The 60,948-nt window shown below is 36.5% G+C and overlaps 3 protein-coding genes across 3 annotated transcripts; 2 read left to right on the top strand and 1 right to left on the bottom strand.

Moving 5' to 3' along the window:
• Positions 1-13,127: 13,127 nt before the first annotated feature.
• Positions 13,128-17,399, top strand: LOC133825702 (uncharacterized). The gene is made up of 9 exons (XM_062258610.1): positions 13,128-13,320; positions 13,464-13,605; positions 13,696-13,722; positions 13,802-14,018; positions 14,107-14,462; positions 14,550-15,053; positions 15,314-16,466; positions 16,573-16,920; positions 17,124-17,399. The coding sequence occupies exons 1-9, from the start codon at positions 13,128-13,130 to the stop codon at positions 17,376-17,378; spliced, it is 3,195 nt and encodes a 1,064-aa protein (XP_062114594.1). The 3' UTR covers positions 17,379-17,399.
• Positions 17,400-24,666: 7,267 nt separating this feature from the next.
• Positions 24,667-26,852, top strand: LOC133821653 (uncharacterized). Its single transcript, XM_062253817.1, has 2 exons — positions 24,667-25,362; positions 25,518-26,852. The coding sequence occupies exons 1-2, from the start codon at positions 25,295-25,297 to the stop codon at positions 26,545-26,547; spliced, it is 1,098 nt and encodes a 365-aa protein (XP_062109801.1). The 5' UTR covers positions 24,667-25,294; the 3' UTR covers positions 26,548-26,852.
• A 5,442-nt stretch (positions 26,853-32,294) lies between these two features.
• On the bottom strand, positions 32,295-33,589 carry LOC133825700 (uncharacterized). Its single transcript, XM_062258609.1, has 2 exons — positions 32,918-33,589; positions 32,295-32,417 (listed from the first exon to the last, which is right to left on the bottom strand). The coding sequence occupies exons 1-2, from the start codon at positions 33,587-33,589 to the stop codon at positions 32,295-32,297; spliced, it is 795 nt and encodes a 264-aa protein (XP_062114593.1).
• Between the last annotated feature and the right edge of the window lie 27,359 nt (positions 33,590-60,948).

Genomic DNA, 60,948 nt, shown 5'->3' with positions numbered 1-60,948 from the left:
AGATTATTTAATTAATAATCACAAATTTATTGGAATTTGGAATTATAGGTCCATAGGTCCCTACAACCGCTCTATCAACACTATTCAAGGCAAGAGTTGATATAAAGGGTAAAATGGTAAAAAATACATATTTAAAAAGAAATTTGTTCTTCAGGTCAAATATGCAATTATGTGATAATAGTGATTAATTAATTAATTATAAATTAGTTGTAATTATCAAAATTAATTATTATATAATTTTCAAAATTATATAAATAATTAATTTATTATAATTTTTGAAATTATAATAAAATAAATATTTAATTTTTGAAATTAGTATTTAATTAAAATTGGTTTTAATTAATTGGTAGAATTAATTAAATATATTTATTGGAATGGGAGATAATAACCTGAGAAGTTTAAATTGGATTTGAATTCAAAAGATTGATATTTATTCAAATAATTAATTATATGGGATTACCTCGACCAGCCTGGGATGGAGGTTGCATCTCAGGATCCCTTGGTGGGACATCATCCTGAGGTATTGGTGGCTGCTCGGGCCTTTGAGGGCTCGTTGGCTGGATCGAATGGCTAGGATTGGGACCCCTTTGAGGTGGCCCATTCGAGGGTTGATCAGGCTGTGAGGCAGGTGCAGCCTGATTTCTAGCCAACTGCAAGGCTGCTTTGAGGGCTGCCATGGCCTCCCTCTGACGACGGTCCATCTCCGCCTGTCTTTCACTCAGCTCTTGGCGTTGACGCTCTATCTCTTGTTGCTGTCGCGCCACAATCTCCGCAACACTTTCTTGACTGGCTCTCAGATTGGCCAATTCATCTTGCAATACCCCCAGGGTATTTCTCAGCGTTTCGGAGTCCAGTTCCTCCTCATCAAATTCCAAGTGTGGCTCATTTTCAGCCATGTTTGGAGGAGGAGGAGGTTGAGATGGTGCAGTGCCAGCCGCCTGCCCAGTCTTCTTCGTTGTTTTTGTCATTAATGCTTCAACAATCTCGTCTCAAGCTCTCAATGAAAGCACTAGAATGTTGACCCTCGATTTGGTCAACTGACACGGAGTCAAATGCTTGATATGAATAAATGTGTTGAAATGGTCTAATGGAAAAAACAGTAAAGAACACGACAAATTATAGTAGTTCGGCCCCACGAAATTGTAATGGCCTACGTCCACTTAAGCTATTATTGATATTAGTTCTCAAATGAGTGATCAACGAACTAGGGTTCTCTGAGTTTCACAGACCTGAGAGAGATGAATAATACAATTGTAAGATAATCGCTCTAATTCTCTTGTAAGGTATAAACTTAAATCTGCCCAATCGTCCCTTCCTTGAGCTATTTCTCTCTATTTATAGGCTCAAGGAGAGTTACACGAATTAGTTACCGATATTATTTCCTAAATAATTGGATCATCATGGATCATGAGAGATAATCTCGGATATGATTACAATTGTACAAAATTATCTATAAATATATGGAGTATACGACCAGCCTGGTCGTATATAAGCTTCAAATGTCACGTTAGGGGAATCTCACTAGTCGACGGTCGAACAGAACTTCTGCCAGGTGTTCAAAAAGTCTGCCACGTCACCCATGCCTGCTTTTTGGATAACATGGATATTATGTGATGAAGATGTTGAAAGATTACATTGAACATTCATGACTTGGACGTTACTTGAAGAAATAGATATGTATATAAATTTATAAAAAGTTAACAATTTATTTATTATTAAAGTATATGTAATCAAATAATAATAATTAACTAATATATTATACTTTGTATTTTTGTAGCTAAACATTACGCCATATACACCAACACAGATTAATGAAATGGGACAACATTGGTCGAATCATATGCTACCAATAGTTCAAAGTCATCGTCCCAAATATTAGGTTTTTGTTGTTTACTTTTTATTTCTTACTATATGTCTAGCTAGTTAGTGTAATATTTGTTAGTTTTGTATGTTTAACAACAAATATTACATTTTTGTATATTTAGCTAGCAAAAACATATTATATATATATATTTCAGTTTTATTAATGAAAATTCACAATTTAAATTTGCATATAATTTAGATTTTTTAATTAATCTATTTAATTACATTAAAAAAAATTAATTTTATTATTTAATATACTAAAAAAAATACAAAAATCAATGCCGACTCACGATATGAGACATTGAATATATACAAAGTCTTTCCAAGGGAGGCGTTGTAGGTACTCCACAATGACTTCCAGGGGGAGACGTTGAATATCTACAAAGTCTCCCCATGTCATCGTAGGGCCACTTATGATGGCTCCTCCAACAACGTCTCCCCTTGGGGGAGACATTAAATGTCTACAATGTCTCTCCCATATAGCCATTAAACTCCTATTTTGTTGTGGTGAAATGAAATCCTTCTTCATCAACTTAATTTTTAACTCCCAATCCGCTTCCTTCAATTTCCATAATTGACCAAGAACTGTCTTCAGAAAGCCTCGGCTGAAATATTTGTCAATACACAATTGACCCATCAAACACAGTCTTCCCACTTCTTCCTTCAATCCAGTTTCAATTTCCCAATCTTCATTATCAGTTATGGTGAGATCCATCGTTCTTAGCAACAAATCTTCCATCTTGGAACGCAAGAATCTGCAAGCAATTCCAGAGGCTCTTCTCGTGAGAGAGAGAGAGAGAGAGCATAAACCCTAGTAGAGCTTCTGATTGCTTATTATTATTTATAACATCTATCTTTATATACATCCATTGAGAATTTTTTTTAACAATAAAGTTTTTGAGTTTAAAAAACAAAAGCAATTAAGTCCTTCTAATTATATTTTTGACAAAATTCTAATTTTTTTTTATAGATTTCCTTTTTTTTTATTTTAAAAAGTAATTTATTCATTTGGTATTACCCTCATTTTTTCAATAATGCTCATATGATACCATGTATTTTAAAATCATACCTATTTGGTACCCTAGAATCAGATTTGATAAATAAAATTATATCAATATGACCAAACTACCATCAGTTATATGTAATTAAGTAATTAAATTTGAATTGGAAACTCATATATATAATTGAGAGCAGTTTGATTAAATTAGCACAATTTTATTAATTAAATTTGAGTTTAGAGTACCAAATATGTAGGATTTCAAAATACATGGTACCAAATATGTACAATTTCAAAATAAAATGTACCAAATGAGCATTATTGTAAACAAATAATATCAAAACGATACTTTTGAAAAATACAGGTACCAAATAGTTACCTATATTTTTTAAAAAAAGCAATAAAAATTTAATTGTTAGCATTTATAGAATTTAGATTATCACTAACCACACTAGCTAAATCATCTTTACTTTTTTTATATAGCTAAAATAACTAAAATGTAACTTATAGTCGGCTAAGCTTCTATGACCCTTTTTTAACTTCTACAATTAAAGAAATCATTTTGGAGATGTTTGGATAAAAAAAATAAAAAATAATTATTTAATTCAAAAGTCCTTTTGGCTAGCTTCTCCCAAAAATACTTTTGAGAAACTATTTTTTAAATTAGAAAAAAATTCATAATTCTTAATATACTCATAAAAAATCTTTTTTTATTGATATCCAAACACTTTCAAAAGTTTTTTTCACTAAAAAAGATAATTATATTATAGTTATCAAAACTGAAAAAATAAGTCAAAGTTTTTACTTATTTTATGATTTTAGCCATAAGCAAAAGTAGAAGCTTAGAGCATCTCCAATGGAATGCCAAAAAGATAGTGCAATGCTATATTTAACACATCTTACAAAAAATATAACTCCAATGGTGTTCTAAAAAGTATGCCATATTTGACACATGCTAAAAGTTGTGCCAAATTTGGCACAAAATATAACATGTGCCAAATTTGACACATAAATAAATGCTATTTTTTTATTTACCATATTGCCACTAATTATTATAATTGAGTAGTTGACAATTAATGACTAACTATATACTATTTTTTATTTATTTTTTAATGACAAATTTCTTGGAGTACATAATTTGGATAATAAAAAATAATAAAAATATTAATTTTTGTATGTTCTCAATAAGTATTAAATGAATTATTGACTTTTTTTTTTATGTTAATTTGCTTCTTGTGCATTGGAGCACAATTGCAATGCCAAATATAGTATTAACTCATTTTTTGTGCTAAGTTCAACACAAAATTTACATCTTGGACATGATCTTAGCTAAACATGGTTGTACTTCTCCAAGGGTTAGTCATATTTCAGCCATTTTAACTTTGACCTTTTTGACTCTCTAAATGTAGAGAACTCCATGGCTAGCTAAATTAGATTTTATCATTATTATTACTATTTTATTGTTATTTTAATAGGGAAATTTCACTATTTATGCATAATAGTGTGTCTAATTACTAAATAATACCAGCACTTTTCACTTTTTCAAATTGGTGCTAAATTTTCACCAAGTACCAAAAATACCCCTCTCATTTTTTCCCACCCAAAATTTTTCCCCCACAAACTCTCTCACTCTCTCTCTCTCTCTCTCTCTTTGTTGCTCTCAAACCCCGAAAACCCAAACTGAAAGCCAAATCCCGAATCGATCTCACCCTCTCTCTTTCTCTTCTCCCACGTCGGCCACCGTCACAACCCACGAAGCTCGAAAACCCACGGCAGGCACGAAGCTCGAAACCCACGAACCCATCAATTTTAAGGTAAATTCTTGAACCCTCGTGATGATTATTGTTGTTTTAATCTCTTTGAATCTGGTGGTGTAGAATGGGTATGGAAATTCTTAGGACTGGGTTTTTCTCTGGTTTTTCCAATGGGGCTCAATGGGTTCAACGTAACCTCGATATGAGCTCGATGGGATGAAACATTAGCCTAACATCCAGTTAGATTAGAGCTCAATAGAGATTGATAGGGATCGATAGAAGTTCGAGATAAGCTCGATAGGTGCCGAAGATGAATTCTCGATGGGGTATGGTTAGACTCGATAATAGCTCGATGGTCACTATAGATTGTAGTTTGATGGAAGCTCAATGGGTAGGTGGTTAGGCTCGATAGGAGACTCGATGGGGCCTACAGTTAGGAGCTCGATATAAGCTCGACAGGAAACTAATTGGTTAGGCTCGATAAGCTCGATAGTTGCTCGATTATTCTTATTAAGGTAGATTATATTTTGTTATATAAGTTAGCTCGATATGAGCTCGATTGTGTCTTGATACTAGTAATCAATAAGATCGATAGAACTCGACAGAAGCTCGATAAACCTGTTTATTATAGATGCTTGATGAATTTTTTTTGAATTTTTTCCAGATTCTGTTTTCTTACTAATTTTTTTTTCATGTGTTGTTGCAAATGCCTAAGTTGCTTGTTCTGTTTAGTGATCACTTTCCTGGTTGAGTCACATATCGGGGTAGTAGCACTTTAAAGAACATTAAGAGTAGGTTTGTGTAGCTTGGGCTGATAGAAAGGGCTAAGAAATCCCCTTTCAAAAAGTTTTTTTTGGCTTCGGAGTTAAATTTCTTAGGAGTTTCGGTGCATCAGCTGCTTTTGAGGAAAATTTCCAGTACTAAAGAAGATGAGGTGCATTTCTTTCTGGGTTCGAAGTCTTGTAGATTTGACATGAGAGAGTTTGCCCTGGTGACGGGGTTAAATTTCAGTCGCTTCCCATCACAAGAAGAGTTGGAGGAGCGTAATCTCAACGAACGCTTGATAACAAATTATTTCAATGATGCTGAGAAAGTACAACTCTCACAGGTGAACAATGCTTTCAAGACTTCTACTGATGTGGAAGATGTGTACAAGCTTGGTCTTTGTTTGTTGGTTGAGGGGGTTCTAAATTTCATTGAGGGAAAGTTGCATATATGGCGAGTTATTCTGAAGATGGTTGAGGATGTAGACTACTTTTTCAGCTATCCATGGGGGAAGTACTCTTATGGGAGGCTTTTACAGTCTTGTAAGAAGGACATGGTGAAGCAAAATGCCAACTATGACAACAAGAAGGATGCCAAGGTGCAGCAAGAGTCCAAGCACATTATGTATTTTTATGCCCCAGCCTTATAGCATTGGGCATATAAGGCTATTCAGCAGCTTGCGACTGAGTTTGTTGTGAGCTTGGGAAACATGGTCACGAGGATGCTTAGTTGGTCGCATCGAAAGAATAAGGATTTCACCAAGTCTGTCATCTCACCGATGTTATCGAAGAAGAATGTAAGTTATATTTGATTGACATTAAACAATTATTTTTATGTATATGCTTATCTTTTATGATTATTTGACTTAACCAAATGTTTTATGATGTTAGAATTTGATCGTCCTTCCGATGTTGAAGCCTCGGCCACTAGAAAAGGACTATTATTTATCGTTGACAGAGCGAGATCTTCCCCTTTATCTCGGGCTTGGCCAGGATCCCAGGGAGGATGATGAGGAGGAGGATGCGACTTTTGAGAAAGTCACTGAGATAGTTTCTCAGGAATCCAAGGTAGTGAAGATATTTGATGATGCTATCTTGGAGGAGGAGGAGGTTATAGGTCCCACCCTCCTGTTGCCCCAACCCCAGCCCCAGCCTCAGCCCTTGTGGTAGCCGAGTTGATCAAGCGGTTGGACAAAGTCGAGGGTCGACAGGAGACCCTCCTGAAGAACCAGTCAGTGATCCTGGATGCAATTAGTCAGATACTAGCATTTATTAAGAAGAGACCGAGGGGCTCCAAGGAAGATTCAGACTCAGAGTCACTGAATATTCCTCTAGACTATGTTGATGATCCAACCACGCCTCCGACCATCATTGTGACACCTAATGCTGCGACTCTGGGAGTTGTTATTGTCAACCCTTAGGATGTTGCTGGGGTTCGATTTCAGAGGACTAGATGCCAAAGGCGCAAGCCACATTGGTTTAAGGAATACACGGATCTCACGAGGAAAAGACCTCGCACTGATGCAGCTGCACTAGAAGAAGAGGCTACATAGGAGGCTACACAGGTGTTGGACCCTCTCAAGAAGCCAGATCGCAAACAGTATAGGACAGTGTCCAAGTGGCTGCTTGGAGACATCCCCAACAAGACCCCGAGGGATGTAAAGACTGGGAATCACAGTTCAACATGGTTTCTGACGTGGAAGTCACCCCAGTCGTGGTTCAATGATGGGGAAAAGACCTTGCATTGATGCAGCTGCATTAGAAGAGGAGGCTACACAGGTGTTGGACCCTCTCAAGAAGCCATATCGCAAACAATATAGGACAGTGTCCAAGTGGCTGCTTGGAGACATCCCCAACAAGACCCTGAGGGATGTAAAGACTGGGAATCACAGTCCAGCGTGGTTTCTGACGTGGAAGAAACCCGAGTCGTGGCTCAATGATGGGGTAAGCCATTTATACCTAATGTTAAGAAATTAGGTTTTGTTTTCAATTTTACAAGTTCTGTTTTTATTTACTCGATAAAAGCTCGATGAGAGGTTACATTGGATTGATATGGCTCGATAGTGGCTTGATGGGGTGTTAAACTAGGACTGTTGTTTACTATTTGAGATTAGCTCGATAGTAGATCGATGGTGGTATTGAACTAGGGTTGTTGTTTACTATTTGAGATTAGCTCTATGTGAGCTCGATGAAGCTCGATAGTAGATCGATGGGGGTGTTGAACTAGGGTTGTTGAATACTGTTTGAGATTAGCTCGATGGAGCTCGATAGTATATTGATGGGGGTGTTGTAGGGCTATTGTTTACTGTCTGAGATTAGCTCGATAGTAGATCGATAGGGGTGTTAAACTAGGGCTATTTTTTACTGTTTAAGATTAGCTCAATGGGGACTCGATGGAGCTCGATAGTAGATCGATGGGGGTGTTGTAGGGTTATTTTTTACTGTCTGAGAATAGCTCGATGGGGCTTGATATGGACTCGATAAGCTCGATGTTTAGTTCGATATAAGCTCGATAGTGCTCGATTATGACTCAATGTATTCGTTTATGCACTATTTTTTAGCCATTTATGATGGTCTTTGCTAATTTTTTATACCGTACTCTCTTTGTAGCATATTTATGCGGCACAACACATGCTTCGTATGCGTCGCAAGTATTTTCCCAACACATATCACCAGAATGCTGTTGTGATGAACATTTATATCTCACAAGTGATACCTCCCCAATATGATTAGTATAGGAAAATTGCTAACAAAACAAAGTACACGTGGGATTTTGACGTTATGTCAATGTTGACCAACATTGAGCATCAATTTCTGGCATCAGAGGGAGGAGTTGAGAATGTATATTGGTGCCAGAACTATGAACAACAACATTGGTTTGCCATTGAGGCTGCTATTTCTAGTTGGACTCTCACTGTTTATGATTCAGACATCTCGGTGATTAGTGATGCAAAGATGGAGGAAATTATGAATCCATGGTGCTTTTTGCTTCCTTCTCTGTTGATGTAGAGTAAACTGTTCACTGATAGCTTGATGTTGAAGATTCCTGCAGCATGAAAGAGGTTGCATCAGTTCACATGGTGTCGCAAACAGAAACATGAGCTCACTCAATCAAAGAGAAGGTAACAAACATCATCTTCATACTATATTTGTTTCTAAGTAAAATTATATTACTGTACACTTAATGTTTATATATATTTTTTACAGTGGAGATTGTGGTGTATATGCTGTCAAGCATATTGAGCATCTCATGGCTGGCCTTCCTTTGGAAACCATCTCCGATGAAAATATAGAGGTGTTCAGGAACAAGTGGACCATAGACTTGTGGTATCAAAATTTGTTACATTGATGATTGTATATATACAGGGTCTTTACATGTGCAGTTTTTTGTTTTAGGGTTCAATTATTCACATTTTTTTGTAACTTTCATATGGTTGTTATCGAGCTATATCGAACATTATTGAACTAATATTGAGCTATATCGAACTGCTATCAAACTAATATCGAGCTTTAATTGAGCAATATCATTTTCATATCCATTATCTAGCTGTTGTCAAACTAATATTGAGCCATATCAAACCATTATCGAACTACTATCGAGTTTTATCGAACCATTATCGAACTAATATCGAGCTAAGATTTGAAGTCAGTTTAGAAGCTAAGTTAACAACCATATTATCGAGTTCATATCAAGCTACTATTGAGTTAACATCGAGTTCATGTCGAGCTACAATTGAGCTCATCGAGTTTACATCGAGCTTAACATAACTTTTAAGAAAAATAAAAGAAAAAAGAAGGGAAAACAAGCTACGTTATTAATACAACAAGTCCAAATGGGAAAAAAAAATTTATAGCATGGCTTTGCATGTAGCCCTGTTGTGGCCAAGACCACCACACATACTACACTTACGCTCTTTGCGTATGATTTCACCATTCGTTGGAGTGCGGTTTGTCTTCCTTCTTCCCACCTTTTTCTTCTTCGGCCGACCAACTGGTTATTTCTCAATGGGAACCGCAACTTGCATTTTCTCTATGTTCTCGGGAACTTCCCAATCGTCCTCGTTGCCAGTTGGGTAAATTGTTTCTTTGTAAGACTCCCTCCACATCTCAATAGTGCAATATGGGGAACACAGTGAGCAAATGTTGACACCGCGTAGGATGGCTACAGTCACACCATGAACACAAGGGTAACCCATTATTTGAAACATGCCACAAGAGCATGATTTGGTCATCAAATTCACCTCACCATCACCTTCTGGGTCTACCACATGAAATTTTAACTGTCCAAGAGGGTGGACTTTCAAGTACCTTGCATCATCCGTAAAGCTTGAGACATATTTCTCATATATGTTGCTAATTTGGATGTGCACTTGTCTACCTCATCCCGACGCGCAGCAAACCATGACTGAATTGTGAAACGAGTGAATTCTACAAAAGTAGTGACTGGGAAGGTTCTTGCGTCTCGAGTTTTATTGTTGAAGCTTTCAACGTAGTTGCTTGTCCTTACATTGTATCGATTCCCAGGAAAGTAAGCACGAGTCCACTTATCGAAGCCAACACCCTCGAGATATTGAGTTATGTCAGGATCCATTTGCTTTATATTGTTGAGGAACCTGTGAAATTTTGACTTCCGAAATGCATATGCTGCATTCTACATCTTCTTGTGGAAGTGATCAGTCTTGAACTTAGCGATTACATTCATACTTATGTGATGGTAGCATGCACCGTGGTAGGTATCAGGGAAGACCAACTCAAGAGCATGAATAATGCTAGCATGCCTGTCTGATACAAAAGCCTGATTATCAACAACTCCAATGACTTCCTTAAATTTCATCATGAAATACTTCTAAGAATTATGATTCTCACTGTCCACAATCGCGAATGCAATTGGATAAATGTGGTTATTCACATCCAATGCAACAACACACAACATGTGGGCACCATACCTTGACTTCAAGAAAGTGTTGTCGACACATATAACAGGACGACATGATGTAAATCCCCTTCTACAAACTCCAAGTAAGAAGAAACAGTAAATAAAGTGATCGTCCTCTGTGACAAAATTAGTTATTGTACCTGTATTGTTTTACTGCAGCATTATAAGTAAGAAGGTAACTTGGAGTACGATTCTTCATATGTCCCCCTAACATAACCGAGTGCCTTCTCTGTGCATCTCCAAACCTTCATATAACTCATATCGATCCCAAAATTATTCTTCATGTCCTCATTTATGCTGTTTGTCAGGTAGCTAGTGCCATCAGTAACACATTTGTTCTTGATAGGATGCCCAATGACCCAAGGTGCTGCTTGACGGTGGTGTTTCTGTCGCAATTCTAGTGAGCAAGTATGTACACTATTATAAACAGTGATCTCAAACATCTCCGATTGCACTACTTTTTTTCCCTTTATTCTTCAACCACGATCAGGATCCTTGCAGGTGATATACAATACATCAGTACTAGACTTCTTAACCATAAACTCAAAATTATTCTTCATTGCGAAGAGAGCCGCTTTGGTTTTCAATTCCATCTTGTTCTCAAAAGTCTTCCCAAGGTGTAGTTCTCCTAACAATACACCAGATGAGGGTGTTTCAGATCGACTAGAAGCCATGATATCCTCTTTTGTAAACATGGGAGCACTACATCTTCTGTGATCTTCTATTGAACATATTGGAAGGTTCCCTGTATTGTTATATTCTGTTCCACCAGGACGAATAGAGCTGGTGCTAGGTGTTCGACGTCCTTGACTTGGTTGGTTTGCCCGTGCAATAGGACGTACTAGCTGTTCTTGTACTTGTTCGACTTGCAAATCAACAGACATGTCAATCGTCACTTTTGCACTATAATATGCCTCTGAATCGTATCATGAGTTCTCATTATGTTTAGCTACTGGATCTTCATTCACGTAGGGGTCGTACTCGTACTGGTTGTCCCTCAGGTCACCAATAAGACCTCCTAAAGTACTCGATGCTCCCTCAGGTCCGGGAGTGGAATATGGATCTGCAATGACAATATTCTTAACAAGAGTGACACACAAGGCTAACCTTTCTTTAGATGTTACTCCTAAGAATACATGAACACCAAGATCACTTTCAACATGGCCGAGTGTAAACGGTTGGTCGCCGCATGTGTAAGGAACCTCCAATTTCAACCCATACACTTGTTTATCAACTTTAAGTTCCTTGTGCAATATGTCAAGAAGTTGCAAGTATGTTATAGTATCCTCCATTGGTATCACCATGCATTGAGGGTCCTTGAAAATCCACTTATTCCCTTGTAACTCCCAAACACCATTGTAGGATACAAAAACGTAGACAATGGAACCTGTGTTGGAAAAAAACATAGAAATTGTTAAAAAAAATTATCAATTTTTCACAAAGTCATGAAAAAAGATTATTATCGAGCTTTATTGAGCTTCAATCAAACTCTATCGAGTTACCATTGAGCTCTCATTGAGAGCTTATCGAGTTCTTATCGAGCTAAAAGTTCTTAAACGAAACATAAACCTAACCAAAACCTTCATCGAACCCTTATCGAGCTCCTATCGAGCACATATCGAGAAAACAACTACCGAACCCTTATCGAGTTGTCATCGAGCACAATCAAGCAACAAAGCCTAAAACTATCGAGCTATAATCAAACTATATCGAGTAGCATCGAGCTCATAAAAGAACCTTCTTCTACATACTATCGAGCCCATATTGAACCGCTATTGAGCTCTTATCGAGTAAAAAAGTTGCAGAAAATCCAGAAAAACGCAGATCGCGGAATCTCTCTAAAAAAACCCAAAAAACACACTAATATAGGCTCAAATCTGTTCGAAATAGCAAAAAAAAAAAATGTAAACAAACAATACCCAACACATAAAATGAACAATCTTCTTACCCATAGTTTTTCTCCTCAAAAAACCCTCAAAATGGATGTCTCCTTTGATATTGGTGACTTCACAGAGATAGTGAAGATGACTAACAATGATTTCGGCAAGAAAATCATACAAATTTCGTGGGTTTTAGGGAGGTTTTCGTGAGAATGAGAGAGAGAGGAGGAGAGAGAAGAGAGAGGAAGATAATGTTTTAGGATTCTTAATATAACGGGAGATGTATTTTGGGTATGAGATGAATGTTTAACATCAAATTGAAAAGATTAATAGTGTTAAGATATTTTAGTAATATTAGACATTATTAAGTATGAATAGTGAAATTTCCCTTTTGATAAAAGTTATATTTATGTAACTAAAGCATGTTACATAAAAAATATTAAATTATTCAATAGCTAGCTATAATAGAGAGTGTGATGTGAGGTGTTAAGTTGAAAAATGATTGTTAATCTTTTTTTAAAGCCATTTTAACTAAAAAAAAATATGATTGGAGTTGCTCTTAGGAATTAAATTGCTAATTTTTTTTCCCTCAAAAACTGAATTGCCAAAAAAAAACTTTAGGAAATAATCCTCATTATTGAAACCCCCCGTACAACTCTTCAGCACTGTCTCTTTCGCTTCCCTATATTCTCTCATATACGTTAAAAAAAAAAGAAGTCTTGGAATCCCCCAACTTGCCACAGTTCCACCTCTTCCACTTCTTGATATATATATATATATATATATGTAACATAACAAAATAAAATAGAATATATTATTTTTATTAGTCCTGATCATCCCTGTTCTGCATGCACTACATATTCTCTTGCTTTAGATTTACTTGTAATGTGTGTTCTATAACATTGATATTACATTACTAGCTAGAAATAGAGAATGGAAGTTGGGGAATGCTTAAACGAGTTGGTAAGCAATTCTAACCGCAAAGTATCATGGAGTCCACTTTTTGGACCATACTCTTTCATAAATATTTCTTGTGGAAAGGAAGAAATGGATGATCTTCAACACACCTGGAAAAACATGCTTGAGGTGGCTGTAGTCATCAGAACTGTACACAATCTGTACAAAGGTAATAATTCTATATCTCACAATCTTTTCATTTAAAAAACTCTCGTTTCTTGTGTTGTATTTCTATGTATATATATATATATATTAACAACTCCCTTTAATATTCGTATCTATTTTGGTATCTATTTTGGTATCTTTATTCAGCATGGAAGGGGTTGAAGCAACTGCTTAGCGTTACTATAACATCGCCTTATGCGGCTCAACTAGTTGAAATAAAAGAAAAACTAGGACCAAAGTACGACAAGTATGATGGATTTACAGTTAAGGTGATTGGAATCGATGAGCTGTAGGGTGGTAAAGAGGAAGATATATTAGTCTTATCCACGGTTACATCGAATTCTGATGGTTCAATTGACTTGCTTTCTGATCTTCACAGAGTTAATTTAGTATTTGCAAGTGCCAGGTAAAACAATTATGCTTATTACTGCATTATTTGACTGGTTAAATTGTATTTTCAACATAGAATTTGTGTGTCATTGCAGAAACTGTCTTTGGATTCTAGGAAATGAAAGAACATTGTTGGGAAGAGAGTCTATACGGAAATCTATTATAGATGATGCGAAGAAACGAAGGTGTTTTTTCAATGTAGAGGAAGACAAAGATTTGGCTGAATTCTTAATAGATGTTAAGAAAGAGCTCGGTGAATTGGATGAGTTGTTTGATGCTGATAGTTTTCTTTTCAAGAATGCTAAGTGGAAGGTACTATACTGATAAGTCTTTGCTGATGTTATTGAATCAATAGTTAAATCTAGCTGGTACGTGATTTTCCTTTCTTTTTTCTAATCAGGTTCTGTTCAGTGATAACTTCAAGAAATCATTCGAAAATATTAAGTCATCCCAAATGAGAAAGTTGGTTGTTAATATGTTACTGAGACTTGCAAATGGATGGAGACCAAAGAAGAGGAGCATCAACATAACATGTGATAAATCAAAGCAAAACTTGAAGCAATTTAAGGTTAAGTGCATGTATATTATTTGCTCAATTGACATAGTGCAGGAATACCGTTTCACTCAAGTCTTAAAGGTCTGGGATCTACTGCCACTGGTGGAAATTCAAGAACTGGTCAATCGTCTAGATACTACTGTCTTTCTTACATACTCTGACGATTTTATTAATCATTGCAAGGTTAAACATGTTGAGGGGTAAGTCTATTATCTACTACAGTGGAAATGTATATATACACACACAGAATTTTCTTAATGGTATATAAATATTTTGTTTGTTTGTAGGGATTTGGAAATTCCAATGAGCTGGGGGACCTCTTGTAAAATTGTTCGTTTTAAGAAATCTAGACCAGGAGGAGCAAAGTTAACTTCTAATAATAAAATAAGCTGTGATGATGTTAGTTTGTTGCAGATGAAATTCTATGCCTTGTCCTCATATATGGTGGATCAATTGCTCTCTAGCTGTGATGGTACAGAACTAGAATTGCCCTTTGAATTGACTAGCCAGGAAATGGAGATCATAAACTTTGACAAAAGCTCCTTTGTTCTTGGGAGGTCTGGTACTGGAAAATCTACTGTTATAGTAAGAAAGTTAGTTCAAAGAGAGCAGCTACATCATATAGCGTTGGAAGGTTTTCATGAGTTCAATGTGTGTCCATTAAATGAAAATATAATAGAAGATGATGAAAAGGTTAGCAAGACCAAGGAGAATTTTCTGCGTCAGATTTTTGTAACACTTAATCCTAGACTGTGTTACGCTGTCAAGCAACAAGTTTCGTGTTTGAAAAGGTGAGTAAAAGTTATACTAAAGATTAAAAAAAATCTTAATGCTACATGTCATTATTTGTATGTACCATAATGCAACTTTCTTGAAATTTCATGCCATCAATCTTAATTGCTGTAGCTGCTTCTTGATAACAACTGAGTTGGTATGTGAGTTGCTATTGTTACTTAGTGTATTATACTTAGTACTTACCACATAGATTTGTATAAACGAAGATATATATCTATATATAGAGAATCTAATTGTATCTATTTTAAATGTATAGATATGCTTATGGTGGGAACTCTATTGGAGATAGCAGCTTTGTTCCTTCAGACTATATCAATTTTATTCCAGATTCCTTTCTTGATCTTCCTCGAAAGGAATACCCTCTTGTTATAACATTTCAAAAGTTCCTCATGATGCTGGATGGAACAATAGGCAATTCATTTTTCAACAGATTCCCAGAAGCTAGAGGTCAATATTTCCGAAATGAAGGAAGTAGGGAGTCAATGACCTTAGAAAGTTTTATAAGAGTGAAAGAAGTTAATTTTGAAAAATTTAACTCATCTGATTGGCCTCACTTCAATATGGAGTTAACCAATGGTTTTGAACCATCTCAAGTATTCATAGAAATAATGTCACATCTGAAAGGTGGGTTGAAATCTGGGGATCTTTCTGATGGCAATCTCAGTCGGAAAGATTACATTTTGAAAAGTAACAGCAGAGTTTCAAATTTCAGCAAGGATGAAAGAAATAAAATATATGACATTTTTTTACTGTATGAGAAGTTAAAGATGGTTAATGGTGAATATGATTTGGCTGATCTGGTTTGTGATCTTCATCATCGATTCAAAGATGAAAGATATGAGGGAGACAAACTGGACTTTGTGTATATTGACGAGGTGCAGGATCTAACTATGGGACAGATTGCACTTTTTAAGTTTATATGCAAAAATGTGGATGATGGCTATGTTTTTTCTGGTGATACAGCACAAACAATTGCAAAGGGGATTGACTTTAGATTCGAGGATATACGCTGTCTTTTTTACAGGGAATTTGTACATGGGAAAGGAGAAAAAGGCCTTATCACAAACGTATTCCAATTGAGTCAGAACTTCAGAAGTCATGCTGGTGTATTGAACCTAGCTCAGAGTGTTACCAACCTTCTATATCATTTCTTTCTACTCTCAATTGATGTATTGAACCCTGAGACAAGTCTGATTAATGGGGAAACTCCACTGTTGGTTGAAGTACATGGCGAAAATAAGTTTGGTTCTATGTTCTGTAATGGTGGAGATGGTGGGAAATTTGTTGGTTTTGGAGCTGAGCAAGCCATCTTAGTCAGAGACGATAACATAAAGAATGAGCTTTTAAAGTATGTTGGAAAGCATGCTCTTGTTCTAACAATATCAGAGTGTAAAGGCCTTGAGTTTCAGGTGTTTATTAAGTCTTTTAACTTTGTGACATTTAACTATATTTGTCTAAACAAAAATATAGTTTTACTGAAACAAAATTTACCAACTTAGCTTTTTGTTGCTGCAGGATGTGTTGCTTTATAACTTTCTTTCTTCATCACCAATAAAAAATCAATGGAGAGTTATATACGAGTTTATGAAGGAGAACAGTATAATTTTACATGAAGTTCCTACATCTTTCCCTAGTGTCAATGAGGCCAAGCACCGCCTTCTTTGTTCTGAGTTAAAGCAACTATATGTTGCTGTTACTCGTACAAGGCAAAGGTTGTGGATTTTTGAGAATGAGCTCTCACATCCCATGTGTGACTATTGGAAGGAACAGAACATTGTTGAAGTTAGAGGGCTTGATAATTGTCTCATTAAGGAGATCCAAGTTGCAAGCAGCGTAGAAGAGTGGAGGTCACGAGGCATGAAGGTTATTAGAACATCATTATTATCAATACTGTTCTACTTTCAACTGTTATTTACTTTCTTCTATTGCTTTTAGGCTTGAAATGCTACCAATTTTGTTTACTGAATATAACTAATATATATCCTGTGTTGTTCTCAATGGATTGAACATTTTCTTTGATGGTTGTAACTATCTTATTAGATTTTTGATATTTTATTCTTATGCAGTTTTTTTATGCACAAAATTATGGGCCTGCCAGAATGTGCTTTGGTAGAGCAGGAGAAGAATTCTGGGAAAAAAGTGCTGAAGCGGCTGAGCTCCGCGCGGTTGCTTTGTGTATGAGAGGTTCAAATACTAAACTGGTTGATACATATCTCAGAAGGGCTGCTGAAATATTTGATTGCATTTGTATATATGAACAAGCTGCTCAATGTTATTATGATGCAAAAGAATACATAAAAGCAGGTATTTATTTACTATAATACACAAAGATATATTGCTAATTTATGTCCTTTCAAATTTCAGTTTAGTACTTGCTTTGTCTTCTTTTGTTTGGGACTAGTTATTTTAGCTTTCTTTTTGATACTATGCAACTTAGAGGTTGTCAAGGCAATCTTTCATATAGCTTTATGTCACTGGCACCTTGTGGAACCAGCATATATAGATAGATAGATACAAGTAGGAGCATTTTATAAATTGTGAATTTGTGATGATACTTGGAATAACCCTTCTGTTTTGATGGAAAGCTCCCCCAACCTTTTGCCTTATGGACTACACAAGAAAGCCCTTTCATTTTAGCCTTTAAACTGAGATTCTATATTAGCTTTGAATGAATTTAGCAAGCATTAAATTGGTGTTTTTATCTTCTATGTAAAGAGATCCTTCATTACTAGTTCTGACTGTTTTGTGTACTGTGACATGTCATCTCCAATTATTTATTTCTAATCAGAAGGTTAGAACCTTAAAGGCTAGTAAGTTTCTCTAATGGATTTTTGATAGAAATGTATTCTCTACCTTAATAGATTCACTTAATCATAGCCATCTACTTGCTGGTCTTTTTGCTCCAAAGGGCCTAGTTTTTCTAAGAAACTATATATTGTTAGAGTTATTATTTGAGGGCATTTTAGTCTTTTCTTAATTGTTGTTATTTTATAACTTTTTGCCTTATATAAAAGGCTTGATTAATTAGTTTTGTAACCGAGAACTTTTTTATCTCTATTTGGCAATACACTCTAGCATCCCTTTTTCTCTCTTCATCATTTTGCTATCTTTATTTGAGTTTTATGGGTTGTATCTTTGCATACTTATCATGGTATCAGAGCCATGTTTATGGAATTGAATTTCTTAAGCGTAACCATAGCTTTCGCGGGCATTTTAGTCTTTTCTTAATTATTTTTATTTTATATCTTTTTGCCTTATATAAAAGACTTGGCTAATTAGTTTTGTAACGTAGAACTCTTTTCTCTCTATTCGCCAATACACTCTAGCCTCCCTTTTCCTCTCTTTAATCATTTTGCTATTTCTATTTGAGTTTTATGGATTGTATCTTTGCATAATTATCATGGTATTATAACCATGTTTATGGAATTGAATTTCTTAAGCGTAACCATAGCTTTCGCGGGCATTTTAGTATTTTCTTAATTATTGTTATTTTATATCTTTTTGCCTTATATAAAAGGCTTGGCTAATTTGTTTTGTAACCTAAAACTCTTTTATCTCTATTTGGCAATACACTCTACTCTCTTTTTCTCTCTCTTCATCATTTTGCTATCTCTATTTGAGTTTTATGGATTGTATTTTTGAATAATTATCATATATTACATCCAGCCTTGAATTTGAGCCTCATTTCATATCACATGTAGGTGAAATTTACTTGGAAAAATGTGTTAAGTACGAAGAAGCTGGAGAAAGCTTTTGTCGAGCAGGATGCTATAAGCGTGCTGCTTCAGCATATGCAAAAGGAAACTTGTTCGATTACTGTTTGGAAGCATGCACTCAAGGAAAGATACTTGAGACTGGATTAAGTTACATCATATCTTGGAAACAGGATGCAACTATAAATAATAATATGAAAAGATACTATGATGCAATAAAATCAACTTCTCAGAAGTTTTTGGAGCATGCTGCACGATCTTACATCAAACTCAAAGACCACACTTCGATGATGCAATTTGTCAATGCTTTTCATTCTAAGGATTTGATCCGCTATTTCTTAAGGAATGAGCATTTCCTTGAAGAGCTTTTACAATTAGAGATTGACTGGGGTTGCTCTCTGAATGCTGCAAATATAGCCCAACAGTTAGGAAGGACACTATTGGGGGCTGAACAATTAGAAAAGGCTAAACATTTTGAAGAAGCATCATCACTTCTTCTGTTCCATGTACTTGCACACTCTCTCTGGGGTCTTAAGAGTTCTGGCTGGCCCTTGAAGCATTTTCGTGAAAAGGAAAAGCTTCTAGCTAAAGCTAAAATATTGGCTAAGAAAGTTTCAGTCAACTTCTTTGAGTTGGTCTGCACAGAGGAGAAAATTCTTTCAGATAAAGAAGTGTCATTGTCTATGCTGAAGAAATTGTTTAAAGACTCCCAGAAACTTTCTAGCATTAGAGGTCAAATATTGTGTGCTCGAAAGATTCTCGATGTTCATTTTACATCTGATTGTTTGACAAATATATGGCAAGAAAATTATGTTATATTTCCAACAGAAAATGCAGAGAAAATTTTGTCACCAAACCAAGTTTCTGCTGGATCTTTGTTTTACTTTTGGAATGTGTGGAAGCAGAAGATTGAGGAAATATTGGAGTATGTGGTATATTAGTTCCTATAAGTCTCTTTCTGCTTTAACAGTTAAGTTAGTTAATTATTAACTAACTTAACGGTATATCTTTTCCTCTATTATTACCATGTATATATAAAGGGTCCTAATGTCTCATTTCACAACATCGAGAAAAACAGAACAAGTTGAAAAGCTTCCAGAGTTAGACAGAGAGAGAGTTGTTCGAAAAGAGAAGAGAGCTAAGGAAAGAGTAGGCTTAGAGGGGTTTTGGGCTGATGTAAGAGGCTGCATATGTAGATGAATATGCAGACCTGGTTTGAGTGATTAGAAGAGAGATTTCTTCTTTGTTGTTACCTAAAGCTACTCGACTGTGTTGGCCTCTCATATTCATTCGATCAATAAAGGATTGCAAGAGTGTTTCCAAGACTGGATTAGAGTCAATAAATCATCTTGATTTATTGGCTTGAACCAGTATAACTATCTGTGTTCATTTGTTGTTCTTGTTTTATTATTTCTTTAATTTCTGGTTTACTTGTTTCGGATTTGTTGTTCAGTTTGAAATCAGTAGCTACTTGTTGTTTCAAGTTTATTAAGTGCAGGTACTGGATCAAAGCTTTGAGGTGTGCAAAATACAACAATTGGTACCAGAGCCAGGTTCCATAATTCAAGAATTCTAGCTTCTAGAGCTTCAAGATTCCGCTGCAAGATCTGTCAAGAAGATCTTTAACTCTCTTGAAGAAGTCATGGCAAAATTCGAGCTAGAGAAATTCGATGGAACCGAAGACTTTGCACTGTGGAGAGAAAGCCTCAAAGGGATCTTGGTACATCAGAAAGCTTCCAAAGTTCTGGGAGATGAGAAACTTCTAGCCGAGAAGAAACCAGAGGAAATTGCTGAAATGGAGGAGATGGCATACTATACTATCATCATGCATCTCTCCAACAATGTCAGAAGGAAATTGACTGCTGAAAAGACTGCTAAGGATCTTTGGAAGAAATTGGAAGAGTTGTATATGAAGCCCTCAATATCAAACAAGATCAATCTTCTTGAAAGATTGTATGGATTCAGGATGACACCTTCACTGTCATTAGATGAGAATATCGACAGGTTTAATGAGATCATTGTTGGTCTCTCAAACATAAGTCACAAAGTTGATGCAGAAAGTCAAGCAATCATCCTATTGAGGTCTCTACCGATTGCATACCAAGAAGTTAAAGCTGCCATTAAGTATGGCCGAGATGTAATTACTCTTGAAGATGTTCTTGGAGCTTTAAAGTCTAAAGATTTTGAACTCCAACTTGAAAAAGAGTCAAGAAAAGATGAGGCATATTTGATGGCCAGGGGCAGGTCACCAAGAAGAAATAACTCAAGAAATGATAACTCAAGGAATGCTCATCACCACTATCACACAAGATCAAAATCTCGAGGAAGGGAAACCAGAAAGTGTTACTTCTGTGGTAGACCAGGCCACTTACAAAGATATTGCCATAAGTACAAGGAACAACAAGGCACATTTAAAAACCAAAATGAGAACAAGGCAGATAGCAAAAGTCACTACAACAGCAAGAAAAAGGAAACAGTAGCAGTAGCTGAGGATCAAGACAATTACTCCACTGATGGAGAATTGTTTTCAATATCTGAAATTGAATCCAGTAGAGAATGGATTCTTGACTCGGGCTGCACATATCATATGTGTCCCAGCCGAGAGTCATTTTTTGAATATAAGCCTATTGATGGTGGCAAGGTTCTAATGGGTAACAATTTTTCTTGCAGGGTTGTCGGCATTGGAAGGGTGGCAATAAAGAACTTTGATGGTGAAATCATGATCCTTAACAATGTTCGACACATACCAGACTTGAGGAGGAATTTAGTTTCCTTAGGTGCACTTGAAGATGAAGGATATGGATACAAATCCATAAGGGGAAATCTCAGAGTTACTAAAGGTTCATTGGTAGTAATGAAAGGAGACAAAACTAATGGTCTTTATATTTTGCAGGGAGAAACTGTTCTAGCTGCTGAAACCAGCTTTGTCAAAGACCAAGAACAAGATATGAGTTTGTGGCATCAAAGGCTTGGACACATTAGTGAGCAAGGACTAAAAGAGTTGCATAAACAAGGTATAATCGAAGATCTAAAAGCCTGTACTTTACCATTTTGTGAAGCTTGTGTCTTAGGTAAACAACATAAGATTAAATTCTCTGTAGCTAAGCATACCACTAAAAGAATATTAGAGTATGTGCATGCTGATTTGTGGGGGCCTTACAAAGTGCCAACACACTCGGGCAAACACTATTTTTTGTCTATTATTGATGACTTCAGTAGGTGTGTATGGACATATCTTTTAGCTACTAAAGATGAGTGTTTAAAAATGTTTAAAGAATGGAAAACACAGGTTGAGAATCAAACTGATTTGAAAATCAAAACTCTAAGGACTGACAATGGCTTAGAGTTCATTAATACAGAATTTGATGATTTATGCAAACTAAATGGAATCACTAGACATAGAACAGTAGTGAGAACTCCTGAGCAAAATGGGATAGCTGAAAGGATGAATAGAACTCTTTTGAATAAAGTTAGATGCATGTTATTTAGCTCGGGTTTAAGCAAATCTTTTTGGGGGGAAGCTCTTGCTACAGCAACTTACTTAGTGAATAGAAGTCCAAATAGGTCAATAAATCTCAAAACACCATATGAGATGTGGTATGGCAGACCACCAAATCTTAGTCATTTGAGGATATTTGGGTGTAGTGCATATGTGCATCAATCCATGGATAAACTAGAACCTAGATCTATAAGAGGTACATTTCTTGGTTACCCGATTGGAACTAAAGGATACAGAATTTGCATCTCTAGTCATAATAAACCGAAAATAGTAATTGCTAGAAATGTAATTTTCAATGAAAAAGAAATGTCTAAACTAACAGCCGAGAAAGGTAGTGTTTCATGTGATAATGCAGGGAAAACAGGTAATAAAAGTGTGACTGAAGTTGAGCCTGAACAAGTTGATCAAGTCACCAATACCAACAGTGATGTGGTTCATGAAGTTCAGGAGGAACCCGATACTCAAAATGACCAAGGAGATTTATCAACATACCAGTTAGCAAGAGATAGAGTAAGGAGAGAAATTCACCCTCCAACCAGATTTGCAGAAGCTGATATTATAGCTTATGCACTGGCAGCTGTACAGCCTTTTGACATATCCGAGCCTAACTCCTATGAAGAAGCAGTTTCAAGTCCCTACAAGGAACAATGGAAACAAGCTATGAAGGAAGAGATAGACTCCTTGATGAAAAATAACACTTGGGAGCTAGTTGATAAACCTGCCAGCAAGAAGATAACTAAGTGCAGATGGATTTTTAAGATTAAAGAAGGCCTGAATGAGGATGATCCAGTGAGATTTAAGGCAAGAGTGGTGGCAAAAGGGTTCACTCAAGTGGAAGGGGTTGACTACACAGAGATATTTTCCCCAGTTGTCAAATACAAAACCATTCGTTTGATGTTGTCTCTTGCTGCACAACTAGACCTTGAAATAGAGCAACTAGATGTGAAGACAGCATTTCTAAATGGATTTCTGGATGAAGAAATCTACATGAGTCAGCCACCAGGATTCGAAATTGATCATGGGGACAAGGAACTGGTTTGCAAGCTTAAGAGATCACTGTATGGACTCAAACAGTCCCCAAGGCAATGGAACAAGAGGTTTGACACTTTCATGCACAGAATAGGCTTTCATAGATCATTATTTGATCATTGCCTATATTACAAGAATCTGGAATTGTCCACAGTAGCTTTCTTGTTGCTATATGTGGACGATATGTTGATTATGGGGAAAGACAATGCAGTAATTAGTGGTATAAAAGACAAACTGAAACAAGAGTTTGAAATGAAGGAGCTTGGACCAGTTCAAAAGATTTTAGGTATTGAAATTTGGAGAAACAAGGCAGAAGGAAAAATGAGTCTGAAACAATCAAGTTACATCAAAAAGGTTGTTCATAAATTCAATATGGATGATGCCAAGACCACCTCCATCCCGTTAGGAGGACAGTTCTCACTCACCAAAGAACAGTGTCCAAGCTCTACAGAATTGATGGAAGAAATGAAGACAGTACCATATGCTATGGCTCTCGGGTGCTTGATGTATATCATGGTTAGTACTAGACCAGATTTGGCTCACTCTCTTAGTATATTGAGCAGGTTCATGGCGAATCTGGGCATGGAACATTGGAAGGCCCTTAAGTGGTTGCTGAGATATTTAAAAGGAACCTGGAACTATGGATTAGTCTATGAGAAGACAAGGCAAGAAGTGCATCTAACAGGATTTGTTGATGCAGATTATGCCTCAAATAAAGACAATAGAAGATCCACTACAGCTTATATGTTCATGTTAAACAATAGCTGTATATGTTGGAAAGCTCAGTTACAATCTGTAGTGGCACTGTCCACAACAGAAGCAGAGTTTATAGCCACTACAGAAGCTTTCAAAGAAGCAGTTTGGCTGCAAGGAATTTTACAAGAACTCAAGCAGGTCAAAGATAAGACAACTATATATTCAGATAGTCAATCCTCTATTCACCTATGCAAGAATCCGGTGTATCATGAAAAGAGCAAGCATATTGACATCAGGTTATACTGGATCCGAGAAAAAATCGAAGAAGGTACCATTAAATTAGAGAAGATCAGTACAGAGGACAATCTAGCAGATATGGGTACTAAAGTGTTATCAGTAAGCAAGTTTAGGCACTGCCTTAACTTGCTCAATCTGATATCTTGACCTGTCAATGTGAACTTTGGAAACATTCATGCCTACCATGATCGACTTAAAGGAACTAGGAGGAATTTGTGGTATATTAGTTCCTATAAGTCTCTTTCTGCTTTAACAGTTAAGTTAGTTAATTATTAACTAACTTAACGGTATATCTTTTCCTCTATTATTACCATGTATATATAAAGGGTCCTAATGTCTCATTTCACAACATCGAGAAAAACAGAACAAGTTGAAAAGCTTCCAGAGTTAGACAGAGAGAGAGTTGTTCGAAAAGAGAAGAGAGCTAAGGAAAGAGTAGGCTTAGAGGGGTTTTGGGCTGATGTAAGAGGCTGCATATGTAGATGAATATGCAGACCTGGTTTGAGTGATTAGAAGAGAGATTTCTTCTTTGTTGTTACCTAAAGCTACTCGACTGTGTTGGCCTCTCATATTCATTCGATCAATAAAGGATTGCAAGAGTGTTTCCAAGACTGGATTAGAGTCAATAAATCATCTTGATTTATTGGCTTGAACCAGTATAACTATCTGTGTTCATTTGTTGTTCTTGTTTTATTATTTCTTTAATTTCTGGTTTACTTGTTTCGGATTTGTTGTTCAGTTTGAAATCAGTAGCTACTTGTTGTTTCAAGTTTATTAAGTGCAGGTACTGGATCAAAGCTTTGAGGTGTGCAAAATACAACAGAGTATCTTGAGAATGGATGGGAAAACCACAACACGTATGGGAAGTTCTGCTTGGATTACTTAGGTGTGGCTATAAGTGAGAAAACCGTTTTCCATTTGGTTATTCCTGATGCCTATGCCTATTTGGCGAAACAAAATTTTGTCAAGTAATTAAATCAAAGTGAAAAGATTGCGAGCTTAAATGCTGACCAATTTGCTCATGCTGCTCAATGTTATTGGAGCTCAGAAATGGTTGATGTTGGAAATAAGGTATTACAAACTCTCAAACTTGGTTTTTGGAACTTGGAACGGAAATCCTTCGACCCCCTTTGCCAGATGATGCCACTTTTTTATATGTTTAAAGTGGCAAAGTTTCTGTTGAAGTATCAATATAACATGTTCCGGGGCCACCTTGATTTCTCCAGGAAAAATATTACTTGGGCTATTTGTTCGATGGACTGGAAAAGGCTCTCCACATTGAATATGATTCAACTGAGGGAGACAGAAGATGTCAAGAGTTTGCTTGAAGATGTAATTTTTCGAAGTGTTAGCAGGAATAGTGAGCTGACATTTAAACAAATTGGAAATGTGGTTATGATGGTTACTGGTTACTTTGGGAAACTTCGTATTGATACATACAGGCAGATCTCTCGTAGCTCTGTTAAATATCCATTCTGGAAATCATGGATTGAAAGTTTTGAGAACATAGGATCTGAATTCTCACAAGAGTCTTCATCTTTAGTTTCCTTTGATCCTCCTACGCATCACCAAGTCTCTTTGGTTCAAAAGTTCCATAAAGCCTTAGAACAAACTTACTATGCTGACTCTTTTGGTAAAAGTCACTATGTATCACCAAGTTGCTTCATGTACATTGTCGAGCGCCTTCTGATTATGATATTCCACTTCAAAGGGTGCTTTCTCTCAATCAAATCTTCTGTAGTTGAATGGCTCATAAGCCAGGAATGGAATATGAATGCCTTACACAACTTCAAAGATGATTGGCAACAAAAATTTGGCGGTACTCTCGATATTGTGGCAGCCATTGTTTCTGAACTTCTCTATAACAAAGACGATGTAATGGCATGGATTGAAGGTTCTAATCTCAGCTTGGCACGTCATAAAGAGCTAGTGTTGAGATTGTTTGTTGCTCTATGCTTGCTCTGTGTGAACTGTGGAAAGTACTACGAGTTACTCTTTGACTTGCTTGGCATGAGTGACATTACTTCTCTACTACCACAACAGTTCTATTGTGTTATTCGAAATCTGAAACCAGGAGAGTTTGATGAGAATGTTCGTGTTCTTGCACAAGCTTTCCAAAGAATTGGGAACCCTTTAGTGGTAGTGAGCTCAGGAGATCAACATTTCATTGAGTTTAAAATCCCTTCAGGCACCATCTTTGTAGACATGGAAGTTCACAAAGGAAGAGAGGAGTTGATTAGCATAATGTTTAAATGATGATTCTATGGTATATGTGTTTGAACTCAATCATTGCCTTTAAATGCTCGCTGTTAAGGGATGTTCTCATCAATTGAAAAATCGTAACGTTATTGTATTTTGCTCTCTCTCTCTCTCTCTCTCTCTTTTTATTAAAAAAAAGAAAAAAAGAATCATTACCTCCGAAGACCGGAGATTTTTTTTTTTTTGAAATGGTAAGAGGCGAAAATAGAATGGGAAATATAAAATAACTATTTGCGTAAAATCTTAGAGGGAGTTTGAAAATTTAATCTTTTATTTTCAACTTATTTGTGTCTATACTAATATTAATTGACATATTTTTATACAAATAGATTGTGTATCAACTAAGCAATTAATATTCTTTTTCTGCATTCATGAGCTTATGCACATAGAAAACTGTCAATGGAAGAGTTAACCAGCTTACACATGTTCAAAACGAAAGAAATTATGAGAACCACATATGGGGTACTGGTGAACCTAGACGCAACTATGGACTACAGATAAGATTTTAGAAGATGGGCAAAAGTTGAGTAATAATAATCGATTTCGAGTGGCCACATGCAAATCTGCACTAGCTTGTCAGATTTTTGTCATGATAAGGTAACCAAAGTACTGTCATATCATACAACTTTAGATTTTGTAGTATATATCACTCATCACTTTTTTTTTAGGTTTATTAAACACATTTCGAGTTTCTGCTAAGCAGTATTAACAATTATTAGGGGCATTAATGTATATAAATATATGTATTTCAATAATGGTTGTTTAATTGTTATCGAATATTGTTAAATAACTGATAGTATGAGACATTTTTACAGTGGGTGTACTAGAAAAAACTTTACTATATGTATAAATTGAGAGCTGCCTCTTCATGTGATAATATGCCAAAACTGAAAAGGTGCTCACAAGTTGAGAACAGAAGGAAAAAGTGATGAGAGAATAATTAATATTCTAGTGGCACAGAATCAAGTCGGTGTGATAGATGTTTGGGTTGGGTGGATGAAGAGAGAAAGAATGAGAGGATTAAAAGGATATACAGTACAAATTCATTGTTTACCAAGAAATTAAGATAGAGAAAATGAAATGATATGGAAGATATTTCCTTTTAATCTCACAAAATTCAATCCCTTTAAAATGATGAAAATGAATTAAATGTTTTAAGGGTCTTATTTTTATTTTAAAGAAAATATGATATTTTTAAAATGAATAGTATTGTTATATGTATTATAAATAAAGTCACCATATGATGCAATATAGTGTCAAATTTGGTATAAATGTTATATTTGACACAATATTTGTGATTATGCTCTAATACACATATAGATCTAATACACATATAGATGTAAATTAACAAACAAAAAAATGCAATTATAATGAATGTTCATTGAATATTTAACAAAAATATATAATTTTAATTTAAAAATAAATAAGAAAAGGATTAAAAAGTCTCTAATTAATGTCAATTAATAAATGAGATATTAAAAATAATAATAAATGACAATTAATTCATTTATTAATGTAATAGTTTGTGCTGAATATAGCACAATTTTTAGCATTTGTCAAATTTGATATAAAATTTTGCACACTATTAATTTTTTTTAAAATACTAATATTATATAGCAAAATATCACCAATTTAACACCCTATTAAAAGATGCTCTTATCTAAATAAGGATTACTCCACTTATGACCACCAGTTTGTTTTAAATTGTAATTACCCAATCTTACTTTAAATTGGCTATCTCTCTTAATTTGTAATAACCAAAAATACAACATAACACATATTACATCGAATTATAGCTTAAACTAAAGAGGAAACCCTAGTTAATTAAAAATTAGCCTAGTGATACTATTTATTTCCTAGTCTCAATTTGGAATAAAAAGAAAAGGTTAAATCAACATCAAATAATAATGGTCAATTAGTAATAATATATAGTATCGTTCCTCTCTCTCTCTCCTCACTTGAACATTAGTATTTATTCGTGGACTGCCCTTCATCTGACCCATATCCCGACCAGGTTCACATCTTCCACTTGAAACCATATGTTTTTTTTGCTCACTTATATATTTTTTTATAAGTATAAAAGGACGAGTTGTAATATGGATGAGATACGCGAAGATGGAGGAATAATAGGGAGAAGTGTCTCCTGGAGCTCCTCTGAAGACTTCAGTTGAGGCTCTTTAGTAAATTGCCTTATTGAAGTGTTTGGGGGAGCTCCCGGTGCCACCTATCCAGCTGAAATAATTACTCTTATTATTATGAGGTAATTAACTTATTAATTTATATATAGTTTCATTATTTGAATTCCCAACAAACTTTCAATATTTCATAATATAAGTTTTTGTGCACTTGTTTGAACACTAAAAAATATATTTGTTACTTAACCATCTATATTTTACTTGCACTTATTCTTTCAAGTTATACATTAGATATGAGATTTATTTATTTATTTTTTTTAAAAAATTGTAAATAAAAACTTATAATAACATTTTTTTTTGCTTATACGTACACTTCGCATACATAGTATATATATTTTTTCTGTGGTTTATTTTTATTAATAATATATTTTTTTCATATCATTATTGAATGACAAAATTATTTGTAGGCTTTTGGCATTGTTATATATATGTGGAATTTACATAGTATATTTCTAAAAATCTCTCTTGTTTTAATTTGTGCACCTAAGTTTGTGATGATAGATTATATACTTTCTGATAATTTCACTTTGATTTTGTATTACAAATGCAACATTAATTTACATATATACAGTTTTATATTTTTGATTTGTAAATGATAATTAAATTAAAGATAAATTATGTTCAAATTTATTCATAAGAATAATCTCCTTAAACTGAATTAATGTAATTAATTCAATATATATACATTACGCCAATAATAAAATTGTACTTTCTTTGTGTTAATTAATTAGTTTGCAATACTGTCACACTAATTAGTCCAATATATTTATGACATAATATTATCATATATATGATTATATTAAAATTTGGTTAACAACTGTAATTACTCTATACAAAATGTTGTAGAGTGCAATTATTTCTAAAGTAAGTGTAATCGAAGCATGCTAATAACTATCTTATTTTAACATATGTGCCTTCAGTATTACAATATAAGTGGTACGTGTTGCATCAATTTGTTTATACATTATATATATGAAAACATGTAGTTGATTAAATTTGTTATTTAATTAATTGATATCACTCCAAAAAGCGTCGACAAAAGTGAGAGATTTCACTTTTGGCGGTCTGTTTAATTCGGTGACAAAGTCACGACGGGAAAAATAAGCTTTGTTGGCATTTTTTTATGTAAAGCGCCAAAGTCATTTTTTTTGTAATGCATAAATGCAAAACTTTCAAGATGGTAAAAATGCGGGAACATCTTGAGCACACAAAAAATTGTCAATGCAAAATTATCTTGCAAATAGAAAGACATAAGTGCAATTTTTTATTTTTTATTTTAAAAATAATGTTAGGGAATAGAGGTCTAAACCACATCACAAAGCAATACTCAACACACATTATTGTTGGTTTGGATCATGAAAAATCCTACATCCAAAGTAGGGTGTAAATCCTTTTTTTTTTTTTAAAGTAGGGACGACGTAAACTCTAGTTAAAACTCCTAATATTATTTTAGAGATTACAACCTTGGTGTTAGGGCTTGGGTTTTTAGTTTACTGCTTGTGTAAAAGTACTTTTTTTTTTTTTTGTAAAAGTTGGTTCTATTAACTTCTATAAATGGGCTTATAACAGTAAAAAACACTTTGGATAATTCAATCCAAACTATCAGAAAATACTCATATAACTAAATAACCAAAAAAAAAGAGCCTTGGGAAGCTGCGCCTACCAGAGTCTGCATCATCTTCGTTATCTAATTCACTCAAAAACCCTCTTGTATAAGAGCACTCTCAAATCAATAAATAAATTTCGCACAGAAAAAAAATTCTAAACCAATTCTCTCGAGCAAATACAATTAAGTGTAAAAAGAACTTTCCAAATCTCTTACAATGTTTTCTAAATTGTAAAATGTGTCATGTTCATCTAAAATACATATATATAGATAGAAGTCTCTTTAGTCTATATGAATGTAAAAATAACTATAGTTGAATTGTACAACAATGGTCGACCATATTATATGTGGCAAATCAATCAATGGCTTTATCAATAGATGAACCTAGATGTGGTCAGTTGATTGTTGCTCACAAAATCGGCCGACCGTTGTCTAACAGACATGGACTTGAGACATCTTCACAAATCTCCACCTTGGCTCAAGTTCACTTTGTGGATTCAACTGGTACCGAATGCAAAAAGGTTACATCTTCCTTATTTTCTACAACTCCAAGGCTTGCTTAGACTTGCTTTTGAGTGTTTTCAAATTCCTCTTCAAATCTGAAATGTACCTTACATCACTAATAATTTTGACAAAATTATCCCACATCTTGATCTCAACCAATCCAATTTCTTTTATATCCACTACAAAAAAAGGGCAACTTTGACACCTTGATCTTGGCATGCCCATGCCCAACCGTTGAGATAGGAGCCCTACCTTGGCGGGCTACTAAGGCCCGTCGAGATAGGTGGCAAAAAATAAGAAAAAAAAATATGCCCTATTTTGGTAGGCTACATTAGGGTTGTTCAAATCTTTTTGCAAACCACAAAAAAAAAAAAAAAACTAACAAAAACGTAACCCTAATAACCCAACGAAAATTTAAATCACCCAATATAATAATTGGGCAATATTTCTACATGTCTAATGTAACCTGAATAATACAAATAAACTGAATAAGAGCTAATGTATATTATATATAATATTACATAAATTATGTGTTTTAAAAAATAAAAAGAATGAAATCCTATATTTTTAACAATGAATTTAGAATAATATTTTTAAGCTTGAAAGATATATACTATACTTTTGGTTTATTGAATTTGATTATTTAGAAAAAATATTGAAGATCGGTTTGGGCATGTTAACCAGACTAAACTGCCAAAATCGTTGGATGAGTTAAACTTTTCTTCTTCTTATTTGGGCGAGTTACAATTGGATGTTTGCAACCTAATATTTACATTTGATTAATTAAAATATGTTATAACCCGATCAAGCCAACCAATGTACAATCCTAGACCATTGGATTGTCGAGATAGGGTACTCAATCTCAGCAGGCCTGGGTGGCCTGCCAACATAGGGTCTTTTAAGACACCCTTCACCCAAACAAAACCTAGCTCACCCATAAATGTCCCAACTTGCCCTTTCTCTTCTTTTTTCTTGGTCCTTCGGCCTCCTTTCTTCTCCATGGGTAGCACCCACCATTTCCACCATTTTTGCAGCCAAAACATTTTTTTTTTGTCTATTTCATCATCATTACCATTAAAATAGGTATACAAGCTTGGTTTTTCCTAATGGTAAGTATATTTGAAGTTTTGTGCCCTAATTTTTAAGTTTTTTACTTTGGAAAAAATTTAGTATAATTTGATAATATATGTTTATATATGTTTTAAGTTTAAAATGTTGTAGGTAATCTTCAACAAACCAAGAAGAACTTGGAAGATTTATTTGGAGCTTTTTTTTTTTTTAGGTAAATCAGATCCGTGTATTGCCCAACAATCAAACAAATTACAACCTATATAGCACCAAAAATTAGGCCTGAAGAGTTCTATTACAAGTTTTCAAACCATTCTCTATCTATCAAATTTACTTTCTTTGGCATTACACCTTGTATTCTATTTTTCACATCACTTTGAATTCTTTTTGTGAGAACCAACACCGTACATACCCTTTGATTCCAAATTGCAACATTCCGGCAATGCCAGATCTGGTATACTGGAGCTGTAAGAGCCGCTGCCAGAACCTATTTCCTAAAAGGAGAGAATTTTGCCCTAGCAATCCATCTTAACAATTTTGGAATTGTTGTTGTAGACACCTTCCAGTCTAGCCATTCTTTTATGCTAAGAAAATTGAGATTACTTAAATGACAATCAAAGAATAAATGATCTCTAGTTTCCTTACTCATTCCACACAATACACATTGGTCATCGTGGGTTATCTTGAACCTGTGAAGCCTCTCTTTCGCCTGTAATCGATAATGGACCGAAAGCCATAGAATAAATCTATGCTTCGGAATGGCAAGTCTATTCCACACCTCCATTCTCCAATGGACTTTCGAATGAGATGAGCTAAGGAGAGTGTACCCTTCTTTAATTTTGTAATTACCCGAAGAGATCAATTGGAGCAAGTTGAGTTGCTTGTATGCTTCTTTTACCCGAACAATCTGACGCTAGTACCAACTACTGGTACTTGGGGCTGTATAGGCCCACCAATCCCCATCACTTAAGTAGACCGCATGTACCCATTGTACCCATAGTGTATCTTGTTTCGAAGCCACTGCCCAAACGTACTTGCCAATAGCTGCCTCATTCCACTTGGTAATCCGCCTGAATCCCAAGCCCCCTTCACTCTTAGGACGACACATATTGTCCCAAGCTACCTGACCCGAACTAGTTGAGTCAACCATAACTTTCCATAAGTAGTTCCTACATATTATATTAACTCTATGTAAGATCTTCTTAGGAATGATCATGATTTGCGCCCAATATGAATGGATAGCCATAAGAACCGAGTTCACCAAAGTAGCCCTTCCAGCATAAGAAAGGTTCCTTGAACTCCAAACTCGAATTCGTTGTACCATCCTATCAAGAATCACCTCACATTCCGCAGCTGGAATTTTCTTTGCACAGACAGGAATACCCAAGTAAGTAAATGGAAGTGAACTTCTCTGAAATCCTGATACTTGAATTACTCGCTGTACTTCGTATTCATTCATATTAGCACAATCGATTGAGGTTTTTTCCACACTGGGCTGCAAGCCTGAAGATTGAGAAAAGAGCTTCAAACCTTGTAGCAGGCGGTAAATGAATTTGAAATCACCATGACAAAAAAGTAGAACGTCATCTGCAAAGCATAAGTGATTTAGCTGGAGTTTCTCACATCTGTCATGGAACTTAAAATCCTCCTTCTTGCCGATTTTCATTAGAATTCGGGATAAATATTCCATTCCAAGCACAAATGTTTCTAATGTTTTGTGCGAAAATGGCTAATTTAGAATTTTTTTTTTAAATTGACCAAAAATTAGCATTATAAAATAGATAAATGTTCATAAGTGTTGTTATAGTATATTAATTTATTTAAACCTTGTTGTTCCAATTTTTTTAATGGTTATTTTGCCCTAATTTTCTTCTAAAAAGTTTGTATATTATTATTTAGTTTTTGTAACGCCCTGGTTACCCTAGAACAGTTACGGTGAACCAGAAATTTGACTCGCTACCCGAGTCCTTTGGTTAAAAACATGCTCTAAGTGTAATTAACAGGTTAAGGTAGAAAACTAATAAGGAGGAATGGACATCTTTCATACAAACTGCTCTGCAGAGCTAATTAAAACATTTACAAGTTGTTCTTAGTACAAAGTAGTCATTACTGTCTCAAATTTACAACCCCGCCGACCTAAGCGGCAAAAATAGGGTAAACCCCCTAGTTCTTCTGAGAACACCTTGGCCGTGGTGGTCAAGTGGCCGAATATGTACACATCACCACCTAAGCTCTCCACTCAAGGCTAGGTGAGCTTTTCTTTCCCTTTACCTGCACCACATAGCACCCATGAGCCAAGGCCCAGCAAGAAAAACACAATAAAGCATGATATAATATCAGCAATGATCATAATAATCATTCAGGACCATCAGTCCAAACAAATAGGTGACAGTCACAAAAATCACAAAAGTGGGTACAGCCCCCTATAGCCATGTGACGATAGGGTCACTCGGGCTTAACTGATAAGATAACCTTTCATAATTTTAAACTGGATAGGTGTATGGTGAATAGTCACCAACATAACCTTCCTCATGACTTACAGTCATAACCCTGGAATAGCATTCCCTAGCCATATGACAAACAGTCACCGGGGCCATATGCCCTGGCTCTGAATAACTGGTCTTAGACCAGACAAGCGCTTATAAGTTCATCGACCTTAGGGTCGGTCCAGCGGTAATACCCCATATGAGTCATTCAACGCTGATATCGATTAGATGTAATCTTCATTTGGCCCTGCGTTCAAGACGCTCATGCCGTTTCTGACTCTTAGGTCAGTGTCCCTGACTAGTCAGTACATATACAAATAATCAACATTCACTAGCATTTAATATGAAATCCATGTCCACATTTATCAATCAACATGCTTCACTAGCCAACACGCATGTCATATATACACAGGGTACAGTTTTCTTACCTCCTGTTCGAGCGAGAATTAACAATAAGAACGACCGTTGAGAACGATCAACCTTTTGGTCCTTTAGCGGTTACCTGGTCATAACCAATTATGAGATTCCATCAATAAAATGAATAATAAAGGGTTCCCAAACCAAAACCTAGCCTCCGAGACATCAAACACTACTAAACCAGGTAGTAGGATCGACCCCGAGGCCTAAGGCTAGCATTCCCGAGCCAAAAAGCCATTTCTGGCCAAAAAGCCACTAAGGGCCGCGACCCTCCTTGGCCATGCCGCGGCCCGCCCCTCAAACAGAGGTGGCCAACTTCAGCACTCTTCAAGGGCCGCGGCCCTCCCTGGGCATGCCGCGGCCTAACCTCCAATTCAGCCAAAATTCCTGTTTTTCTTCCCTTGCGATTTCTCTTGGAACCAACCTTTCAAACCAAGCTTAAACACCACTCAAACCTCCAATACAACCCCTAAACTTAATCTATAACACTCCCTCATCAAAACCCAAGTGAAATCCCAACCAAAATTTCCATAAATTCCAACTATCCACAACAAAATCACAAGCTGAAAACTAACACCAAAACAGAGTATACTAGAAAACTAATGGCTGGAAACTTACCTCAAACTCAGGTTGTGATGCTCTCCAATGGTGGAACACTCTCCCAAACTCCCAAAGTCTATTCCCAAGCTTGAATCCTCAACAAGATCACCAAAAATCACAAAGGAAATGGAAGAAGGAGAAGGAAGGTACGGGTAAGCTCCAAATTTGCTCTGTTTTTCTCATCAATTTTACTGCTGAACTCAGCTTATATCTATCCTAGGGGTAAAAGACCATTATACCCCTAGGTCAATTATGGGCTTCTAAAGGCTCCCAAGGGCATATTTGTCCTTTCCAACCTATCCTATTAATCATAATTAACGCTCCCCAATTCCCGTTATTCTCAATAATCCCAAACACCAATAATTCATAACCCGTTACCCTTTTACTCCCGGCAACGTTCTAATCTTTAAAATCACCTCGAGACTCAACCCGAGCCCCGAACTTAAACCCGTTATGACCAGACCGCTAACTAGTAATCCAGGATTGTCTCATGCCGAATTGCTCAAACAAGCCCACATTATAATGTGGTCTCACAACATGTCACCGACATGCATACAAATATACAATTATACCCTCAACGGGCCAAGTTACCATCACACCCCTGTAATTAAAGTGCGGACTCACATGCACACATTTAACATCATATTATAATATAATTCACATATACATGCATAGTATCATTTAATGGCTTAATTAAGCAAGTATAGCCCTCCCGGCCTACTAATCCTGCCATTAAACCACATCGGAGGAATCAGGGCATTACAGTTTTAGTTTGTTAATGATATGATATTTTGAAAATGATATTTAGTTAATATTTCTATTTATTAATATTATTTTTTAGGTGAATTTTGAAGGTGTTATAGCTTATTGAAGTTAAATTTGTGCATTTTACACTATAAAAAGAAAAAAGAAAAAAAAAGTATGTTATCCAAAACTTAATCATCAAGGATTATGAGAAAGTTTGATGATTTATAGGTCAAATTAGGTGGAAAAACTCACTTATATATATATATATATATGTTTATACGAATCTAGTTTAATTGAAGTTACATAATGTATTACTTATGATTATTGTGTCATATTATGTGATTTTTTTTATGATATTTGATAAGAATTCAAATTGTGGATAACACGTAAAGATAAAAATAGGGGGAAAATCAATTTCTTTTATATGTATATAAGCATATATTTTAATTAATGTTATGTAATAATTATAAAAATTAAGTTAGTATAATTATATACTAATTTATTTTAGTATTGGATTGTTTTAGGTTAATTTTATAGTTGGTTTAGCTAACATTCATTTTAGATTGATAACTTTGTACTATATATGTAACGTCCTGGATAACCAAGACCATTACACTGTGTGTTTATAAAAGTGCTAGATTTGCTAATCAAGTTATGTAATTGAAAACATGTTACGGAAACTATAGTGGAACTAGGGTTAAAAGATTTTGGTCTCAAAAGCTGCATTTCTTATAAATAACATTTTCTGTTTACACGGGATCCCAAAAATAATAAGATTAAAACTATTTACAAAGATTCAAGATTTAAATACTAGCCACTCTAAGGCAAAACAGACTGTTAAGCATTCCTTGTCTTGATCCACTCCTCGGCCATGGCGGCCGAACAGCTGGCTATGTACATTCAGCCCCGCAGCTCTCCATCTCAAGGTTGGTCCAACTTGCCTTTGCCTTTACCTGCACCACGTAGCACCCGTGAGCCAAGGCCCAGCAAGAAAACACAATAACAGAGCATAATCAATCAACAGACAGTCAAATATCTCATATCGCATAAGCATGTACTTAATCAGTTTAAGCATTCATGACAATCAAGTGTTCATCATACCAAGTATATCAATTCATATCAATAATCAATCCACATATGATAACTAGGGTTAGCGCCTGTAACGCCCCAACTCCAGGGACCGTTACGGTGTGCCTTGCAAACAGTGCTAAGCTCGCTAATCGAGTCATTTGGCCAAAATCGTGAACTAAGTATAATTAGCGGTTTAGGGATTAAAAACTTTGGTTCAGATGTAATGTTTCACTAGAACATTTAATATATACATTGGGATCCCGAAAATATAATTTCAGTGTCTATTACAGAAAATATTTACAACAGGCCGTTCTAAGCGGCAAAACAGGGTTCAACCCTAGTTCCACTTTAAACCTCGGCCGTGGCGGACGAGTAGCTGCATATGTACACATCATCACCTAAGCTCTCCAACTCAAGGATGGTCCAGCTTCCTCTTGCCTTTACCTACACCACGTAGCACCCGTGAGCCGAAGCCCAGCAAGAAAACACAATATAACATGATATAATATAAAAAATAACCATAGTACCCATTCGGAACCATCAGTCCATACAGATAGGTGACAATAGACAAAAGTCACAATAATGAGCATCGCTCCCTCTAGCCATGTGACGATAGGGTCACCAGGGCTTATCTGATATATGATCCTTTCATAAGTTTGATTAGGACAGGTGCAAGGTGATTAGTCACCAACATAACCTTCCTCACGACTCTAGAGTTGAAACTATGGACAACGTCCCCTAGCCATGTGACAAAAGGTCACCGGGGTCATATACCTTGGCTATAGTCATCTGGTCGTAGACCAGGCAAGTGCTTATAAGTTCTCGTTGACCTTCCGGTCGGTCCAGCATTAATACCCCATATGAGTCATTCAATGCCGACCTTGATTAGATCTAATCTTCATTTGGAACGACGTTCACAACGCACTGCCACTTCTGACCCTTGGGTCGGTAAAACACGACCAGTGCTCAGCCCGTGGTGAACTTAACTAATAAGTCACAGCTTCACAGACGGATCTGGCTCCATTGTAAATTCTGACTAATAAGTCAGCGCCATACACAGGTAAGCCATGCCACCAATCCTATATCACATGTTCCATATCCATAAACGAGGCATTTAGCATGCTTACTAAGCAGGTATTAGTGCTATTAGGGCCATGCATAAACACAGAGGCTCAAGCTCTGAACAATATCATACTTAGTATATAAAGCATGTCCCAATCACATGTTTCTCATGCATCATATGCAGTATATCCAGCAATCCAACATGCACCAAGAATAGCCATGCATGTCATACATAACAATCGACCGACATGCATCAATAATAACCACACATGTCATACTCTTTAATCAACCAACATGCATCATAATAACCATGCATGTCATACGTAATAATCAACCAACATGCATCAATAATAGCCATGCATGTCATATACACATAGGGTGCAGTTTTCTTACCTCAAAGTCGAGCTAGAACGATTAAAAGAACGTCCCTTGAGAACGATCAATCCTTTGGTCCTTTAGCGGTCACCTAGTCATAACCAAATATGGAATCCCATCAATAAAATAAATCATAAGAATGTTTACAATCTAAAACCTCACTCCCGGGATCCATCCCACACTCTCGGGACTCTCAATCTACCCAAACGGGGTAAAGGAACCAACCCCCGAGCCTTAAAAGTCCTCCCAGGCCCTAAAATATGCTTCCTGGAAAATACACTAGCGCCTAGGCGCTGCCTAATGGCGCTGGGGCGCTGCCCCAAAGTCAGAGAGCACCAGAATCGGCTCTGCCTAGTGCTGGGGCGCCAGGAATGGCGCTGGGGCGCCATCAGCAGACCAGAAACTCTTCTGGTCTTCTCCTTTGCGATTTCCCTTGAAAAACAAACCTCCTAATCAATCCCAAACATCATCAAAACATCAAACTCAACCCCCAAACCTCATCTACACCACACCCTCATCAAAACCCAAGCAATCTTACACAAGAACTTCCATGAATTCTCATAACTAACATCTCAAATTCCCAACTGAAAACTAACTTGAAAAACAGAGTAAAGCTTAAGTTCTTGAATGAAACCTTACCCTAAGTTGGATTTGATTCCTCTTCAAAGATTGAACTAAGTTCCTAAGCTCCCACCTTTGATCTCCTAGCTTGGTTCTTCAAGTTGGCTCTCAAAAATTGAAAGGAAGAAAGAGGGAAGAACATGTACGGGAGGGAGAGAAGAACTGAAGATGAGGATGCTCTGTTTTGGTCTAAAGGTTTCTACAGCCATCCAATTGATATATATCTTAGGGGTGAAAAGACCATTTTGCCCCTAGGTCAAATAAAGCTTCTAAACACTCCCAAGGGTAAAACCGTCCTTTCCCGCCTATCTCGTTAATTATAATTAACACCCTCCAATTCCCATTATTCTCAATATTCTCAAATACCAATAAATCATATCCCATTACTCTTTTATTCCCGGTAATGTTCTAGTCATCTAAATGACCCCGAGACTCACCCCGAGCCTCGAACTTAAACCCGTTATGACTAGACCGAACACTTACATCTCATGATCGTCTCATGCCAATTAGCTCGAACCAATCCTCCTTATAATGTGGCTATATTAATTAATCACAACCATGCACCCAAAATATACAATTACGCCCACAGTGGCCAAATTACCAAAATACCCTTATAATAATAAATACTCCCATATGCATGCATTCACCATCATATAATAATATAATTCACGTAAACATGCATATAATCATTAAGTAACATAATAAATCAATTCTGGCCCTCCCGACCTCCTAATCAAGGTCCTAAACCTCATTAGGAAATTTGAGGCATTACAGCGCCCTTAGGCCGCACCCTCTGTTTATCCCACTGACTCCGGCCCGCTTAAACCGAGCTCAATGAATATTAAGCTGTCCTCGGCTACCAGTGGCCAAGTCGCGCCCTGTGCGCAAATGTTGTATACGACACCCTTAGGCCGTTTATCACATGTCCCATGGAATAATACCATCTTTGACGTTATACAGATATGGGGAGCACTTAGTCCCATCACAAACACATAACCGGGTGCAGTTTTCTTACCTTTAAATTCGCTAGCTTCGTCCGCTTTGATCCTTGAGCATGATCCCTCTTGAGCCCTAGCGCATACCTAGTCACAACCATAGATTAAAATCATCACCAAACCTCAAGTCCAAAACCTAGCCTCGGGAACAATCCCGAGCCCTCGGGAAGCCCCAATTCCACCAAACGGGGTGGTGGAATCGAACCCCGAATCCCCGGGCAAAAACTCTTGAAAATAACTCAAAATCCCCTTTCTGGAAACAGGGTAGCGCTACAGCGCTCTAAGGAGGGCGCTACAGTGCTACAAATAGAGCCCAAAATCATCCTAGGGTATATAGCCTAGCGCTACAGCGCCCAAAGGCTAGCGCTGTAGTGCTAGTCATAGAACAACAAATGCTGTTTTTCCCTCCTTCGATTTTCCCTGAGCCAAACCTTACCAAAACTTCTCCAAACTTCAACCAAACTTAGAATCAAGCTTACTAACATGTCTAACTCATCCCAAGCATTCCAACCACATAAAATTTTAACACATGCACTCCCAATCTTAAAATTCACCATGGTTGAACCTTAAACTCAGAAACTTCAGCAAAACAACCAAAACCTCAGAATTTAGAGCTAGAATTTCATACCTTCAATAGGGATTCGACCGTAAGTTAGCATCTACACCTCCTTGGCTTACTCCTCCTCAAGCCCTTAGCTTGAATTCCCTAGAATTCCCATCAAATTTAGCTTAGACATCTTAGTTCAACATGAAATCCAGAAACTGAAGAAAACCTCAAAGTCTTACCTCAACTGATGAATAACCCCAGCTAGATTTCCCCAATCTGATCAAGACCTCAAGCTCACAATCTCAGCCTTAAGCTCCTTTGATTCTAGCCTCAAACCCCCAGATGAAAATGATGAAGAGGTCCCAAACCGACCTTGGAAATGCCCTGCTTTTCCTTCCCCTTTCTTTCCCTTCTTTTTCTTTCTTTTCTTTCCTTCAGACTTCTATTTCTTTCTACAAGTTCCACTAAGTGTAAAGCCTCAGTTATACCTATCCTTTATAAGCCAAATGACCACAATACCCTCCCCTTTAATTCTAAATCTTTTAATCCACCTAGGGGCATTTTGGTCATTTCATCCAATTCCCGCTAATTCCTCGAGTGTCTCTAATATTTACCGCTTACTTCCCAACACTTAGCTAGTCACCAATTATATTCTTCAATGTAAAAATTAACCCCAATATATTCTCTAAATTCCCATTTATACCCCAAGGCTCGCCCCGAGCCGAGTGTAAATCCCCGCTGTGACTTTTTCGCTAACCCGCTCACTAGGATCATCTCGAATCACAGATCACAAATATATCCACATAATAATTTGGTCTCAACAATTATCACGTACACATAGAGTTATGCCCTCAACGGGCCAAAATTACAATTATGCCATTTCTAACCTAATCAGGGCCTACATGCATACTAATACACATAGTCATGTATCTCAGATATTCAAATAGTCATATAGCATAATTTTAATCATTAAATCACATATATTCCAATTATACCCTCCCAAAACACTAATCAAGGCCCTTAAGCCTTATAAGTAAATTTGGGTCGTTACAATATACATATTATTAATGTTAGTATTGATAATGTAAATACGACAAAATATCTAAAAAAAATCAAGCCCGGGATTATATATATACCAATATATTAAATCTAGATTCATAAAAGATAGAATCTACCTCTCGTAGTCTGTTAATAATCTTTACTATATTTTCACAATTAATAAAGGAACATCGAATCCATGCTATTACTCCACAATATTTCAAGCTAATCCTCAACACACTAGGATGTGTGTGGGCACGTAGAATGTATAGGTATAAATTTCAATCTCTCTAGATATACTCAACATGAGATTTAGAGAGCTTTAGAGAAGAGAGATGACTACGAGATTCTATCATATTTTTCAAGCTTTTCTCTAAAAGTAAAAATTGAATTGCTTGATTTTTACGATAGATATTTAGATTTTTATAAACCTAAAATAATCTAACACATTAGACTTACTCAAAACTTATTAGGTTTAGATTTTAATTATTTAATCAAATCAAAAAATCTATTTTTAAATAATTATTTAATAAATAAAGAAATAATTCAAATTCTTAAGTGATTGGGCGTGTAACACACATGTGCTTCCCCAATTTTATCTCATTTACTTATTTAATTAACTAATTAAGATAATATATATATATATTAAAATTATATACTATTTCATAAATGCCTAAATATCAATTAATTCAAAATTAACGTTATCTTATAAAGTCTAAATAATTTATTATCATATAATAAATTAATATTACACTCTTAATATTAATTAACCCAAAGTTAATTAATATTTAACACAACTAATATATAGTTTTCAAATAAACATATTAGCTAATATAATTAATTACATAAATTATCACATAATTATGACTTAGCTCTAGAAAATTAACTCATTGCTTTTAAGTCATGTTCTCCTTTAATCTCATTCATGACACTCATACCCTAGACAGTGTAGTAAGAGGCCACTTAGGGATCATGGACGTATAATACTAAGCTCTAGTAAATCAGATTATTAATTAATTTTTTTTTGTAAATAATCTTATTTATTAATTCCATGATTACTCTACTATAAATATGGAATTGTACTCTTAGTAATTGTAGAATTATATTTACTGAATTGTCTCGCGTTGTTCATTAATATAATCACTTCATATAGGCCTGTCCTCCAATTATTAGAGTAGGTCAAGATTAACGTTTGTAGCATCTCAAAATTTTACTTTATTAGATAGTAGTAGCTTGTGCTATAGTATTTTAGTTTTCGTGGTTATTGGTTCAAGCCAGGATTTAGTTAGAAACTCATAGAGATAGTTTGGATTTGATAAGTTTAGCCTATAGCTTACAAATATTAATTTTATCATAAGGTTTGATTAATATAGCTGGTCCTAGAAATATTATTTATTATAACCTAAGGTTTAGATAGAATGATTAAGAAAGTGACACTTGTCACATGTATGTTTATTAAGGATTTAAGGATTTTAGATGATTAAATCAATTAAAGATAAATCTAGGAAGTCTGAAACCTTCCCTCAGCTATTAGGATCTCGTATTACTCAGTCAAAGTGGTTTAAACAAACTTCAAGTGTGCAAAAATGTGTTTAATATATCACCGTAGGCCGATATATCGTAGTTATAGGGGCCGATATATCGACTATGATTGATACAAAAAATACGTCAACTTCGCACGGACGAAACTACGGAGGCTCGAGAATATGGGGGAGGCGATATATCGCCTATAGGGGGCGAAATATCGGCTCCACATAAATATTTTGAAAGCCTATGGAATCCGAGCTAGAAACAGCCCTCAACAACTTAGACTTGCTCTTGAACGTTTTTAACCAAGTTCTGGGCATCTGTTGAGCAAAAATTCAATTTTTATCAATTATTTATTCATTTCAAAAGGAGTTAGTTTCACTCCTTGAACTCTATAAATAAGACCTTTCACTCAGCCATTTGCATCATCATTCAAGCATTCTTCAGAGCCTCCAAGCTGCTAAGTTCATTCTAGAGAGAAACAATAGGGTTTTGGGGTTAAAAGCTTTCCAATCTAAGCTTTTCTAAACACTTGGGAAGTAAGATAGAGTAATATTTCGGTATTGAGGTGTAGATCAAAGTTCTAATCTATCCAAGGTATTCTTTATCCTGAAGTTTAGTTCATTATAGTTCTTCTTATTCTTTTCATTTTCTTCCAAATCCTAACTTGTTGTAATGGCTTTTGGTTAGGTGTTTGATTTTCTTGAAACTTAAGGTTTACAGTAAGCTCTTATCTTGATGGTTTAGATCTTCTTTTCATCTTCTTTTCTTTAGGAAACTTATGGTTTTTACTATTTGTTTCTAGGAGTTTCCAATCCCGCTCTTGTCTCCAATACTCTGATTTTTTGTAAGGAAAATAGGTTAGATTGTATGTATGTATGTATGTATGTATGTATGTATGTATGTATGTATGTATGTATGTATATTTTTTATGTTGTAGTCGCTTGGGAAATATGGTTGCTTAGATAGCAAATAAGCAATCCCAAGATTTTTATCATTATCATAGACTATAGTTATTTTTAAAGGGAAATTTGACTTTTAATGCATTAAGTGACACTACATTTAAAAAATACCCTATCACTATATGACTCTCATTTTGGTGCTACTAATGACCTTACTACCCAAAATACCCCTGACATTTTTTCTCACAGACTCTCTGTATTCTCTCCCAAAGTCCCGAAGCAAGCAAACTTTGTAACACCTAAACCCGATTGAATCCGTAGAACCCAACCATTGTCTTCCACGATCACGAACAAGGGCTCCCAAATGGTCGGAGTTGACGATCGGAGAAGGGGAAGGAGAAAACGTCGAGCAAGGTGACCAAACTTTTAGGAAACAACCCCAAAGAAAGCGAAGGTGAGGGATTTCATTTTTAATCTGCCTGGTTTTTTTTGTTGATTTTTGTTCATAGGATAGATCGGAGCTGGGGAATGAAGAAATCTGGGTTTTTTTTCAGGATTTTTTATGCACCTCGATAGAAATTGATAGGACTCGATAGTATATGCCAGGGTATGGATTTGACTGTGCCTCGATGGAACTCGATGAAATTTTAGGCTTATAGAAATTTTAGCATATACCTCGATAGGCCTCGATAGGACTCGATGATACAGGGCTTTGGGATTTTTAGGACATACCCGATAGGAATCGATAGGCCTCGATAGGACTTGATGATACGGGGCTTTGGGATTTTTAGCACCTACCTCGATAGGACTCGATAGGCCTCGATAGTAACTAGATGATATCTTGCTTTGGGATTTTTTTAGGACCTACCTCGATATGCCTCGATAGGCCTTGATAAGACTCGATAGTAACCAGATGATATGATTCTTTGGGATTTTTAGAACCCACCTCGATAGGCCTCGATAGGACTCGATAGTAACCCGATGATATCATGCTTTGGGATTTTAGCACCGACCTCGATAGGCCTTGATAGGTTTCAATAGGCCTCGATAGTAGCTACCTTGATGGGACTCGATATGCCTCGATATTAACTGCCTCGATAGTGACCAGATTGTTTTACATTTTTAACATTTTTTAACATTTTTTTTGTTTTTTTTCAGTTGCCTGAACTTATTGTGCCGTTGGACAAGCATTTTCCTGGCCGTGTCACTTATAGGGGTAGTGCCTACTTGGATACCCTTATAGAGCAGTTTCAGAATCATGGTCTTATTGAAAGGACAGAGGCATGCCCGTTGGGACAGTTCTTTAAGGCGAAGCCGTTTAGTTTTTCTGGGGTTCTGCTGCATCAGCTAATGTTGCGTAAGGTAGAAAGCAAGAAGCCTAAAGAGGGTCAGTTCTACCTGGGCAACACTCTGTGTAGATTTGATATTGCAGAGTTTGCCCAAGTTACAGGGCTAAATTTTGGGAAATCACTGTCCCCAGATGAGTTGAAAGAGCATCTTTCAAGTGATCGGATCATCCAGGAATATTTTAATGGTGATTCAAAGGTTAGTTTTGGTCAGTTGGAAGATGCATTTAAGCTGGGTTTGTGCTATTTGATAGAGAGGGTACTGAATGCCCCAGGGAAGACAACGACGTTATGGGGAGATTCCCTAAGGATGGTTGAGGATCTTGATTACTTTTTCAAGTATCCATGGGGGAAGTTTTCATTTAAGAAGGTTAGCAAAGGAGTTCAGAAGGACATGAAGAAGCAATTGAAACTCTATAAGGAGAAGAAGAAAGATGGGTCAAGCAAAAAACAGAAGGAGGCGAAGTATAGTTTCTATGGTTATGCACCCGCGCTTCTTTAATGGGCTTTTGAGGCCATGCCATCTCTCGGGAGTAAGTTTGGTGAGAACAGTGGGAACCAGATACCGAAGATGCTTAGCTGGGCTACGAAGTCTGATATCACTATTTCGACAGCTTAGTTGGTTCCTATATTCGCCAACCGTCGAGTAAGTTCCATTTTATCTTGTTAAATGTCACAAATTAATTGATTAACGATTTATTTTATTAAAGTTTTCCTGACACATGTTATTCAACCATGCAGTTAGTGGTATTTTCCATGCTGAAGCCATGTCCCGGTGAGGTAGTCTACTACAATAGCCTCCCAGAAGTTGATTCCAGGTTATTCCTTGAGTTGGAATCAACTGTGGGGGAGGCTGGGACTGCAGCGGAGGAAGTAATGGTACTTGAGAAGGAGGCAGAGAAGCTAGGAAAAGTTGCAAAGGAAGCCTCCATTTTTTATGAGGATGTCCCGAGGGTTGAGGAGGGCACTTCACAGGCCTGTGCAGCTTCATCTAGTCAGGTTGCCTAGCCTGATTATGAGCAATTGATGCAGAGGCTCAAGAGGGTTGAGGAGGGCCAGGCAACCTTACAACAGAATCAGACCACGATCATGGCTCAGTTGGTGCAGCTGCTTTCACTGGTCTCAGGTTGATCCACCGACGTAAAATCAGATACAGAGTCTGATATCTTGCCTGCAGACTATGAGCGCGGTGATCAACCCTCCACTCCACAGGCCCATACATCTGTAGTTGCCAGTGATGCTGACAGTCCCAGTGTATGAGTACTCCAGCCCGAGGAGGCAATTGGCCTTGATGTTGTCAGGAAGAAACGCAGGCCCAAGCGTTTTGATGACTTCACCGACCCAACAAAGAAGAACATACTAGATAAATAGGGGCTAGTTGCTGAACCACTGAGGAAGTGTGACCCACAGCAGGAGAAGAGCTTCCATAAGTGGATCATCGAGAAGATTGACAACAAGAGAGACTGAAACGTCTATACTGGGACGCATGGTGTGGCATGGTTCCTGCAGTTGCACACAGTTCAGACTTGGCTTTGGGATTCGGTATGTAAATTACATTCATGTTTTCAATTCAATCTTAAAATATATTGATGGTACTAACGAATTTTCATGTTTTTTCAGCATTTTGATGTCGCTTTGCACATGCTACGCCGTTGACGCCACTTTTACCATGCTGCATTTCGGCAGGATGCTGCGATCATGAACACCACCTTCCCCCAGGTGTGCCTAGGTCGTTGGAATCATTTCAGAGAGACCGGCACTAAGTATACATGAGACGATGATGTGCTGAGAATGTTGAAGGGTGATGATAATTAATTCCTTGTATCATGGCAAAATGTGAGTGAAGTATATTTTGCCTTGCACGTCGAGAAAGTCGCACATTGGATCGCCATTGAAGTCTCCATTCCAACGTGGTGCATCAACATTTATGATTCCAATCATAGCGTGCTCAGTCCCACTCTGATGGAGGAAGCGATCAAGCCTTGGTGCTTATTGTTGCCTTCGTTGTTATGGTGTTCTGGCATGTTTGACGACCATGAGGACCTCCAGGTATATCCTGAGCAGAATGCAAAGCCTTTTTCATATTGTCGTATTCCTCTGGAGGAGTGTCCTCAGACTAAGACAAGGTATTCCTCTATTTAATTAGTGTATTTTGAAATCTGAAAATTAAAGTTATTTTTATATTCTATTGACACAAAATCGATTATATGCAGTGGGGATTGTGGTATGTTTTCCATCAAACATATCGAGCATCTGGTTGCCAGGCTACCACTCGATACCGTTATCGATGAGAACATCCAGCATTTCAGGACCAAGTGGTGTGTGGACCTATTCTCTCAAAATTTGTCCCCGTGATGCTCTGTAAATTTTTTCTTACACATCTCGTATAGTATAACATATAGTTAGTTTTGTATATTATTTTTTATCAAACAATATTTTTTGAAAAAGTTATTAAATAAAAAAGTACTAAATTCACATAATGTGTCTGCCTCGACATCCAAACCAACAAAGTATTAGAAGAAGTACTCCATATAATAATTACATAATTACTCAAAAATCAATTAAATAATTACATAACACAATATTTTAAATCCTAGCCTTACATGACTTCCTATTGTGCCCATTACCACCACATCTGCTACACTTACGTGGCTTGACAATCTATTCCCCGCGTGAAGCATAGCGATTTGTCTTTCACCTACCCACTTTCTACTTCCTGGGCCTTCCTACAGGGGTTTTCTCAACGGGGACGCCGACAACCATATCTCTGATGTGATCAAGGATTACCCATTCATCCTCATTCCCAACAGGGTAAATAGTATCTTTATAAGTGTCCTTCAATGCCTTGATTCTATAGTAAGGGGAACACAATGAGTAAATGTTTATGCTTCTTTTTCTGGCTGCAGCAAAAGCATGTACACAGGGTATCCCAATGGTTTGGAACATGCCACAAGAGCATGATTTTGTGGCCAAGTTCACCTCACCATCACCATTACCATCGACCACAAGAAATTCGTGATGACCAAGGACTTGGACATCCAAAAAAATTTCTTTATAACCTATTTGCTTCAAATCCTTTTCCATCTCAGGTGATAACAGAGTTGTTGTTGTTGTAGCTCTTTCACGTCTATCTACAAACCAAGACTGAAGAGTGAATCTTATGAATTCAAGAAAAGTGGCGACTGGAAAGCTCCTTGCCTTCTTGGTTTTATTGTTAAAGCTTTCTGCGTAATTACTCGTCATGATATTGTATCGGTTACCAGGAAAATAAGCGCTACTCTACTCCACCTTTCAAATCCAATCCCCTCTAGATATTGAGCAATGGGCGGATCAATTACCTTAATCTTGTCAAAGAACTTGTGAAATTCCGTTATTCGAAATGCGTACGCTGCACACCCCATGATGTCTTGCACGTGGTCAGTTTTGAATTTTGTCACAACATTCATACAGATATGGTGGTAACATGCACCGTGATACGCATCTGGGAACACAAGCTCCAAAGCATGATTAATGCTTTTATGCCTGTACGATACAAAAGCAAGGTTCTCAACGTCCCCTATGGCTTCCTTCAATTTTCTCATGAAATAAGTCCAAGAGTTATGGTTCTCACTATCCACCAATGCAAACACAATTGGAAACAACTGGTTATTTGCATCCAATGCAACAGCACAGAGCATGTGGCCACCATACTTATTCTTCAAGAATGTGCCATCCACACAAATTACAGGACGACAGTATTGGAAACCACGCCTAGAAGCACCGAGGGAAAAGAAGCAATACAAGAAACGACCATCTTCTGCTACAAAATCAGTAATTGTACCTGGGTTCTTATGCTCCAACTGACACAGGTATCCAGGTAACTTTGAGTATGGTTCCTCAGGTGTCCCTCTGACATACATAAGAGCCTTTTATCTTCATCTCCACGCCTTTTCATAGCTCATTTCGACCTCCAAAATGGTGCTTCATGTCCTCCCTTATGTTGTTTGCCATGTACCGAGTACCATTGGTAGCAAATTTCCTCTTGATTAGGTGCCCAACAACCCACGGTGATGCTTGACGGTGGTCCTTATCTCGAATTTCTTGTGAGCAAGTGTGTACTTCATTGTATACAGTAATCTCGAACATTTCAGATCGCATTTTTTTCTTACCCCTCAATCTCCAACCACAATCAGGATCCTTGCAGGTAATGTACCACACATCAATCCCAAATTTCTTCACCATAAACTCAAAATTATTCTTCATCACAAATATGGATGCTTTGGTTTTCAATTCAAGCATTTTCTGAAAGAACTTCCCAAGGTGCAATTCTCCTGAAGCTTTGCTAGTTGAGGAATGATGTTGATGTGAGGCCTCTATATGCTCTTTGGTGAACATGGGAGCACTCCATGTTCTATGATCTTCACCTAAGTCCAATGGAGAACTCCATCTAAAACTATCATCGATTCTACTTGGACCTGGACGACTACTGCCGGTCCCAGGTGTTTGCCAATCTTCTATTCTGCGATCCTTATCTACCATAACATCTGAACTCTGTGTTGGAAAATCTGCCATAACATCTGGCCCACCAATATCTGTTGCATCAGCAACAGGATTGTCGTTGACATAAGGATCGTAGCCATAGGGATCGTACTCTGCCATGTCATGCACATATGGCGGATCTCTAACCGGGATATCATCATGGACTATAACGTCTGGATTTGTCTCGGGAACACATGTTCCAATGTCACCTTGAGTTCCTTTGAAACCATGACATGGAGGAGAAATGTTCTCTTCAAATCGAACTTCTTTATTAACGCCGGCAGAAGCCGATGCATTTCTTATACCTCCCTTCTTAATCAATGTCACACATAGAGGAATGAGCTTCTCTATAGATTTCAATGCTAACCCAATGAATGCACGCACATGCCTATCATTTTTTATAATGGCAGGTTTGACGAATTGTGATATGCATGTGTACGGGACCTCAATTTTCAAGTCATGCACACATTTATCCACTTCAAGCTCATCGTACAGAATGTCAAGCAGTTGCTCATACGTCACACCCTTCTCCACGGACAGAACTTGATTTTCAGCATCCCTGAAAATCCAATCCCTATTTTCGAGTTCCCAAACACCATTGAATGCAAAAAATACGGAAACAGTCGAATCTGCAACAAAACAACAACAAAAAAGGTCAAAAATTAAACTACAACATAAAACAGCAAAATGTCGATTTCTATCGAGGTCAACCCATCGAGATCCATCGATTCCAATCGAGTCCTATCGAGGCAATACTACATAATTAAGTTTTATGCCTCTATCGAGGCTCATCGAGGCATATCGAGGTAGCCATTTCCCCTTATGTGAGGATGTTATCGAGACCCATCGAGTCTCATCGAGGCATATCGAGTTAGCCATTTCCCCTTATGTGAGGATGTTATCGAGACCCGTCGAGGCTCATTGAGGCATATCGAGGTAGCCATTACCCCTTATGTGAGGATGTTATTGAGACCCATCGAGGCTCATCGAGGCATATCGAGGTATACAAATAATATAATACATGAGGATTTATCGAGGTCCATCGAGGACCATTGAGTCCTATCGAGGCAGACAAAAAACCCAGAAAAAAACCAAGAAAGGAACAAAAATTCATTCCGACAGTGAAACATTACAATAAAACATGAAGGCATACACAGATCTGTTTGAAATAGAAAAAACAATGTTGATAAACAAGTTTCCTCACTACATATAACAAATATATACTTACCCATACGATTTTTGATCCGAAATCCAAAATGAAGTCCTTGCCTTGAAAGAATTCACAACTTGCCTTGAAATAAGCTCGAAAATTTGTATAGATTAAGCTGCCGTTTTTTTTTTTTTTTTTGTACAAGAGCTTGAGAGATTGAGAGGAAAAACGTGAGCGATCGAGAGGGAGAAGACAATGGGAGAAAAAGAGGGAAATTTATGATAGGGGCATTATTGGTAATCCAAAGAATACTAGAATAAAAATGTGAGGTTTTTTTCGGTTGGTATAATTTTATCATGTAGTGTCACTTAATGCATTAAAAGTTAAATTTCCCTTTTTTAAATTACCTATAAATAGTAGCAAGATGACCTAGATGGTTTATCATATACTATATTTGTGTTTAAACCTATCTCTAAATAGTAGCAAGATGACCTAGATGGTTTCTATCACATACAACGGCAATGAGTTAATGGCCATTAATTTGTAGTCTTATGTTTTATGAATTACATTTTTACATCATACGTTTTATGATTTATGTTTTTACATTTATGATTTATGATATGCTTTAGTAGTTTTTCCTTACTGGGCATTAGACTCATTCTTTTTTATTTAGATGGTGCAGGAAAATGAACATGGAAGGTGGGATAGATTCTAGGTGGCTTTGGCATGTGTATTGGGCGAGAACTAAATGAATGGACTGATGGTAAAGATCGAGAATGACATTTTGTTTCAAGTCTTTTAATTATGTATTTTTTTTCTTCTGCATTTAGTATTTCAACAATTAATTAAAGGTTTTGTTTCCTTATGATTTTATGTAATAACAATGGGATCCCGTCTTTTGGATTTTTATAATAAAGTTCTATTATTTTATGTATGTATTCCAAAATAGTAGTTATGCTTAGTAGTTTTAATGGTCCGAGGTCTTTAAGTTAGTCAGGTCATTACACCGTTTTACCCTTCTAAGTATCTCTTATTCCTTAAGTACCATCAATTCACCAGTGAGCAATTAATTTATAATCATATTATAAATTTGAGCTCAATAACTATCCAGTTCCAGAATTAACCCTTAAGGGAACCAATATTCAATCTGTTGGGAAAGCTTGGATTCTAGTATACTATTGAATCTCCAAAACAAAAGTCACTAGCCTCATTATTTTAAGAGACCTTAACGAGTGAATCAAAAGACCCAACATACATGACCAAGAGTTCATGACTACTCAAGATTCAAACTGATCTACATATGATCATTATTTTATATGAATTAAATCTTTATGACAAACAGTATGTTTGTAAAGAAATTAATTCACATTAGTTTAGTCATATATAATTTGATTATATAAAGTGCATTTACTAAGATGTCTATCCACATCAACAATCTGAATCTAGATCACATTCATTAATAAAAATTCTTAGCAAACCGTACTAGTAACCATTGATTAAATATTATGTAACGCCCCAAATTTGCTAATAAGACTTAGTGCCTTGATTAGCGCGCTGGGAGGGCAATAATTGATTTAATCGCATTATTACATGATTAATTGTGATATATGTGTATCAGTACGTGATTACTCAAATTAAATTATTATATGACTAGATATGTATGTTTAGGTGAATTAAATATGCATGTGGACTCGATCGTGTTGTTAAGGGCATATTTGTAATTTTTGGCCTGTTGAGGGCATAAATGTAAATTATGTGTGTGTTATGATTGAGACCACAATATTGTGGAGATATATTTGAGATGTGTGATTCGAGGCGGTCCTAGGGAGCGGATTAGCGGAGTAGTCACAACGGGGTCAAATACTAGGCTCGGGGTGAGCCTAGGGGTATTTCGGGAATGTAGTACATATTCAAGGTTACCGGGTAACGGGTAGCTATTTAGCGATTATTTTGGTATGTCGGGATTAATTAGGATATTTATAGGACTACTCAAGGAATTAGCGGGAATGTGGAAAATGAAGGGATTGCCCATGGAGGCATTAAGTGGCTAAGGGTTAACCTAAGGATATTTTAGTCATTTTGAAGCTAAGGGTAGACTTGGGATAGACTCTAGACCTCAGCAGAATATTGAGGAAGGAAGAAAGAAAAAAAAACAACAACTTCAGCTCATTCTCTATCTGTCACGTTTTTTTCTCTCTCTCTTGGTGCTTGGAAGGGTTTTGGGAAACTTTGAAGGAATTTGCTCAGGAATTAAGGATTTGAGGCTGGAAACTTGGGGAAATCAAGCTAGGAAGAAGTTTGAGACAAGTGAGGGTCGAAATTGTTGTTGAGGTAAGCTTAAATCCTATTTTGATTCAAGTATTTGGCTAAGTCATAGGTATTAGCTTAGGTCTGAGTTTTTAGGATATTAAGTAGTGATTGTTGTGTTTTATAAGATATGGGTTGTTGCTTATTGCTTAGTTTGAGTTGTTGATGTAATTCTATGGTTAAATTGGCTTAGGAATCGAGTTTGGGGTGGATTGGGAAGGATTTACAATTTCTGAAATCGCAGGAAATTTTGGGTTCGCGGGGTCGAGCCACGACGCTGTTCTTGAGCGTCGCGGCCTACATGAACTCAATAGGCCTTAGGGATTCGCTGAATCGCCTTAGCGTTGCAACTCTGGGTAGGGCACGCTGCGACACGTGTCAAGAGAAATTGAGGGTTGGGCTCTCTGAATTGTAGAGGGTCGCGACTATAATTGTCGGGGTGTCCCAACTCTAATTGAGGGCGCTGCGACACAAATGGAGGGTTTTAGCCAGATTAGGATTTTAAGCTCGGAAACTTGATCTTAAGGGCTTAAGAAGGATTCTGATATCCGGTTTAGTAGAATTCGAGGTCCCAGAGGCTAGTTTATTATTAAAAAGATTTTGATCGATTTAGATTGTGATGGTTATGTACTATTACATTGTGACTAGGTTTTACCGCTAAAGCTCAGATTTAGGGATCGTGCAATTGGGATCACTTGGTATTCTCAGCTCAGGACTCACGTAAGAAAACTGTTTGTGCTCGTAGAGCAAGGCATGACCTGATTATCTGTATTTAATGTTATGTAAGAATATATGTAATTATTATAACATGTTTGTGTGATTGTGACTAATTAGCGAAGGTTGGGATCGACAAGAGCCAGGAATGGTAACAAGCATGTTGAATGCAGGCTGAATGGAAACAAGTATGCTGAATGCAGGCCGCCATGGCATGACCAACTAGGGTGTTGTATTTACCCATTAGGTGAAGATTGTGAACCCAGTGCTTGGTAATGCACCTGGGTCGGCATAGGCCGCTATGTGAATAGTCTGTGTTATCTATTTAAAGTTATGCATTTACTAGAATGAAATGTTATATGCTTTGTGTGTGGAGTTTTCTTGTTGGACCTTGGCTAACGGGTGCTCTATGGTGCAGGTAAGGGCAAGGGAAAGGCCAACCAAGCATGACTTGGAGGGCATGGAGCGGCATGTACATGTTTTGCCTACCTGGCCGCAAGGGCTGGGGTAGTTTTGAGGAACACTGTGTTAGGAAAATATTGTTTTGCCTCAATGGAAATGATTATAATATTACAACTCTATGCAATAATATTACAAGTAAATATAGATTGATTAAATAAGGTTACAACTCTATAACTGAAAATACAAATAAACCAAAGAAAGGGAGAAGATGATGATGAAGAAGAGAATGGTGGAAATACAACTCAAAGCAAAATGTTACAAGTAAACTAAAATTTTTGAAATAAAGAAAAGAAGATTACAACCTTTGAATAAGAAATACAAGTAATAGGAACAAGAGAATAAGTAGAAAACAATGCAATAGAAAGAAGAACAGAAACAAAAGCAAACTCTCACTTACACAACCTAAGTGAAGAGGATTGGGGATCACCAACTTGAACAAGGTATAAAACCTTTGTCCAAAAGCTTATTTCCCCCTAACTCAAGCACTAAGGGATCTCTCTCAGATATTGGAAAAGCTTTATGGAATTATCAAGCCTCAAGGTGTTTCTAGCCAAGTGCTCTAGTGGATAGAAAAGTTGTGTCTTACAAGTGAGCTATAGGCTCCTATTTATAGAGTTTAGAGACACCCTTTGAATTTCAAATTCCACCAACCCCCATGGCAGTTACCAATGTTTAATTGGATTAATATGGAATTAAAAAAGAGATTTGGGAGTTATTTGGGTTTTTTGAGCTGTTAAAAAAATATTGAAAAAACTGAAAATTTGGTCAGTTTTTGGCCTATGGCCGCGGCCAGAGACATTAGTGGCCGCGGCCACTGGTCTCTGACCCACAGGCCGCGACCACTGACCAATTTCAGCACAAAAAATTGTGCTGTTTTTCCAAACGGTTCCAAATCCTCTCAAATGATTTTGTAACTCCCAAAACACATTATTGGGGTTAAAATCATGTCTCTAACAGCCATATCACATATGAATTTTATGAAATTCATCTCAATATTGTGTAACAACAATTTACACAATAAAGGGTAATATTTGGAGGTTACAAATTTGTAACACCAAATATGTTACATTATTTGGATATATCTCATATATCTAAATATTGTAACTCTCTATTATATGTTACAATATGTGACACACTTTGTCACATTTATTTAATCTAAAACATTATATTATAATATAATATAATATTACATTATATTATAAAATAATATAACATTCCCCCATAAGATTAAATAGTTATCTATTGTAACACTTATTTAATCAATCATTATATTTTGAAATATAACATATCCCCCACTTGATTAAATAAGAACTCTCTCTTATAGGACTCATTGCATTAGTGCATAAAGTAAAGTGTTTTTCAACTTGAACTTTACTATAGTGTAATTATCACAAAATTTGTCGAAAATTAGGTTGCACTAGGCATTGAGCCATCTTTTCATGATGACAAATCGGTGATAACACACACACCTTTGCGATGTTCACTTGAGACCTCTATGTCTCTCTTTGCACCGTTAATGCCCATGTGCACTTTCCATTCATGAACGTTCTTGAGAATACTCCCAATTCTCATGAGAGGCGGCACCACCCCTAGGTCCATATAGGTAGAATTCTTATAGTATTTTGTTACCAAAAATACTTGTCTTTACAAGACTAAACTCTATTAAAAAAACCTTCGGTTTTAACCCTCCACTTGGTAACACACAAGTACTCAATATCTCAGATGGGACTTGTTTTGAGTACAACTAATATTCACTTGAATGACTTGTTATTACCTATTGAACCTAACACTAGTTGAATAACTAGTGTTAAGATAGGTTACCATCAATCGTGAATCTCTTTAGGGAGTTTAAGTCCCATCCCTCGAGATGATGCAGCCACGAAATCCCTCGTTAGTGGCTTAGTGAAAGGATCTGCCAGATTTTCACTAGTTCTCACATAGGATATTGAGATGACTCCTCTTTGAATCAATTCTCTTACATATCCATGTCTTAGAGTAATGTGTCTAGACTTCCCATTATACACTCCGCTGTATGCTCTAGCCAATGCCGCTTGGCTATCACAATGTATCGATATAGTAGATACATTATCTTTGATTAAGGGAATCTCTATCAACAGATCCCTTGACCATTCGGCCTCTTTGCCGGTAGCAGCTAGAGCTATGAACTCTGCTTCCATAGTGGAATGAGATATACAGGTTTGTTTCTTGGAACCCCAAGAAATTGCACCTCCACCAAGTGTAAATACCCAACCAGTTGTGGACAAGTTGTCCCCAAGATTGGATATCCAACTTGCATCTGTATATCCTTCTAAAATCGAAGGAAATTTGGAGTAGTGAAGGCTTAGTCCTTTGGTTTTCTTAAGATAACTTAGGACTCTTCCAATTGCCTTCCAGTGATCCACACTTGGATTACTTGTACACCTACTAAGTTTACTTACCGCAAATGCTATATCAGGTCTAGTGCACTGGGCAGCGTACATTAGACTCCCTATAGCACTAGCGTACTCCAATTGAGCCACCACTCTTCCTTCATTCTTCTCTAGTTTTACACTATGATCGAATGGAGTATTGACATCTTTAACCTTGAGATGGTTAAATTTGTTCAATACTTTCTCAACATAGTGGGCTTGCCCTAACGCAAAACCCCCACTATGTTTCTTTATTTTGATACCGAGTATGGTATCAACTTCTGCAAGATCTTTCATCTTGAAGGTTGATGATAGAAACCTCTTCGTTTCATCTATCCCTTTCATGCTATTACTTAAAATAAGCATGTCATCCACATATAAGCAAACAATGGTCACATATCCCTTACAAGTTTTGGAATACAAACACTTGTCACCATTGTTATGTCTAAACCCATTAGACATGATGGCTTGATCAAATTTCTCATGCCATTTCTTAGGAGCTTGTTTCCATCCATATAAGGATTTTACAAGTCTACACACTTTATGTTCATATTTTGGTAGGACAAACCCTTCGGGTTGTTCCATATAGACCTCCTCATTGAGGTCACCATTAAGGAATGCCGTTTTGACATCCATTTGATGAACATACAAGTTGTGTATAGAATCTAGAGCAAACAAAATTCTTATAGAAGTTGTTCTTGCAACAGGCGCATAGGTATCGAAATAATCGATACCCTCTTTTTGCCTAAACCCTTTAGCTACTAATCTAGCTTTAAAGGTTTGGATAGTGCCGTCAGTGTGGTATTTTCTCCTAAATACCCACTTACACCCAATTGGCTTAGACCCCGGTGGGAGGTCTACCAATTCCCAAGTGTTATTGGAAAGAATGGAATCCATCTCATCATTGATGGCTTCTTTCCAAAATGCACTATCTCTCGACTTCTCTATAAGTCTTAGGATCATCCTCAACGAGAAGTACAATAGGAATTTTCCTAATGACTTCCTCTCTATTTTCTTCTACCATGTAGAACGAAATTCGTTGAGGATCTATCTCATCCACTACTAGACTTTTAAGCCTTTGACTTCTTCTAGGTTCAAAGGGTTGCTTTACATCCTTTTGAGAATTCTCCTCTTGAGAATCAACTTTGGATGTAGAAGCTTGAGAATTGTTCTCATATAACATATTCTCCTTTAGAGATGTTGAAGCTTGAGAATTGTTGTCACTTAACATGTTCTCAATGAATTCAACTTCTCTAGATTCAATCACAATATTAGACTCTAAGTCTAATAGCCTATAAGCTTTACTATTGTTGGCATAACCAACAAAAGCACACTTTATTGCTCTTGAACCTAACTTTGCTCTATTAGGTTCGTTTTTCTTGCAATATGAAAGACACCCCCACACTTTGAAGTACCCTATGTTGGGTTTTCTTCCTTTCCATAACTCATATGGAGATATCTCATTTTTCTTCATCGGTATTCGATTAAGAATGTGACAAGCGGTTAAAAGGGCTTCACCCCATAAGTTGAAGTTCAACTTAGAAAACACCAACATAGAATTTATCATCTCTAGATAAGTCCTATTTTTCCTTTCGACAACACCATTGTGTTGTGGTGTATAAGGTGCAGTGCACTCATGAATTATACCATTTTCTTCACAAAATGTATTGAATTAATTAGAGAAGTACTCTCCTCCTCTATCACTTCTTAGTACCTTAATCTTTTTATTTAGTTGATTTTCAACTTCTAATTTATACAATTTAAAAGCATCAAAAGTCTCATCTTTATGCTTTAAAAGAAACACATAGGTATATCTACTAAAATCATCTATAAAAGTAAGAAAATACCTTTTACCACCTCTAGTTAAAACACCATTTAATTCACAAAGATCACTATGGATTAAATCTAGTAAATTGATGATCTTTCTACACTAGGAAATGGTTTCTTAATCATTTTCGCCTTAACACATGTTTCACATTTACCATAGTTTTTAATATTGCATGCAATCATACCACATTTTACTACTCTTTCATTGTTGAAAAACCTATATGCGATAGTCTAAGATGCCACAAAAATAAAGAATCATACTCAACAATATAGGTGGAATTAACATTGAAAGTTACATCATTGGTGCACAATTTGACCATACCCTCACAAGAGTACCCTTTTCCCAAAAATACATTTGATTTGGTAAGTATAAGTTTACCGGACTCAAATACGGATTTAATGCCGGGCTTGCCAAGCAAATCACCACTTACCAAGTTTCTACTCATTTCGGGAACATAAAGTACATTCACTAATGTAACTTTCTTGCCAGAGGTGAAGTAGACATTAATAGTACATTTGCCAAGTACCTTGGATTTGCCCTCATTACCCATTTGTATCTTATGGTTGCCCTTTGACTCTTCAAAGGTCTTGAACAATGATTTGTCATAGGTGACATGGACGGTGGCACATGTATCATACCACCACCCTTTCACCTTGCCTTGGACTGCATTCACCTCACTAAGGGTAGCAACTATGTTTTCCTCATGAGTTGCATTCACCTTGGGTCCTTGTTGGTCTTTTCTATGTTTACACTCTCTAGCATAGTGACCCTTTTCCCACACACGAAGCAAGGACCTTTCTCGCCCTTAAAACTTGTTTGGGTTGGTTTTTGGACCCAAAGGTTTCTCATTACCCTTTTTCCCTTTATTTTTGGGATGTTTTGGTTGTGACACCGCATTTGCTTTGGAAGTCTCTCCGTTAGACCCCTCCACATGTTTATCTCTACATATCGATTCCTCTTCGATTCGAATATGTTTTTGGATCTCCTCCAAAGAATAATCCTCATTTTTATGAAGGATTCTTTTCCTATAGCTCTTCCAAGTTGGTGGTAATTTAGCCACAATAGCACCAACTTGAAAGGCCTCGAGAAGCTTTATCTTTAACACTTTCAATTTATTAACAATAATTTGCAATTCACGTATTTGAGGAAGAATAGGTTTATCACCAAAAAATTTGAAATCAAATTATTGAGATATCAAAAACTTTTTGGTACCTTCCTCTTCCACCTTGAACTTTTTCTCAAGTGCATCCCAAATCTCCTTGGCTGATTTGGTCTCGGTGTAGAAGTCATAGAGCCTATCGGATAAGGCGTTGAGGATATGACCCCTGCAAAGAAGATTGTCCTCCTCCCTTTTCCTTCTCTTCTCCACCTCCTCGGAAGTGTCTTTGTCGGATGGCTCGGCTAGAGGAGCCAAGGAAGACTCAAGGATGTAGGCGATTTTGAGAGTGGTTAATAGAAACCTCACCTTGTCTTGCCACCTAGTAAAATTGGATCCATCAAACCTATCCAACCTTACTAGGTCTTGGTTCATGATCTTGATGGTTTCCCCTTCCATTGAAACAAAAAAAGGATAAGCTTTTGAATGTTAGGAAAATATTGTTTTGCCTTAATGGAAATGATTATAATATTACAAATCTATGCAATAATATTACAAGTAAATATAGATTGATTAAATAAGGTTACAACTCTATAACTGAAAATACAAATAAACCAAAGAAAGGGAGAAGGTGATGATGAAGAAGAGAATGGTGGAAATACAACTCAAAGCAAAATGTTACAAGTAAACTAAAATGTTTGAAATAAAGAAAAGAAGATTACAACCTTTGAACAAGAAATACAAGTAATAGGAACAAGAGAATAAGTAGAAAACAATGCAATAGAAAGAAGAACAGAAACAAAAGCAA

Source organism: Humulus lupulus, chromosome 3 (assembly GCF_963169125.1).
Source record: "Humulus lupulus chromosome 3, drHumLupu1.1, whole genome shotgun sequence".
NCBI classification, from domain to species: Eukaryota; Viridiplantae; Streptophyta; class Magnoliopsida; order Rosales; family Cannabaceae; genus Humulus; species Humulus lupulus.
This window is presented reverse-complemented; position numbering and strand designations above follow the sequence as displayed.

Coding starts and splice junctions, on each gene's coding strand:
- LOC133825702 (XM_062258610.1), top strand. CDS start 13,128: ATGGAAGTTGGGGAATGCTTAAACGAGTTGGTAAGCAATTCTAACCGC. Junction 15,054..15,313: donor CAAGTTTCGTGTTTGAAAAG/GTGAGTAAAAGT, acceptor TTAAATGTATAG/ATATGCTTATGGTGGGAACT. Junction 16,467..16,572: donor GTAAAGGCCTTGAGTTTCAG/GTGTTTATTAAG, acceptor TTGTTGCTGCAG/GATGTGTTGCTTTATAACTT.
- LOC133821653 (XM_062253817.1), top strand. CDS start 25,295: ATGCTGACCAATTTGCTCATGCTGCTCAATGTTATTGGAGCTCAGAAA. Junction 25,363..25,517: donor TGGTTGATGTTGGAAATAAG/GTATTACAAACT, acceptor TGATTTCTCCAG/GAAAAATATTACTTGGGCTA.
- LOC133825700 (XM_062258609.1), bottom strand. CDS start 33,589: ATGAAAATCGGCAAGAAGGAGGATTTTAAGTTCCATGACAGATGTGAG. Junction 32,418..32,917: donor CGAAACAAGATACACTATGG/GTACAATGGGTA, acceptor CTCTCCTTTTAG/GAAATAGGTTCTGGCAGCGG.